The 72089-nt window shown below is 38.8% G+C and overlaps 1 protein-coding gene across 2 annotated transcripts; it reads right to left on the bottom strand.

Moving 5' to 3' along the window:
* Window positions 1-36449: 36449 nt before the first annotated feature.
* TSNAX (translin associated factor X) lies at window positions 36450-70080 on the bottom strand. 2 transcript variants are annotated; one of them, XM_006741756.3, is made up of 6 exons: window positions 69908-70080; window positions 69339-69443; window positions 66915-67029; window positions 64090-64220; window positions 42031-42158; window positions 36450-38306 (listed from the first exon to the last, which is right to left on the bottom strand). In XM_006741756.3, the coding sequence occupies exons 1-6, from the start codon at window positions 69921-69923 to the stop codon at window positions 37929-37931; spliced, it is 873 nt and encodes a 290-aa protein (XP_006741819.1). In that variant the 5' UTR covers window positions 69924-70080; the 3' UTR covers window positions 36450-37928. The 2 variants fall into 2 exon arrangements, with proteins under 2 accessions (XP_006741819.1, XP_030893147.1); XM_031037287.2 differs by lacking the exon at window positions 69908-70080 and adding an exon at window positions 69631-69849.
* Window positions 70081-72089: the final 2009 nt, after the last annotated feature.

Raw genomic sequence — 72089 nt, 5'->3', positions numbered from 1 at the left:
TAAAACTCCAAAAGATGAAGTCCGTCAATTTAAAAAATGTTAACAGCCTGCTTGAACAGACAAGCAAAACAATTGCCCGGAGGTAAGCAGGTATGTAGTGACAAGTTTCAGGCACTAAGTGGAACATTGTTTCCACTTCTTGTGATTCTTTGTAATTCTTTGCATTTTAAATTCTAATACTATGAGCTTTACAGCAGGGAGGACCAACTAAGAATAAGCCTACAAAATTGGCCCAAGAGCTGTCAGACACTGCACATATATAAATAAAGTTGACTTCGTATGTCATTTTTAATCCTAACTTGGGGGAAATGGAAAGGAGAAACTGAGCCATGAGAGAGAGGCAAGGAGGCAAACACATCCACCAGTTTGAGAAAAACCCTCAACACTAGCAACCATTTGGCAGCGGTGGCAAATGGAGTGAGCAGAGACTGAATATCTGCATCCCATGGGTGCCTCTGACAGCAAGAAAAAACATGCAAGGGTGTAGACTGTCTCATGGGGCCACACAGCAAAGAGAACCATCCTGTAGGACATGTGTCCAAGATCCTCAGGTTCACGGCCTGGGTCCGGTATGTGTTATTAGCTGAGAAATCGAGCTGCGTCCTTGAGCATAAGCCAGATGCCTTGACAGATGGCAAGAACCTCCTCCCAGGCACCCAGTCATCTGAACAGAGTAGCAGAAGGAGCGGGCTCCTTGTACCCAGCTGGTAATCTTCTTATGTCTTGGGGCTTAAGGAGTGATAGCCCTTTGCAACTGTTCTTTCCAAGCAAAGCTTAAAGCTGGGCAGTCTGATTTAGACCTGTTTATAGTAAGAAAGAGACAAGGATCCACTGACAAGTAAGGGACTAAGGAGTGATCTGAAATGATATAATGGACAGTTGACATTTGTATACATCCCTGGGGTTTCAAAGCATTTTCTCATACTTTAGCTCTTCCAATTATTACAACAATCATATGAGAAAGCAGGAAGGAATCATTCCAATTGTATTTAAAAAAAGAAAAAGAAACTGCCAAGCAGAAAGCTGTCCACCACTGGGGTTAGGAAATGGTGGTACATTCAGGAGTCCTGGATTGTCCAAAACACTTTCTTCAGCCAGGTAAGTTCCAGGTTCTGCCTGCAGGGGTCTTAGCTCTTTGGGGAATACACAGGGCAACCAAAAAACAAAAAAAACTGAGTTAGAAGTTCAGGGAGGCAGAAAAGCACTGGCCTCAGATGGCTGGGAAGTCTTCCTAAATGAGGGGACTGTTTTAGTTCCCTAAAAGGGGAGGTGAGAAATGGGGAGGGAGGGCTTCCCAGGCACAGGGAAGAGTGAGAGCAAAGATGGGCAGCTTGCTTGCCGAAGAAAACCACCCACCTGGAGCTGAGAGCTCATGTGGGTGAGGATTTGGAGTCAGTAACTTTGGAAACGGAGCTTAAGGCCACGTGATGAAGAGCCTTGAATGCCAAGCCAGGGACTTTTTTTTCCCTGTCAGCAAGAAGGCACCAATAAAGATTTTGGAGCAGAGAGTGATCTGCACAAAGCAGATTTTGGGGAGAAAGATGAACTTAAGGTTCAAGAGAAGCAGCAGAGAGGGGCGCATGGGTAGGAGGTAAAAGGGCTGAAGTCACAGAGATGGTGGGGATGGAAGGCATTGAAAGGAAAGGACCAAGTACGCAGACAGATGAAGAAATAATGGCACTATGACGTTAAGTTGCAGATGGATGGAACATGGCTGGAAGCCCCTAGAAGTGATAAGAGATGAAGGAGAAAAGTTAAGGGAGAGGTATCTGCATAGGTATGATAACCGAGCATTAGGAGGGAAGAGAAGGGAGAATGAGAACAGAACACCGAAATGGGTTCTACCTCTTTTAAGGAGTGATCAGGAAGCAGAACAAGAAAAAAGGTATAAGAAGAGGGGCGCCCTGGTGGTTCAGTCAGTTAAGCATCCAACTCTTGGTTTCGGCTCAGGTCATGATCTCAGGGTTGTGAGATCAAGCCCCGCATCAGACTCGTGCTCAGAGGGGAGTCTGCTTAAGATTCTCTCTCTCTCTCTCTGCCCCTCCCCCACCTCACGAACACACAGGAGGTCTCTCTCTCTCTCTCAAAAGAAATAAATTTTAAAAAATCTTTAAAAAACTGGGGCGCCTGGGTGGCTCAGTCGTTAAGCATCTACCTTCGGCTCAGGTCATGATCCCAGGGTCCTGGGATGGAGCCCCGCATCAGGCTCCCTGCTCTGCGGGAAGCCTGCTTCTCCCTCTATTCCCCCTGCTTGTGTTCCCTCTCTCGCTGTCTCTCTCTCTGTCAAATAAATAAATAAAATCTTTAAAAAAAAAAAATCTTTAAAAAACAAAAAGGTGTAAGATGGGAAGAGAAGCAGAATGGAGTGAAGAGGTCACTTCCAGGAAGCCTTCCCAATCAGGCCCCTAGCTCCAAAGGTGCCAGTTCCTCTCCTAACACGGACCTGTGCTCATCACAAGTGCCCTCCTTAATCCCCATCACCTAGTTCACCCATCCCCGCACTCCCTCCCCTCCAGCAGCCCTCAGTTTGTGCTCTATGATTAAGAGTCAGCTCCTTAGTTTGTCTCTCTCTTTTTCTTTCCCCCTAATTTCATTTGTTTTGTTTCTTAAATTCCACAGAGCAGTTTTAGGTTCATGAAAAATTAAGATAAAGGTACAGGGATTCCCATATGCCCCCTGCCCCCACATATACACAGCCTCCCCTATTATCAACATCCCCACCGGAATGTTACATTTCTTTTTCATACATATAAAAGATTTTATTTATTTATTTATTTGAGAGAGAGAACAAGCAGGGGGAGGAGCAGAGGGACAGGGAGAAGCAGACTCCCGCCGAGCAAGAAGCTCAATAGGAGGCTCAATCCCAGGACGCCGAAATCATGACCTGAGCTGAAGGTAGACACTTAACCCACTGAGCCACCCAGACGCCCCTAGAGTGGCCCATTTCTTACAATGGATGAACCTACACTGGTGCATCATAACCACACAGAGTCCATAGTTTACATCAGGGTTCATTCTTGGTGCTATACCCTCTATCACAAATAGAATATGTAACGATGTATATCCATCATTAGAGTATCACACAGAATAGTTTGATTACCTTAAAGATCCTCTGCCTATTCATCACTCCTCCCCCTCCATCCCTTTCCTGGCAATCACTGATCTTTTTACTGTCTCCATAGTTTTGCCTTTTCCAGAAGGTCATACGGTTGGAATCATATAGCATGTAGCGTTTTCAGATTAGTTTCTGTCATTTAAAACATGCACTGAAGTTTCCTCCATGTCATTTCATGGCTTGATAGCTCATTTTTTAGCACTGAATAATATTCCACTCTCTGGATGTACCACAGTCTGTTAACCTACTCACCTACTGAAGGGCATCTCGGTTGCTTCCAAGTTTAGGCAATTACGAGTAAAGCTGCTATAAACATCCATGTCAGTTTTTGTATGAACATAGTTTTTGCCTCCTTTGTGTAAACACCAAGAAATACAACTGCTGCATCATATGGTAAAAGTATACAAAAGTGGTTTTATAACAAACCACTGAACTATATTCCAAAATGACCGTACCAATTTGCACTCCCTCAAGCAATGATGAGAGTTCTCATAGTTCCCCATCTCTGCCATCATTTGGTGTCATCAGAGTTCTGAAATTTGGCCATTCTGATAGATGTTGTAGTGGGATCTTGTTGTTTTAATTTGCATTTCCTTGATGATATATTATGTGAAGCATCTTTTATATGCTTGTTTGCATAGGAGTATCTTCTTTGATGAGGTGTCTTTTAAGGTCTTTGGCCCATTTTTAATTGGGTTGTTTCCTGATTATTCAGTTTTCCTATTTGGATTTTTAATAAGACTTTTTTCAACTTAAAAACTTAAAACGCATATTATAGAAGTATCATACACACATGACAATAAAAATCCAAACAGTATAGAAGGGAGCAAACCAAAATAGACATGTGCCTGCCCCAATTACCCTCTTGAAGCACCTCTCATTCTTGGTGCTTGCAGTGGTTACTTCCCTTTGTGATACAATGGTATTCTGCTCTTACTGTCCTTAAAGAAAATAGGCATTGAGAGTTACAAATGTCTGCCTGCATGAAAATACTTTTAAAAATAAACAAAGGGGAAAAGAGCTTCTCAGAAATGGCCACTAGGTGGCAGAAGTCAACTAAAACATGCAATATGAAGTGATGCTCCAGGGTAACTTTTCTCCTTTAGGAAGAAGTTCACCTAAGAAAGACAGAATTCTTCCAAGGTCCCCTCATGACAGACCCAATATCCCTCCCCCCAGACTGCCTGTGGCCATTCCAGACTGTGCAGGAGTGGAGATGGACCAATATCTCACCTTCCTTGAAAGCAGGTCGAGGCTATAAAGGCAGTTCTTTCAAAGTGCAAGGACAAGGCTGGCACGCCCTGTCGCATTCAGTGTATCCAGATGTCTCTGTGCCCCTGTATAAATGATGGCCTTCCCCTCTGCTTCAGATTCCTCATCCCCCCCCGCCGCCCAATCCTACCAAGGTAAAGGTGCCACCAGTGAGAGACTAGCTCTTAATGCAGACCCACCTCTGGCCCAGGAAGGAGGAAACTTCTGAACAACCTCTGGATAGGAAAGAGTGAATTAGCTCAAGTCAACATTTCTAGAATCTTTTTTGTGTTTTTGGTCTGTGTTCATTGTACGTAGTAAATGCTCAGTAAAGACCTAGAGTTTTGACTTGATCTCAAAATCACATTCCTAAAACACCGAAGGAGTAAATTTCCATTCATTAGATGTTCCTTTAGTTAACACAAATGCTTAAGCGGCAGAAGAAAAGGCTTTACAGATTTGAGAACATTCTCTATACTCTCCTTTATGACCAAAATATTTCATGATTTTGAAAAACTGAGAACAAAAACAGCCAAGCAAGTAAAAGGGGGGAAAATGTTTAAATAAGAAAAGTAAATGTGAACAATGGTTTAATTCAAGAATTTTACTCCCAGAAATTTATCCTAAGAAAATATTTCAAAAGAGGCAAAAAACTACAAACAGAAAAGGAAAAAGCAGAACTACAACCTTCAATATCCAATGACTGAGTTAATAGTTAATTAGAACATATTAATTTACTAGATCATTATAGTGAAAGTCATTTTAAAAAATGATAGTCATGCTTTATAGGTTTGCACTTTTTTTAGACAAGAATATAATTAGGTTCACTAAAGGCAAAGCGGACTAAGCAAGAAAATGTTTCTCCATCACAATATGCCAATAGTAAGACCCAGAAGTTGACCAAAGCACTGTGTTTTCCCAACAATTACCAAGAATTCAATCTCTGAATCCCAATCTCATGTTACCTACGAAGGTGATGTAATGTAACACTATGGATATCTATTTATCGCCTTTGTGTTTTAGAGTTGCCATAGTAGTACAACTTATTTTAATAAAATTATTAAATTTTCCTTTACTAGTTAAAGTATATTTTCATTTCGAAACTATAGCAATATAAATTTACTCTCAACTATGTTACCACAATGTTCACGTTTTGCTTCAAATTTTCAGTCTGTAATAAAGCGCCTATAAACATATAAATGGCATTCCCTTGCAAGATAAGGGGCTGGTTTGCCCTCGGAAGAGTCCAGGTTCTTTTGGCAGCCATAGGACTGAGCATGATCCCCAAGGAGAAAATCAGCTATTTATACCAGTGTTTATATGAGGGAATGAGTGACCCTCAAATTCATACTTTAAAAAAAAAGCGAAAAGGGATACTCTTCTAGTTATTCGCATGGATTTTGGCAAGGAAACTGAGCTTCCTTGGACTGGGTCCAGAACCTGCAATCCCAGGACCTCCACAAAGACCAAAGGGCAGCAGAGGTTGATTAAGCCCCACAGAGAGATCTTTTTCCCAGCTGGCTTGCAGACAGAGTTTCTGACCCTACAGAGTCTCACAGGGTGCAGAGTGGGAGGATTAGACAAGTTTTAGTGCTTAGAAGAAATGAGCCGACAATCCTAAGGGGTCCTCCGTGCCTCTCCTGTTACCGCAGGGGACTGACATGGATCATCATTAGATCAGGAACTGAAAGGACACTGAGATCCTAAGTCTTTTCACTCGAGTTTGTTCATTTCATGCTAAAAAATCTTTTGCTCTAAAACAGAGAAAGAGATGTAATGTGTGTGGATCAGTGGATTCTTTCATCTATATATGTATGTTATGTATATGTAAATATATAGTTCCCAAATATGGGTGTGCGTGTATTTGTAATGAGACTGCCCACCAGAAGCTTTGTGATTATAATAGATTGAGGTGGAATTGAGTCAAATTTTGGTCTTCCAAGATAATGGGCCATCACAGATCATCTTTAAAGCTCATTTTAAGTTTATTTTTTGTGTGTGTATGGTGTGCAACTGATGAATCACTAAACTCCACCTCTGAAACTAATAATACACTATATGTTAATTGAATTTAAATTAAAATTTTTTAAAAAGCTCATTTTAAATTATTAATTTTTCATCTCCACCTGTATCAAAAGAACATATCTTTAAATACAATGAAAAAGACAGGAGTATAGGGGCGCCTGGGTGGCTCAGTTGGTTAAGCGACTGCCTTCGGCTCAGGTCATGATCCTGGAGTCCCGGGATCAAGTCCCGCATCGGGCTCCCTGCTCGGCGGGGAGTCTGCTTCTCCCTCTGACCCTCCCCCCTCTCATGTACTCGTTCTCTCTCATTCTCTCTCTCTCAAATAAATAAATAAAATCTTTAAAAAAAAAAAAAAAGACAGGAGTATAGAAAAGTATGTGTATGTGTAGTAAAAATATGTAAACTGGGCAGAAAATCAGAGTTTTTAAAGAAAATGCATTAATTTGGAGAAAAATATAAATTCAAAAAACAGCACATATTATTATAATACATTTCCTCTTATAATGCCTACAAATTTAACATGAAAGAGATATTTAGTACAGTACTTTACAGCTTATTTGAGCTGGCAAATTCTTTGCAAATGGGAATCAGAAGCCAGGTGCCTATTCCAGGAAAGAGATTTCTGCATTGCAAAACAAAACAAAACAAAAACAAAAATAAAGGACCCATGTGCAAATAAATAATCACCCATGTTAAGTAAAGGGGTCAAAGACCAGTTTGGCAGCTGGAACAAAGACAAATTTGTCATCACAACTCTTTGGCCCTTCTTTCCTAAAGTAAATTTGGATCTAATTAGCTTTCAAGACTTTTCCGGGATTTTTTTCCACAGTGACAAGACAAAGAAACGCACTGAAGATAAAAAACAGATGTTGAAGTTTACTGGTCATTTGCCCATGTACATTATATATTTCCATGTCACTGTGAACGCTGTAGTTTGGCCAAGGTCCAAATGTATTAGGTAAAATGCACATTGTGGATCTTACTCTACTCCATGTGTAAGATACCACAGCCTAGCATGGCTGGACTCTACCTGGACTGAGACACATTTCCCTAACATGTTAGAGGTTCCTTACTGCAGTTGCCTTTGGCTGTTGTGTAAAGATTTTCAAAAATCACAGGGACTGTAGAACTTACATCGGATCTCTTACATTGATATTGCACCTACCCATATTCATCACACCATCTCCTTCTTGTCAAATCATGAATTTTGGTTACTCAATACCTGGCTTCAATACAAGAAGAAAATACAGCAATAATTTCCCCACACAGATGTCAGAGAAAACCCAACAAAAACAGAAATAAAAAGATAAGCAGAATATACCTACGTTTTTTAAGGACCTCTGTACAATTTCTTCAGGTTTCTGAACCCGTGTTTACCTTTGGTTGCTAAATAATAAAGTTTACAATCCATGACAACAAACAAATGCATTAAAACATAAGGTCTCTATGCAGGTAAGAGCCCCGGTCAGCAGTTGATTTAAGACCCCAAAATACTAGAGGTTCTCGAGGAGTTGCGCACTAGAAGGAAAGGATAGAAATAGAGTATTTCTAGATAAAAAGGTACTTGAGTAAATGAATTTGTATTTGAATAAATATATTCATTATACAGGTCCCAGACCTTCCCTTACTCAAAAATTTAAATGAGGTGCAACGAAAGGCACTGTAGGACAATTCTCCTAATAAGCCACCAAGTTTACATACAAATAGTTCTTCCCTTTAAAAACCGATTGGGCTTCTGAGTGTTTCTGAGGAACAAACAGGGTACCCCATAGAATTTGACTTGCATATCATGGAGTAATTGAAAACAGAAAGATTATTTTTGTTTTCTTGTCCAGTTATCTGTCTTCTCATAGGAATCTGTCTAGAGTTCCAAAATATACAAGGTCTGCAAAAATTAAATTTGGTCTGCTCAGCTAGCATCCATTTTCCTTATAGTCTTCAGGAAAAAAGATTCTATGATTTCCTTCTGTGGTTTCCCTAAATGTTGCAGAGCACTCACGGGCAATGCGTTCTTGAGCATACACAAGGCTTTAGATTATAACTCACCCACATACGATCATCCCCCTTATCCACAAGGGGTTGCGTTCCAAGACCCCCAGTGGATTCCTGAAACCGCGGATGGTACCGAACCCTGTGTATACTGTGTTTATTCCTACACATACGTATGATAAAGTTTAACTTATAAATTAAGCACAGTTCGAGATTAACAGCAATAACTAAGAATAAAATAGAACAATTACAACAATATACTGTAAAGAAGTTCCGGGAAGGTGCTCTCTTTCTCTCAAAATCTCGCGTTGCTTCCTACTCACCCCTCGTGTGACCATGTGCAGTGATGACACGCATCCTGCTGAGCTGGAGGGAGGTGAGTGACGCACATCTTGACGTAGCGAGTGACGTAGAGTTAGGCTGCTATTGACCTCTGGCAGATTCGGCAGAAGGAGGATCGTCCGCTTCTGGGGGGCAGTTGACCGCGCCTTACCGAAACTGTTGATGAAGGGAGGCCACTGTAGTCAACTTCTAGCCTAGTGTTCTAAACTTGGAGGAACGATAAATTGCAATACCTTTCTTTTGGACTGCTTTTGCTGTTATTAAAGTTTATCCACAAAGATCACATGTAGGGGGCTGGTGGGATCTTGGTGGGTAAGCAGGACTGTTTTACCTGGAGCCTCATTCCCAAGCAGCTATGTAGTGGGCGTTCCCTTAGAGTCAATCCAGTGCGTCGTGACCTTCTTTCTGCCACGAACCTTCCTGCACCACACCCGCCCCCCCCCGCCAGCCCCGGCCCCCATACACTCCATACCGTCTTACGCTGTTGCAGGCCCCCTGCTTTCCCAAGTGGTTCTCTTAGGCAGGACTCCTAAAAGGCTCCAGACAGCTCTGGCCACCACTCTGGTCAGCAGGAACTACTCAGGAAACCTTGTATATGTATACATAGGTATACAAATATCTCTTCTGAATCTCCTTTTATATCCTTGATCTTTTCTAAATTTTGCCCATGTCGGACTCAGTCTCACGTTTATTTTGGTATTTGATGTCCGTTACATTTGTGCCTCAATCCGAATTTGGACAGGAAGAAACCCATCTTAACATTCTGCTAGAATAACACCCAAAGATAACTTTAGGCCCTATCTAAATTCCTGTAACTTTAATTATACCACGAGGTCTTGTGTCTCAGGGTTTTCCCCCCAGATGCCCCTGACTTCATTTTCTAGTGAAGATCTCAATACAGACTGGTCCAAGTAAGCACCTCAAAAATGTAATCCAAATGTTAACATAGAGCAAACACATGACCCAGCAATTCCACTCTTAAGTATGCACCTGGAAGAAAAGAAAACACCTCCACACAAAAACTTGTAGACAAATGTTCATAGCAGCATTATTTAGAATAGCTGAAAATTGGAAACAACCCAAATGTCTGTCAACTGATAAATGGTTATACAAAAGTGGTATATCCAATCAATGAACTACTACTCAGCAATAAAAACAATGAAGTAGTGATACAAGCTATGATATAGATGGACATCAAAAACATAGTAAGCGAAAGAAGACAAATGAAAAAGCCAACATGTTGTAGGATTCCATTTATGTGAAATGTCTAGAAAAGGCAAATCTGTGGAGACAGAAAGTAAATTAGTGGTTGCCAGGGCTAGGCGGTGGGAACAGGGAGTGACTGCAAATGGGACAGAAGCCTTCTTTCTGGGGTGATGAAAATGTTCTAAAATTAGATTGTGGTGATGATTGCACAATTCTATAATTTCACTAAAAATCATTTACTTAAAATGGGTGAATTTTGTGATATACCAATAAAGATATACCTCAAAAAGCTGTTTTTAAAAATATAATTCAAATATTTAACAAATATAGTTCATGGCATAATCAAAGCATTATCTTAATCAATTATTGCATAGAATTAAAGGCTGGAAATTTCTATGGCAACATGCTTATAGTGACTCTCTGACAGACTACAGGATTCTTTGCTTTTGCTTATGTATTTTTTAAACTTTTTTCATTGAACGTATGACTTCCCTAACAACAAAAGTTGTGTGTGTATTTTAAATTAAAAGTATGGGCAGGGACGCCTGGCTGGCTCAGTCAGTAGAACATGCAACTCTTGATCTCAGAGTCTTGAGTTCAAGCCTCACATTAGGGGGTAGAGATTACTTTAAAAAATTAAAAAATAAAATCTTAAGAAAAATTAAAAGCATGAGTGAATTTATTTATTTACTTTTTTACTTACTTATTGCAGTGGGGAGGCTTTTTCAACTAAGACAAAACACACACCAGTCTAAAGGCACTCTGCCAAATTTGCCACATAAAATGTTAAAATTTCTCTATCACAAAAAAAGCAAAACAAAACCGATAACCAAACACAAAGTTAAAACACAGAAGATAAATTGGGGAAAACATTTGCAAACACAATGACAGACAAAAGATAATTTCCTTTATTTACAAAGTGTAGCCAAATCAGTAAGAAAAAAGTTGAACCCAGTGGAAAAATAAGTGAAGAATATGAACAAACAATTCACAGAAGAAAGAAATAACCGCCATTTCTGCATATAAAAAGATGTTACATCTCATTCACATTTCGGTGAGGGTATAAATTTGTGCAATCTTTTGGGAGGGCAATTTGACAAAATCTACCCATACTTTTTTAAAGTGTAGTCCTATATATGCATGACTTAGCACTTCCACACCTAGGACTTTACCCTATAGTTTATTCCAGCAAAAATATTCCCAGACAGATGTGAGTATATGGTCTCTGCAATCTTGTGCTGGTGAAATACTAGAAATCTAAATGTCCATGAGTAGGAAATAAACTAAATAAATATGGTACCTTACAAAGGGATCCCACGCACCTTTAAGAAGTATTAGATCTAGATGTGCCAATGTGGAAATATCCCTAAGAAGGATGAAGTGAAAAAAAGAGAAGAATGAAGAGTAAAACTCCATTTTGTATAAATGTTAAATACACACATATTTGGAGGGAACCTAAAAATGATTATCTTTGGAAAGAGGGACTGAGGGACTGGTGGGAAGGAAGGCTGTTTACTTTCCATCTTTAACTTTCTATGCTGTTTTGCATATTTCAAGCTTGTGCCCTGCAATTTTTTTTATAACGTCCAGAGAAGTTAGCTAGGCAGTGGGATCATGAACCATTTTTGTTTCCTTTTTTACTTTTCCATATTTAAAAATAGCTTAACGGATTTCTTATCTGAACAGGTTATTGCTTCCTGCAAGACCTCCCGTTGCAGAGGTGCGTGGGCGTGGAGCCCCGGTTCGCCCGCGCCCGCGTCCCGCCCAGCGCGAACCTCGCGGAGCGCACCCCCGCCCGCGGTCGGACGTCTGCTTGCCGAGCGGGCTGTGCGCATGCGCAGGGGAGGACAGCCCAGGAGCTGCCGGAAGCCGCATTTGCAGGGGAGCCCCGGGGACGAGGGGCAAGGCGGCTTCGCGCGATCTCTCACGCGGCTCGTTTAGAAGCTCCTTGTTCCTTTCTTCCGGGGATTTGCCTTCCCACGCCAGAATCTCTTACCCACGCCCACTCCCCAACGGGTACCTCCTAATACAAGTAATAAACAGGGGCCGAGAGGGTGGGGCCCTTTTGTCTGTGTCCCAAAATGAGCATGTGTCACTTTTGTTATAAAAATCTGTTTATGACAATAAGTCACGGATATAGACCTATCTATATGAAGGCATGATGGCTACTGGATTCTAGAGCATTTTCAGCCAGGGTAACCGACCTTCTCTCCGCGCACCGAACAGAAGAAGGGGGAAACGCAAGGATGTGACAGGTGAGGCGCCTTTTCAGGCGTGGCTCCACCTTTCTTGGGGTTGGGGCAGAGGGGCCTGAAGAAGAGACAGCGAGGGGAAGGAAAGGCAAGGGAGAACAGCGGGTCTGTGCGTGCTCTGGGGTCTTAGCTACATTCTCCCGATGTCTCTTTCTGTAGTCTTCATAGAATTTGCCATGTATCTGCTGTCCTCAGCTCCATCCTGCTGATTATATTATTTTCTCATACTGCATCAATACGCATACATTTACCAAGGAAGCCAGAATAGGTGTGGGGACACGGCCTCTCGTGCCAGGCACTAGATGGCAGAAGTTGCCAGGAAATCTTTACAGTCACACCCTCACTTCCAGAATTGCCCCAGGAGGGAAACGTTCACATCCGATTGTGGCCCCTGTGGCTTAAGCGCCTCATACCAAATCACCGAGATGCTCTTCTGTCAAAGTTCTGACTCATGATAGGATGGAGAAAAACAAAACCAAAAAAACCCTTTGTTAAATTCAATTTGGGCGTCATTAGGCTACTATTGCATAGGTTCTTATTTAGGTAGACTTGATTCCCCCAAGTATTACCTCGGGGGTCTCACCTCTTGACTCTCTGCTTTGGCCGTGCCCTTCTGAGCAGTATTTGCTTCTACACAGGATGAATGCTCTCCATTTCAGCTCTGAGAACCACAGTTTACTCAGGATGGAGGGTGTATACAAAGGAGGGGGACTAGGGCACAAAGAGAGGAAACTGGCCCCCATTCTTTTGCTTGCTCCCCATTCCGGCCTCCTTTTAATACAAAGGCACAGAGTGCGGGCAGACGTTGGAGGGGACATACTGAGGTCTTCAACTTCCTGGTTCCGGGTGGAACTCCGTGCAGCCTTTATCGGGACATTTGTCCAACAACCAACCTCCTGTGCTCGTCTTTTGACCTGATGCTTGCCCTTGTCTGTTGTGGGTCCCCCCACTGCAATGTCCCCAGTCCTGGTCATGCCTCCTCCTCAGTCATCTTCCAGAGGCTCTTCCCTGTGTGTCTGTCCCCCCACAGTCTTTCAACATTTCAACCGTCACCGTCTCAGGTAACGCCTCTGAATGTTACACCACCACCTTTGGGACGTAATAATTCAGTTGGGCTTCTTTAGAGGGTCACCACCAAATCTCGACATCATATGGCTCCAGGAAATCTATGCTTTCCCACTGTTTGTTGTTAGTCAGTAAACTCCTACATTCCTGTTGGGGAATTCAAAACAAGACTAGCAAGATTCTTGCTTTCAAGAAGACACACAACAACTACAGAATAACTCAGAATGACCTTTTAGGGCAATACTTTTAAAAGTTATTTTTAAAATAAGATAAATTGTAATTAAACAAGCATGTTTGAAAAGAAGACTATTGTGGTACCTCTTGGCTAAAAACTGCCGAGAAATATAGACCACTAAATGACTGGGTCTTCAGTTAACAGGGGTCCAAAGCTACCACGAACACCTGGATGAAGCACTAGAATGTGATCATCAGTATGAATGATGGCCGGCTTCCATGTAAATGAACAGGTATTTTAGTTTCCATGGGACCAAAGAGCTTACGGACCAGTGGTTTACAGGTTGCTGCTATGGCTCTGGCCAGAATAGTCTGTTGAACTTCATGACTGAATGAATCTCCTGCAGTGGAAGAGAATGACTAGAAGTTTTCCCTGGGTGTAAGTATGAAGAAGAGTCAGGGAAAGATTTCTTCCTGGGATTTTTGAGAGTGCCTTGTGTAGTGAGGGTCACCAAGATAAGTCCACTCTCATTATAGTGCTTTCTTGCTCAAAATCATTGGCTTCCCATTGCCTAAAGCAGCATTTCCAAAGTGAGTTCTACAGAACGACTACTATATTCCATGACAAAAGTCTCCACGGGCTAAACCAGCACTTCTCAAAATCAGTCACGTTGGGATCTTGGTAAATGAAGATTCTGATTCTGGGATGGAGCCCGAGATTCTGTATTCCTATCAAGCTCTGGATAGTGCTGATGCTCCTGGTCTTCAGACCACACTCTGAGTTAGCAAAGGGTCAAACTTGTTACACAGATATATTTTTTAAAAGGAATTTTAATGCCTCTAATGGGTTTACGTACACTGCAAATCTCTAAGAAGAGTAAACAATCTAATGTTTCCTAAACAAATTTGCTCTTGGAATCCTTTCTTCGTGGAACATCTGAGGAAGACCTTTTTGGAAATGCCAATCTAGATGATAGAATCAAGTTCCGACATACCAAGTGTGTGTGCTGCTCCCTGCTTGCCCTGTTCTCCATCCCTTCGGACTCCCAGTTCCTAACAAAAGGCTTGGAAATGGTCTTTCTTACATCACTCATCCCTACCTGCATGTCCCTCCTTCCCTTCCTGCCTCCTGGTATGACTCCCCATCCTCCCCTGTACTCCTAAATGCAGTGCCTCCTAAACTCCAGGATGTGTACAAATTCCCCCAGAGCTTGTTTAATGCAGATTCCTTGGCCCCACGGTCAGAGACTCTGATTCAGTAAGTTGGGAGTGGAGCCTGAGAATCTACACTTCTAACAGGCTCCCAGGTGACGCTGATACCTACCAGGCACTAGATGGTCACCTGCTTTTTCTTGAATGTGTTTTATTTCCCCATGAATCTGTAAGCATCTTGAGAGAAGGAACAATGGCTTGTTCTTTTGTCCTCGTTGTCTAGCTAAGTATTTTGACTAAATGAACAGCAAATGAAGGCTGGCCTTCTCAGAGACAGGCACCTGAGTGCCGGGGCTGACGGCAGCGGCTGTCAGGGGCTGTGCAAGCCTGCGACCCCCTGCTCCAGCCAACTTCCCCTTCTCTCTCCAAGTGGGGCCTGGACGGGCTGAACTTACGATCTATTCCTGGCCTTCACAGTGATGCGAGCTCCCTGGACAAAGGCAGCAGCCTGGTTCATCATCAAATTAGCTTCGTTTTGCTTTGGAGCTCTGTGCTTGTGTTGCTCAGACCCTTGGCCTGGGCAGAGACCCTTGCAGAGATATTGTGCCCCCTTGCCGTATATCCTGGACACAGACACTTGGTCTTGCTTTCCTGCTTACTTCCTCCCTTCAACCCCTGCAGGATCTCTGTCCTCTGAACACAAGCGTTAGGTCTGGGAATGTTCTTGTAATCCTAACCCTTGTATTCACTTCTTTGGCGGCATCTTTCTGATGCGCTGACATCATGCTACCTATTCAGTCACTCACACAGAGTCCTCCCTGGCTTTCTGATAGCCAGATTTGTTCACTCTCATTCTATCTCCCCCCACCCCCTCTCTCCCCTCCATGCCTCACTCCTAGCTGACTCCATGAAGTGGACTAACACAGTCCTGGTTCTCAACCCGACTTTCAAATCCCAGTCACTCTGTCCTGATTCCTACAATGCAGGCAAACGTAACTACATGCAGACAGTTACCTAGAAAAAGTCTGGATTTGCCTCCATTTTAATAAAATTCTGCCTTTTGCCATTGGAGGTATGGCCTAACCTGGGTGCCAAAGGTAGCCATAGTGAAAAATGTGCAAGACCCCTGACAAACATCTATCCGTCTTCTGTGCTTGGCACTACAGGTTATATAAAGAATAAATCAGCCTTCAAAGACCTTACAATTTTGAAGGAGAGGCAAGACAGAGAACCACAAAGAATGTGATCCATCCCATGAACAAAATATAAATCAAGTAGTGAAAAAATACAAAAGAAGGAATTTTATGGATTGAACTGTGGTTCCTCCCCAACTCCATCCCCAGCCAAGATGGATATGTTGAAATTCTACAGCCTAGTACCTCAGCATATGATCTGATTTAGAAATGGGGTCTCTGCAGATGTAATTAGTTAAGATGAGGTCATACTGGAGTAGGGTAGGCTCTAGTCCAATGGGACTGTTGGACTGTTGTCCTTATAAAAAGAGGGAATTCGCAGACAGACATGCATGGAAGGAGAAGGCCATGAGAAGATGAAGACAGATTGGGGGTGATGCTTCTACCTGCAAGAAACACCAAAGCTTCCTAGGACATCATCAGGAGCTAGGAGAAAGGCATGATACAGATTTTTCCTCACAGCCCTCAGAAAGAACCAACCCTGCTAACAACTTCATCTTGGACTTGTAGTCTCTAGATCTGGGAGACAATGAATCTTAGTTGTTAAGCCTCTCGGTTTGTGGTACTTGATGGCAAACCTAGGAAACAAGGAGATTTCTTGTCGCAGGCTATTAAGGAAGATTTCATTAGAAATGAAGATGATAAAATTTGAGCTCAGCCTTAAAGGGCATTCAAGGAAAACGAAAGAACATTCAGAACAATAGAAGGCAGAAAAGCATTGAGGGTACTTGGGAACTTGAGATTGGCTTGGAACCTACAGAGGGTCAAGGGGAGCAGATAGAAAGAACGTTAGAGAAAGTGGATGAGGGCCATTTGTCAGAGATGAGTATAGCAGGTTTGAAAAAATTATTTTGATCAGGAAATTACTTCTGTAATTCTATTTATAAGGCTCCCAGCTATGCATGCCTTGTAAATAAAATCTTACAAAACCTTTCTGGTTCAGAATAGAACATAGCTGCTGAACCTGGCTTTAAGAATTTTACTACCAAATTTCAAACCTGAACATTCACAGCTTTACGGCCACTGAATGGAATTTTTGATATCAGAATTAAAATTCAGGCCTTAAAATATAAAAATGAGATAATTGCAGAACAGTTTCCCTGTTCCCCCTGTTCCCACATATCAGTGATATTTACAACTTTTAATTCCGTCTTAAGCGTTAACACTAGAAGACACAACAGGAGGAGCAAGTGGGTGGTGCAGTCAGTTTAGCCTCTGACTCTTGGTTTCAGCTCAGCTCATGATCTCAGGGTCATGATCTCAGGGTCGTGAGATCGAGCCCCGCATCCAGCCCCACGTTAAGCCCCACGTTGGGCTGCGTGCTGAGTGTGGAGTCTGCTTGTCCCTTTCCCTCTGCTCCTCTCCACATTCTCTCTCTCTCTCCCTCTCTCATAAATAAATTTTAAAAAAATCTTTAAAAAAGAAAACACAACAGGAACAGTTCTGGGATGGATGTCAAAGGGCCTAGATTCAAGGAAAGAGATCATTTCAGGCTAGGTTTTAAAAAGTGGCAAAACCACTTGCCCACCTCCCCCTGCCCCCAGTGACTCCATTTCACATAGAAAAATAGAGCAACATCTCTATTCTTTTTATGTCTCAAAGATGTGGTGAGGGTCAATGAGATGAGATAGAAAGATGCCCAAACGCAGAAATACATGTTTTACTCAACTTCCTCGCAGTAGAATGAAAAAGGTAGACTATATGATCTCTAATATCCCTTCCAGTATTAACATCCTAATCAACGAAAGTGAAGAATCGAAACCCAGACACAGACTTACAGCAATGGAAATTGTGTGTGTGTGTGTGTGCGCGCGTGTGTGTGGTGTCTATGTATATATACATACATATCCATTGTCTACATTTGTGCCATTAGATGGCAGCAGGAAGCTAACTCATAACGAAGTTGGCTTCAGCCAAGTTTCTCCCTCTGTCACACAAATTTCCCTTGGCTTTTTCTTTTAAACTCCGAGTCTCCACAGGGTTCTCACTCTGTCTCTCTCTCTCCCCCCTAACTTAAGGACCACTTTTTTATTAAATTATGAAATATGTCAAATGTTCACAAACCCATCATGCACAAATTCAACAAGTTTTGCTGTACTTCCTTCAACTATCCACCCATCCTTCCCTCTTCCTTCCTCCTTCTCCAATGAATTTTAAAGCAAATCCCAGACTTCATGTTGTTTCACTCCTTGTACTCAGAAGTACACATCTAAAAAATATGTGCTTATTCTAACATAATCATAATGCCATTATGAAACTTAAAATTAATTTATTGGACTCATGCCATGTCTCTTTTCAGTGTTTTCAAGCAAGAATAATGCAATATTTTACATAATCTACTATTTAATAAAAATGATACTTGAATAATAAACCAATTCCATTTTAGAGGTTTCTGATATAGCACTCTTATAAAAATGGCTTTAGGAAAGTATAGATTATAATTGGAAGTTGGAAGACCTGAGGACGATTTTCCCATAAATTTTATTCCATTTCATCACTGTTCTATGCTTCAGTTCCAATAACCCCAGAACGATGCTGTTACCTGACAGTGCTCTCCTGAAGATTAAAGAAATAGCATCCGTTAATCTCATTAAGTTCACTGAGGCAGGATGAGGCTGGGTGCTGGTAAATGGAGCAGATAAATGTGAGGCATATACATTTTTTTTTTCATGCTGAAAAGTAATCATAGAGAACCCTATCTCCTTCAGCGCACGTACCAATACTTCAGAGCATGTCTGACACATGGAAATCCTATTAAGCATGATAGGGTGGAGTTAGGTAGGAAAGTCATGCCAGAAACCACCTACCTCTTAGTAACCTTGGGAGAAGACTGTGATATGATGCCTACAGCCCTGGGCAGAGACATATAAAAAATATGTCCATGTCATTTAGATCTTAGATATCTGGGGAACAAGGATTTAGAAAAAGGAGTGGGGTTGATAATTATTCCAAAAGAAAACTCAATTTGTCAGTAAATAGCAAAAACATTCATATTACTCAGCTATTCTACTTTCAGCAATTTATCCTAAAGAAATAAACATAGATGCAGGCAAGGATGCACTTGTAAGGTCATTTGTGTTGGTATTGTTTGTAATGACAAACATTTTAAAATAACCTTTAAATATTCAACAATAAAATGGTTGAGTAACTTGCGTTATATAGCACTAGGATGGGATACTCTGTAGCCATTAAAAGGTCCCTGGTAAGAATACATTGACTAACATGTAAATGTTCTGACATTAGCTTTAATGAAAAATATCACGTTGCAAAATAGTACTGGGGTGCCTGGCTGGCTCAGTTGGTGGAGCCTGTGACTCTTGATCTCGGAGTTGTGAGTTTGAGCCCCACGTTGGGTGTAGAGATTACTTAAAAATAAAAAATCTTAAAAATATAATACAAAGAGTGTAATTCCTCTATAACTATAATTATATATATGTATATGCATCCACACACATATACACACAGAGAAATAAGATTAGAAAGATAGAATTAACATAATGCTAATAGTAATTAGCTCCTTAAGTAGAATACAAAAATTTTTTGTCTCTAGATTTTCCACCATATATATATAAAACTTATGTAAGGAAATTTTTTTCTTTTAAAAATTCAACTACCGATCTGGCAACATGGAAGAATGACCTAAAGTAAAATGCTATGTACTACAGATCTAGAGAAATAACACATGAAAGAGACTGAAAATGGGGATGAGGGATGGGAGGCAAATCCTTCAGAAACACAGAGAGATCTGAAATCCAGCTGGGATGCACATGAATTGACGATGCTCATGGTTGCAGGCACAATAGAAGTAGGACCCACCAACAGGTAGTAAATACCAGGAGCGTGGATTTCAATGCTACACAAGGACAGGAGATGAAACTTCAGTTTCATCATTGAGCGAGGCTCAATCTGGTGGTAAATGCAAAATAAAAAAATATATAGGGGCACCTGGGTGGCTCAGTCATTAAGCATCTGCCTTCGGCTTAGGTCATGATCCCAGAGTCCTGGGATTGAGCCCCACATTGGGCTCCCTGCTTGGCAGGAAGCCTGCTTCTCCCTCTCCCACTCCCCTTGCTTGTGTTCCCTCTCTCGCTGTGTCTCTCTCTGTCAAATAAATAAATAAATAATAAAATCTTTAAAAATATATATATAATATACTAACCGCATTCACACAGTAGGACTGGCTCCTCAAGAACTTGTTCTTTTGGAAGAGTCTGAAACAGATTTTGAAATAAGTATGTTTAAAATTATTAGAGATTTCTAAAAGTAAAGAATAGGACATTTTGAAAAAAGAACAGGAGGGTTTGAAAAATAAAATATACAGAAATTTTTTAAGTTACTGAAACAAAAAACTCAATAGATAGATCCCCCCAAAAAAGTTCAGTAGATGAATTAAATAAATAAAGTTCGAATGAAGAGATTATTAGAAATCTGCAAGATAGCCCTGGAAAATTAACCAGGAAGAGTCCAAAAACGATAAAGAAATACATGAAAACTATGAAAAAGAAACTAAGAAATATGATGGATAAAATGAAAAGGTCCAAGATACATACAAAAGGGGAAGGAGAGAATATAGATGGGGTAAAAGCAATATTTTAAGAGAATATGCTCAAATGTCTCCTGAATTGATGAAAGACATGAATCCACATATCCAGTGAATCCCAATGATTCCCAGACAGCAGTGTACACATACACACACCACACACACACATTTCTAAACCCATTGTGATGACACTGCAGGACTCTAAGGAAAAAAAATGTTCAAAATAACTGGGGGGAAAAAAGAATTTCTACAAAGAAAAAAATAGCACAGTAGACCCCAGAAGATAATGGAACATTATTTCCAAAGTGCTTCAGGAAAATTACTGTCAGATTAAAACTCTCTCCCCAGGTAAACTATAATTCAAGAGTAAGAACAAAATCAAGACATTTGAAGACAAAGAGACTGAAGCAGTTTAGCATCTCCAAAACTTGGTAAGAAACAAATTGATCCTAGAGGAATGAAACGGGAGCAAGAAGCAATGGTACACAGAGAATCTGGTTGCCTGGGTGGCTCAATCAGTTAAGTGTCTGCCTTCGGCTCAGGTCACGATCGCAGTGTCCTGGGATCGAGTCCCACATTGGGCTCCTTGCTCAGTGGGGAGCCTGCTTCTCCCTCTGCCTGCCTCTCCCCCTGCTTGTGTGTGCGTGCTCTCTCTCTCTATGACAAATAAAAAGATCCTTTAAAAAAATAAATAAATAGTGGGAAAAAATAAATAAATAAATGAACACTGAGTAAAACTAAGACAACAACAACACTAAAGGGATGGCAGGGGTGGGTGGGAACAAAATGCACCTAAAAGACTGGGCAACAATAACAACATATAAGATGAGGGATTATTAGAGTCAAAGCTATTCTAGGGTCTTACATAATTCAGGAGAAGGATAGAAATACAGATTAACCTTAGACTTTAAGTCAAGGATGCATGATAAATATAAGAGTTACCAATAAAGTAATATAGAACTTCTAAACCAGTAGAACTCCTTTAACTCAATAGAAGACAGGAAAGAAGCAATGAGAAAGACAAGAGAAGACTTGGCTAATAGAAAACATAAAGTAAGAAGAGGGAAAAATCCAAATATAACAGCAAACACAATACAGTATCATAGCTAAATTATTTCCAGACAAAGACTCATAGGTACAACCCTGCCCCCAAAATTATTATAAATAATGGAAAAGTTTCCCATCCCACCAAGTCTCATATAATGCTAATAATAAAACCAGAGAAGAATGACAAAAAAGGAAAAGGAAAAGCCAATCTCATTTGTAAAAATGGATACAAGAATAAAAATATTGGCAATAAATAAATAATAAATTATTGGCAAATAAATAATATAAATATAATAAAATAAATATTATTTATTGGCAATAAATAAAATATTGGCAAAACCAAACCAGAATGTAGATTTTTTTTTCTTTTTTTTAAGATTTTATTTTTAAGTAATCTCTACACCCAACATAGGGCTCAAACCCACAACCCCGAAATCAGTAAGAGTCACATGTTTCACCGACTAAGCCACCCAGGCACCCCCAGAGTGTAGATTTTTAAAGATTTTTTTATTTATTTGAGAGAGCGAGCAAGCCCTTGGGGGGTGGGGACAGAGGGAGAGGAAGAGAGTCTTAAGCAGACTCTGCCTTGAGCGAGGCTCAATCTGACAACCCTGAGATCATGACCTGAGCCCAAACCAAGAGTCAGATGCTTAACAGACTGCACCACCCAGGCGCCCCAGATTAAGACCTAAGCTGAGATCAAGAGTCAGATGCTTAAATGACTGAGCCACCCAGGGGCTAGATTTTTAAAAAGAAAAAAAAAACAATCCTTGCATTATTCCAGGAATACAAGAATAATCAATTAACAAGAAAAAAATCTATTCATGTAATTCACCATATAAATAGATTAAAAGTACAGAAACTATCTGACCTTCTTAATAGATGCAAGAAAAAGATTTACTAGAAATAACATAATCATAATTTTAAAACAAAAAAGTCTTAGCAAACTAAGACAAGAACTTCCTTAAGTTTCTTTAAGGTTTTTTGTTTTGTTCTGTTTTGTTCTTAAGTAGGCTCTCTGCCCAACATGGGGCTCGAATTCATGACCCCGAGGTCAAGAGTTGCATGCTCTACCAACTGAGTCACCCAGATGCCCCAAGAACTTCTTTAAAGAGTGTATCAAAAACCTACAGCAGGACACAGTAGATAAAGAAATGGTTAATAAAAACTTACAGGTTTGTGATCATAAAATTTAAATTGAGTCTATCTTATAGTCATTATGAGTTTTCCTGTAATATTAATACTTATTTTAATTGTTCCAGGAACTATGGATTTATAACTCTTACTGGAGCATGCCAGTTATAGGAAAATCACAAAGTTTGCTATAGAAAATAGATTGATTTAAGTTGTGACCGTTGCTTGCCTGGGATGTTGACTTTTCCCTACCAACTCCGGTGATTATTAATTCCTACAATTCCACATAGCTCACCCTGACTAACTCAACCTGTATAAAAGGAACAAAGCTAAAGATACTTTCCTCCTATGAAAAGGTATATTTCAAGTGAAAACAAAGTCACTAGCAGATTAACTTTAAAACAGAATGCAGAATTCTAGCAAATATTGAAAGAAATAAAATAATATAAGAATATCAAGACAATCTGGAAGAAAAACAAGGTGGGAGTAGTTGTCCTCTCATTTATCAATACTCATTATAAATTTATAGTAACAAACGAGTATCTTATTGGCATAGGGATAGGTGATAGACCAGTGAGATAGAAAAGATGGAGCCTTGAAAGAAACGCATGTTTCTTATGAGAACTTGAGATAACAGAGTTGGCACTGAAGATCAATGGGGAAAAGATAAGGTTTTCAATCCACATGAAAAACTAAGATAACTTCTCTTCTCCATACTACATACTACACGACATACACTGGAATACCAAGAAAGAAGAAATAAAAATAAATACAGATTTATTCCAACCCTAAAGAGAAAAAGCAAAACTTTAAACTTCTAAAAACTTTTAGACAAAAATACAGGATAATATATTTATGACCTCATGGATGAAATTCTTAAATAAGACAATAAAAAGACAAATCATGCAGGATGGCTAAATTTGATGGCATTAAAATAAAACATTCTTGTGTGAGGAAAACAACATATTCCCAACCACAGACCAGGAGGAGGTATTCAAGAAAAAGAGGGAGAGACTACAGGGCATTTGGGAAGATAATCTAATAGAAAAATATAAAAAATATATGAACAAGTAATTTACAAAAGAAGAAAGATGAACGGTAAAGACTTTAAATTGTACAAATATCCACTGTTAGATTAAACCACATCAAATTACCAATATTTGCTAGTTTTTGGCAAAAATGCAATTTCATATAGGTAAAACTATAAGCAGAAAGGTCTATAAAAATTAAAAGAGATACCATTTAAAGCCCATCAGATTGGTCATCAGGACTGCCAAAATTACATGGAAACACAAACTTCTACAAGCACTTTGGTAATATCTAATAAAATTGAATAGACATATACTCTAAGACCAAGCAATTTCACTCCTAGATAAACTACCTAGATAAATTCTTCCACATGCTCACAAGAAGATAACCTAAGAATATTATATTCAGGTTCTACAGAGAAATAGAAGCAATTGGGTATGTGGTGGGGGAGTGTATGTGTGTGTATAAGGAGTATTATAAGTAATTGGCTCATGCAATTATAGAGGCTGAGAAATCTCACAATAGACAGTCAGCAAGCTGAAGACGCAGGAGAGCCGATGTGCAGTTCCAGCCCAAGTCTGAAGGCCTGAGAACCAGGATAGCTCCTGGTGCAAGTTCTAGTTCAAAAGCCAGCAGACTCAAGAACCAAGGCTGGGATTTCAGTCGTGAGTCTGAAGGCCGGAAAAGACCAACATCTCAAGCAGTCGGGAGGAGGAATTCCCTCCTTTTTCCATTTAAGTCCTCAATTGATTGGATGAAGCTCACCCACATTACAGAGGGCGATCTGCTGTACTCAGTCTACCAATTCAAATATTAATCTCATCCAAAAAGGTCTTCACAGACATACCCATTATAATGCTTGATCAACTGTCTAGGCTTTCCACCGCCCAGTCAAGTTGACAGACAAAATTAACCATCACAGATAGTCACTACAGTACTATTTGTAATACAAACTTGAAAATAATCTATTTATTCTACAAATATTCACTAAGTACCCATTGTGTGCCATGGATTGTTCAAGATGTTTGGGATCTCACCAGTGAGTCAAAGAGAAAAACATTCCTCTTATTGAGGAGCTTACTTATTAGCTAAGGGAAACAAATAATAATACGTGAGTTATATATTACTTAGGTAATAAGGGAATGCTACTTTCTACATCTTCAAGACAACATTCATATTATAGTCTATGAAATGCCACCCTCTGAAAATGTGTAAGGAGGCAGTACTGAGTTGGGAGTAGGTGGCAAATGGCAATCTAAATTAGATAAAGGTGAGCCCCATTACGAAGGTGACATATTAGCATAAACTTAAAAGTGATGAGGGAATTAACAAGCAGATACCTAGGGAAAATAAGCAACCAGGCAGAAAAAACAGACCTTGTAAAGATCCATAACCTGGGGCGCCTGGGTGGCTCAGATGGTTAAGCGTCTGCCTTCGGCTCAGGTCATGATCTCAGGGTCCTGGGATCGAGTCCCGCATCGGGCTCCCTGCTCCTTGGGAGCCTGCTTCTCCCTCTGCCTCTCTCTCTCTCTCTCTCTGTCTCTCATGAATAAATAAATAAAAATCTTTAAAAAAAAAAAAAAAAGATCCATAACCTGGAGGTCAGTGAGTCAAAGGGAGAATATTCGATTAAAATGAAGGGTGGGGGAGTGGGTGCGGACAGATTGTGTAGAGTCTTGTGGGCCACTGCAAGGACTTGCATGTTTTAGTCTGAATGAATTAGCAGCCACTGCTGGGATTTTAACAGAGAAGCAAAGTGATCTGACTGCATGTTAAAAAAATCACTCAGGCATCTCTGCAGTGAAGCAAGGGCAGAAGACAAAAGCTATTGTATAATCCAAGTATAAGATGGTAATAGCTTGGGCCAAGATGATAAAAAAAATGTTGGATTCTGGATATATTTTAAATATAGAGCCTCCAGAATTCCTGACAGATTGGGTGTGGAATGTGAGTCAAAGAGAGGAGTTAAGGATGAGTATTATTATGCATCATGAACTAGAATCAACTGAGAATCAGCAGATAATGTGTAGAGCAGGTTTGAGCAGAGACCAGCTAAGTTCTGGACATGTTAACTTGGACATGTGTAGTAGATATTCACATGGAAATGCTAAAATAGGAATTGGACATATGCACTGGGAGTTCAAAAGAGAGGTCTGGGCTGGAATTGTCAGCATATAAATATATTTAAGTCCAGGAGTTTGCATAAGACCACTGAGGGGATGGATGTAGCTAGAGAAGAGGTTCAAAGACTGAGCCTTAGGCAGTCCAACGTTAGAGAAGGTTAAGGGGATGAGAAGGACCCAGGTCCAGCTAGTGAAACAGGAGGAAGACCAAGAGTGTGATGGCTGGAAGCAAGTGGGAAAAGTGTATCAAGGAGCAGAGAATGATCACCTCTGTCAAATGCTGCTGACAGGTGGAGTAAGATGAGGACAGGTTATATACTGAACTAGACAATATAAAGGACACCTGGAGAAGGGTTCTAGTGAAATGTCAGGGACAAAAGTCTAAGGATGCTCAAGAGAGGATGGGAGGAGAGGATCTGGATTCAGAAAGTACATACATCTCTTTCACGAAGTGGGGAGAAAGAGGGCTTTTTTTTTTTTTAATATGCACAATAAGAGCACATGTGTATGCTTATGGGAAGCTCCAGTAGGAAGGCAAAAATCAGTCTTTCAGGACAGAGGCAAGAATTGCTGGAGCAGTCCTTGGACAGATGAGAGGGAACCTAGTACACAAGTGTAGAGTTGACCCTAGAGAAAAGCACAGACAGTAGGAGACAGGAGGGCAGCGCGTGTGAACGTGTGTGCTGGCTGAGAAATGTGATGAGCTTGTGGAGATTCTCCTGTTTACTTCCATTTTCATCGCCATTGGCCAAGTGGAAGGATAAGGAGGTAATATGGGAGTTAAAGGAAGGGACAATGTGAAATAGTCATCTATGAGACAGGAAGAATGAATGAAATAAGAAACACAGTAGGACTGCCAGGCAGTATTAAGAAATTCTTGGTCATAAACTTGAAATGAGCTGTCAGTGTGGTTGTCTGTTTTTCCTGTATTATTTTCAGTGTCATAAAGGTAGGTGTGAAGTAGTCAGAGATGGATTTAATCTGGGTTTTAGTTTTGCCAATGAGTATGATGAAGTAAGAGAGGAACAAGAGAGCTGACATTGTATGCAGGGGTGCAGTAACAATGAACAATGAAATGTGAGGTGGAAAATAAAGGAAAGGAGGCTACTGAGGGGTTAGTGAGCAGTGGAAACTTAAATGGATTGATGGATTGAAGGTCCCAGGGGGGTCTAAGAAATTGTTGAAGTTAGGATATTAGAAACATAAACTGATAAAAAAGATAGGCGGTAGGCAGAGAATGGGATGCAGACAATTGAGAATACGAGTTAACAAGGACACAGTGGCAGGAAGGTCCTGGTGTAACCATGGGAGTGGACAGCAGATGTACAGTGGAGGAAATACAACTCGAAGAAAGAAGTTCAAATATGTGAGAAGCTAGTATATTAGAAGAGTTATCTTTATGTATCTTAAACTTGCCAATGGATTAAAAAAAAATGGGCCTAACATTAAAGAGAATGAGAGTATACCAGGAGCTAAACTCATTAAAAAACGAGGAGGAGTGGGCTGGGGTACAGCAGATTACAGCAGAAGGGAAATGGATAACTGGTTTATCCTGAAAAGTATAATACCAGGTAGCAGCTAAAATGAATGAACTAGAATTACATGTATTGCTGTACATAAATTTCAAACCCCTAATAGTAAATGAAAAAATCTAGCTGCAAAAAGATACATATACTATGACGCTGTTAACATAAATTTTAAATGTAAACCAAACTGTTTACAGATCAATACATATATAGTAAAAACATAAAAATATGTATCAGAAGAATATATATTTCAATCTTGTGGTTGGCAGTTATTCCAGCGATGGAGAGGTGGAGGAAAACTCTATTACATTTTAATTTTTTAAAAATAGCCTGGAGCAGGGGCACCTGGGTGGCTCAGTTAGATAAGTAAGCAAACATGGTTTTTGTTTTAGGGTTTTTCTGGGGGGGAGGGGCAGAGAGAGAGGGAGAGAGAGAATCTTAAGCAGACTATACGCCCAGCGCGGAGCCTGAGGTGGGGCTCAATCCCACACGCCTGAGATCATGACCTGAGTTGAAATCAGGAGTCGACCTTTAACCGACTGAGCCACCCAGGCACCTCAGCAAACATGGTTTTAAAGAGTGCAAATCAGGGATGCCTGGCTGGCTGTGGGTACCTCAATCTCAGGGTCATGAGTTCAAGCCCACCTTGGGCAGGGAGCCTACCTAAAAAAATAAATAAAATAAAAATAAAAAGTATAAATCAACCAGCTGTGGAAAGTCAGGAAACAAGGCTTCATGTGTATTCTACCAAACTCGGGATCAAAAAGTGATTCTAGCAGCTATTCTCACAGTTTACCTAAAACAAAGTTTCTGGCTTCTCTGGTATACCTTCCGCAAACCCATGTCTTTTTACATCTCAAATCTTCCTTAGAGAAGACTGAAACAAAATTAATAAAAAATAATAATGCCAACATTATCCTCACTTTTGAGCTCTTTACGTGATGGAAAGCCTATAAATGTGCCCCTATTTTTTTTCAGCCTTGCTCACTGATTCGTATCTGAAAGGTGGGCACCCAACAGGCACTGTTGTCATGTTGTATTTTTTTTTAGGGGTATTCTGTGCATTGACGAAAACATACACACATCTTCTTTTAACTCTTTCCCATGACAGTGGCATATTTACATTCTGCTATTATCAGTTCCATAATAGTACCTGCCAAACTGTCTCCTCCTTAATGGCTTTATGGCACTTAACTGTATGGTCGTACCATAATTTATTTTAACTTGTCCTCCATAAAAGAACACTCATATTTCAAACATTTTTCTGTTAAACAATGCTGTAATGAGTATTTTTTTAACATGTAATTTCATAAATGTATGAATAAACTTGATAGACATTGCCTCAATACCCTCATAGAAAACAGTGTCAATTTCATTGATCAATATCAATTTCCATTTTCATAGCAGCAGGAGTGCCTATTCTCCCCACACCCATAGTATTATCCATCTCAAATCTGAGCCCATCTGAGAAGTAAAAAGTGACAAATTGTGGTTTTAATTTGCATTTCTCTTATGAGAGCGCTTAGGCATCTCTTCCTATGATTAAGAACCATCTGCATTTCATATCCGAAAACTGTCTCTATTAGTCAGCACTCTGGCCAGGAGAACAGAAAGCACTCTAGGTATTACACTCAGGAAAGGATTTAATACAGGTGCTTCCAAAACCTTGGAAGGGCTGGGTGAAAGGGAGGTCAGGGAAAGCTGCCAGCAAATTCAGGAAATCCACAAGTTACAGGAATTGCAGGAAACCACGGCTGATGATCTCAGCTGCCTGCAGCACAGAAGCAGATGATTAACAGAATGCAGAAGCTCCTGCAAAACCTCACGTATGCCATCTGAACACGTCTGTAGGCCTGCTCTCTGATGCTGAGGGAACAATACTGGCTTCTGTTTCTCTTTTGTTTTTCAGATGTTACATGGGTCTCTCCTTGGTAGACTGCAAATAAAACCCTCTTAGCAAGAGAATCAAGGAAATGTGGTTTCCAGGCTTCAGCCCCTACAATGCAGAGTTAGAGTTTAGAAGGCAGGTCTGGTACCAACAGGTAATGCCTGGCATAGTCCTCTCCGTTGGTTACCTGGCATTCACGCACACCCTGCTTGCTAGATTTCAACTTCCAGACAATAGCATGCTTCCACCTAAAGTGAAGCAACTACCCCCATGCAGTCAAGGTGTCTTCACCATGTTCCTTCATCTCTCCAATGAAGTGCTATCACTCACCATCCGTCTTTGAGGCTCACTCCTCTTTTAGTTTAATACAACCTGCCTTTACCATCCTGTAACTTGAAAACTAAAGTAAAAAAACCACCAACACACCCTATATAAAATAATGAGGTAAAAGGAAGAAAAAAAGGACACAACTGATTAATACATAAAATACAAAAAGCAAGGAGAAGCTCTGCAGTCACTGAAGTCCTTGTTTCTTCAACTGCTCTTGAAGTGACCATTGATATTTGTAATTTTCTTCTACTACTCATCCTATGTTCCCTGTATCTTTGGCCAAAACATCTACCTGGTGGGTGACCCAAATCTTTATTCCTAAAGAACCTATGGCATTAGGGTTCTGCCTATTTGGTGTTGCTGTAGCCTTCTATCCACTTTACCTCCACACACAAGTACTAAGAGGTGTTCCAGAAACTACTGTGGGAATGTGTTTGCATGTGTGCATTATATTAGGCAGTTTGGGAGGCTTTTATTTGCATTATGAATATGGAAAAAAGTTCTGGACTTTGAGTACTGTGTTCCTGTACTGCCTAGATACTGTTCTGTCATGGTTACTGAGGCAACACTTGCGATTTGGCATATGTAACTGCATATACTAGTCAAAAGATCATCAAGATGGGTTACAAATACGATTTTTCCAGAAACAGTAGACCAGTAAGAAATTAACACTTTTGACAGCAGAAGCACAAGTAGTAACAAAAGCAAAAATAAATAAATGGGACTACATCAAACTAAAAAAAAAGAACCGGGCGCCTGGGTGGCTCAGTTGGTTAAGCGACTGCCTTCTGTTCAGGTCATGATCCTGGAGTCCCTGGATCGAGTCCCGCATCGGGCTCCCTGCTCATAAGGGAGTCTGCTTCTCCCTCTGACCCTCCCCCCTCTCATGTGCTCTCTCTCATTCTCTCTCTCTCAAATAAATAAATAAAATCTTTAAAAATAAATAAATAAATAAAAATAAAAAATAAAAAAAAAACCAAAATGAGAAGGCAACCTACTGAATGGAAGAAAATATTTGTAAATCATATATCTGATAAGGGATTAATATCCAAAATATATAAAGAACTCGTACAACTCAAAAGCAAAAACACTAACAACTCTTTTAAATGGGCAGAAGAACTGAACAGTTTTCTGAAGAAGATATCCAGATGGCCAACAGGCACATGAAAAGATGCTCAACATCACTCATCATCAGAGAAAAGCAAATCAAAATCACAATGAGTTATCACCTCACGTGTTAGAATGGCTATAACCAAAAAGACAAGAGATAATAAGTGTTAGTGAGGGGGTGGAGAAAAGGGAATCCTAGTGCATTATTGGTGGGAATGTAAATGGGTGCAGCCACTATGGAAAACAGCATGGAGATTCCTCAAAAATATTAAACAAAGAACTACCATATGATCTAGCAATCCCACTTCAAGGTATATACACAAAGGAAATGAAAACTGGCTATTGAGAATGTCTGCACTCCTATGCTCACTACACATTCACAACAGCCAAAATATGGAAGCAACCTAAGTGTCCATCAATGGGTGTATGGATAAAGATGCAATGCACACACACACACACACACACACACACAATTTGGTATTATTCAGCCATGAGAAAAAAGGAAATCCTGCCGTTTGTGATAACTTGGAAAGACCTTGAGGAGCATTATGCTAAGTGAACTAAGTCAGAGAAAGAAATACAAATACTATATAATATCACCTTTACATAGTCTAAAAGGACAGAGAGAATAAAGTGGTGACTGGGGAGTGGGAGAAACAGGGAGTTTGCTCAGAGGTACACAAAGACTAACAACTAACTATACATCATGGATTATACCTAATAATACTGTTTAATATACTTAAATATTGTTAGAAGAGTCAATCTTAAATGCTGTAACCACAAAAAAGAAATGGTGTGTAACTATGATAATGGATGTAAAAAAAAAAAAGGGTAACTGTGATGGGATGGAGATGGTAGCTAATGCTATGGTGGTAATAATTTTGCAATTTATAAATGTATCAAATCAACTTTGTACACCTTAAACTTACAGTGTTGCCTTCAATTATATCTCAAGCTGGAAAAAAAATATCAAATGATAATAAAGGTAAAAAAAAAAAAAGAACATTTTTACCCTAAAATTTGAAGATGGTATGACTGAAAATTAACTATATATATTTACTTTTTCCACAAAAGCAAAAAACCTTTCTCTTGAGACATAAATTATATGAACATAAGGAACAGTCACAACAGGTAATGTCTGACTTAAAATATCAATGTTATTCTACAAATAAGAACTTTTATTAGAGGACAACTTTGGGACATTCATTCAACAAAACTTCATTTATTGTTTAAAAACAAATGACTGGGGCACCTGGGTTAGTTAGTTAAGCGTCTGCCTTCAGTTCAGGTCATGACCCAGGGTCCTGGGATCCAGTCCCTCATCAAATCAGGCTCCTTGCTCAGTGGGGAGCCTGTTTCTCCCTCTCCCTCTGCTCCTTCCCCCACCTTGTGCTCTCTCTCTAGCTCTGCTCTCTCATATAAATAAATAATATCTTCAAAAAATTTTTAAAAATAAAAACAAATGACCAAAAGAAAATCTCACTATTTCGTAATTCCTAAGCAGCCCAAGGCTGATGGGGAGAAGGTCTAGGCTGGCCTAGGCATAAGGTGGGGCTGATGCCTGGGCCCTGCCCCCCACCCAAGTGAATGGCTAGGGGCTCTGGGGATGAGGGCCCTGGAGGCAGGGCAGAGGCCTGTGAGGGAGTGCAGGCCTGTGGAGACAAGGTCACAGCCTCCCCACCCCCGTGGTGCTCGCAGTTCCCCTTTATCTCCCTTCACACACACCCCCTCCCCCCCCACCATCACTGGATTGGGTATGGGTGATGTGGCTGTGAGGTTGAAGGGCTGAGATGTGGCTGTAGTTTTCTGAATAGGCTTTTGGAAAGACTGTATGAATACTAAGAGAAGCCACAGAATTAACATCAAAATTGGGGAGAAAAACAATAAACATCAGCCAATAATAGCTAATCAGGCAACTACTAATTCCCAAATGGCGGGAGGGGGGGGGGGGGAGGGACATTTAGACCTCTAAAACTAGGAAATCAAGGTGGATCAATCCAGGGCTATAAAGAAAGTAGACTAGTCAGCACCATATCTTACTAATAAGCACTCCAGAAGCATTTATTCAAGACTCAGAAAAAAATCTAAAAAAAAGAAAACTAAACAAGAATGTAAAAAATACTATAATCATTAAAGATATTAAAACATAAATCTGAAGAAAGTAAATAATAAGAGTATAAATCAAGGAAATAGAAAACAGACTATCAAAAACAAAGCCAATCTTCAACAAATGGTGCTGGGAAACCTGGACAGCGACACGCAAAAGAATGAAACTGGACCACTTAGAAAGTGAAACTGGACCACTTTCCCACATCATACACAAAAATAAGCTGATTAAGGACCTAAATGTGAAACCCGAAATAAAAATCCTAGAAGAGAGTACAGATAGTAATTTCTCTGAGAGGCAGGGGAAATAAAAGCTAAAATAAACTATTGGGACTACATCAAAATAAAAAGCTTCTGCACAGCAAAAGAAACAATCAACAAAACTAAAAGACAACCTACTGAATGGGAGAAGATATTTACAAGTGCCATATCTGATAAAGGGTTAGTATCCAAAATATATAAAGAACTCATACAACTCAATACCAAAAAAACAACTCAATTAAAAAATGGGCAGAAGACATAACAGACACTTCTCAAAAGACATTCAGATGGCTAACAGACACATGAAAAGATGCTCAACATCACTCATCATCAGGGAAATGCAAATCAAAACCATGATGAGATATCATCTCACTCCTGTCAGAATGGCTAAAATCAAAACCACAAGGAACAACAAGTGTTGGCGAGGATGCGCAGAAAAAGGAATCCTCACGCTTTGTTGGTGGGAATAAAAACTGGTGCAGCCACTGTGGAAGATGGTATGGAGGTTCCTCAAAAAATTAAAAATAGAATTACCATATGACCCAGCAATTCCACTACTGGGTATCTACCCAAGAAATATGAAAACACTAATTCAAAAAGTTATGTGTACCCCTATGTTTACTGCAACATTACTTACAATAGCCAAAGCATGGAAGTGGCCCAATTGTCCATCGATAGATGAATGGAAAAAGAAGTGGTGTGTGTGTATACACACATATATACAATAGAATATCATTCAGTCATTAAAAAGAATGAAATCTTCCCATTTGACACAACATGGATGGATCTAGAGACTATAATACTAAGTGAAGTAAGTCAGAGAAAGACAAATACCACATGACTTCACTCATATGTAGAATTTAAGAAACAAAACAAATGAACAAAGAAAAAGGAGACAAACCAAAAAAAGCTCTTACCTGTAGAGAATAGATAGTTACCAGAGGAGAGGTGGAAGGGGTATGGGGGAAATGGGTGAAGGGGATTAAGAGTATACCTATCACGATGAGCACTGAGTAATGTATAGAAGGGCTGAATCACTATACTGTACACCTGAAACTAATATAACTGTATGTTAACCATATTGACATTAAAATTTAAAAAAAGAAAGAAAAATAAAAATTAAAAAGCAAAAGGTAACTCTTTGAAAAGACTAACATAATGGAGATACACCTGGCAAAACCAACTAAGAAAAATGTATAAACATAGAGACACAAATATATATTATGAATACAGATGTAGCCAGGATATAAATATAATAATACTAACAACACTTTGTATAAAAAATTTTGAAAAGATAAAATGGACTAATCCTGAGAAAAATATAACTTATCGAAACTTACCATTAAGAAATGATAAAAGCTTGAATAGTCCTATACAATTAAAGAAACTGAACAATTCGTTTTAGAAAAAAATCCTCCCACAAGCAAAATATCATACCCAGTTTCATACGCAATTTGTAGCAAAATTTCAACAAAGCAATCTACTTTTAGCATTAAAAAACTAATACAAAGATACAATTCACAAAACATAAATTTCACCATCTTAAAGTATACAATTCAATAGGTATTAGTATATTCACATGGTTGTGCAACCATTCCCACTAATTCTAGAACATTTCTATCACCTCAACAATAAATCCCATACTGGCTAGCAGTCACTCCCAATTCCTACCCCCATTGTGCTAATTTGGTTGATCGTTTCAAAGAACCATTTTTTGGTCTGATAGTCTCTTATTTCCTATTTCATTTATTTCTACTCAAATATTTGTTATTTCCTTTCTTTTAATTGTTTTGTAGTTTAGTTTGCTATTCTTTTTCTAGTTTCTTAAAGGCAGATGTTAGAATATTGATTTGACTTCATTCTTTTTAGAGATTTGAAGCTATCAAGAAATTCCCTCTGAGTAACGCTTTTGTTGCATCCTGTAAGTTTTGTTTTTCATTCCTCTTGAAATATTTTCTAATTTCCCTGTGATTACATCTTTGATCCACTGGTTATTCAGAAATATGTTGCTTAATTTCTACCTATTTGTGAATTTTCCCAATTTAATTCTGTTATTAATTTCTAATTTCATTCCATTTGTGGTCATATACTTTGTATGGTTTCAATCTTTTCAAATGTATTGAGACTTGTTTTGTAACCTGACATTTTATAGATTATGTTCCACATGCACTTGAGAAAAATGTGTCTTCTGTTGTTGGTTGGAGTGCTCTGTGTAGGTCTAGGTCTAACTGGTCTATAGTGTTGTCCAAGTCCTCGATTTTCTTACTCATCAGTCTTATTCTTCTATTACTGAAAGTGAGGTGGGGCGCCTGGGTGGCTCAGTCTTTAGGCGTCAGCCTTCGGCTCAGGTCATGATTCCGGGGTCCTGGGATCAAGCCCCACATCAGGCTCTCTGCTCAGCACGGAGTCTGCTTCTCCCTCTCCCACTCCCCATGCTTGTGTTCCCTCTCTTGCTGTCTCTCTCTATCAAGTAAATAAAAAATAAAAATAATAATAAATAAATAAAAAAGAAAGAGAGGTATGGAAGTCTCCAACTATTTGAGTTGTCTATTTCTCCTTTCAGTTCTCTCAGATTTTGCTTCGTGTATCCTGGGGCTCTGTGGTTAATGTGTGTGTGTGCAGGTGTGTGTGTGTTTTTAACTGCCATATATTTTCAATGGAGCGGGCCTTTAACCAGTACATGTTGTTCAGGTCTCCAGCAAAAAACAAAAAAAATTAGCCTTAAAATCTATGTTGTGTACCTCTCTTTTGGTTACTATTCACATGAAATATCTTATTCTATTCTTTTACTTTAAATCTATTTGTGTATTTGAATCTAAGGTGAGTCTTTGTAGAGAGCAAAGAGTTTGAATCCAGTTTTTAAATCCATTCTGCCAAATCACTCATTTACATAGCATCTTTCTTTGAGGTATCCTCAAAAAGCCTTAAGGCTCTGCAATGTGCATTCTGAAACCCACTGATTTAAAACATGCAGGAATTATGCATGAATGAAGGAAATAACCCAATTTTATTTCAGAATTCTGTCAGTAACTTGCCATGTAACCTAAACCAGCTTCTTTTTATAGTAAAGATGAAAAACATTACAACAGATGATGCTATCAGAGCAAGTATTTTAAAACTGAGGGACATTCAGATATACTTAGAGATCTTCTACTATGTGTGGTCTAACACCCACCATATTAGTATGATACGCAATGTGGAAATGTATCAACAGCAATGGCACCAATCCACCTGTAGTAAATACTGTTGACTGCCTACCCAAAAGGCCATTTTCCCCTCCTCCTATGATGACAATGCCCTAACTCGGTTTCTTGTGTTTGCCCTTATCCTCTCAGAAAAAAGGTATCTTGAGCCATCAAAGTGATCTCCTTCTCCTTTCCACTAACTGCTTTAGAAAGATGAGAATGTTACCCAGTTTGGGTCAATGATTGATGTGAAGAGATGTCCTTCCTGAAATTCTCCCTACCTCTGGACTTACTTTAAGAAATAATAAATCTCCACATTAAGCTACTCTGCATTAGGTTTCCTATTTAGCCCAAAAATTCTAGAACCATTAAGTATGTCTCAATATGATCAAAAAATAAGCTTAACTTTTATCTTTTAATATTTTATTTAAAGACTTCAGTTTTAAACATCTGTAAGACATTCATCAATCCATTTATTATTTTACTTTTAACATTATAAATTTAACTTCAAGTGGCAAAGAAACAAAAATATGTAATGAGACAATATTTTAGCAATGCCTTCAAATAGGGAAACCAAACAACTTACTACCACCAAAACAAACCAGCCAACCTAATTTATTAGGCATGTCTACGTTTCATTTTCCTTTACATGATATGTATATATATATTTTTTTTTTGAAAATTTCATTTTCAAAGAATCAGCCCTTGCAAACAGAGCAAGTCTTTCCACAAATAAAATCCAGTATCTAGATTCTTAAAACTCAAAACCAAATGGAAACGTCTGGTTGTCAGCCAATAGTGTCATGCTCAAGTCAGTTTCATATCACAGGGAATAATCTATAACTAATTTCAGTAGGCAAATTCCAATTCTAAGTATTACTAGAGACTACCATTGTTATTCCCAACTGTTGACAATTGTTTTATTGCTGAATTGTACATGATAAATTTTCTTTGGCAACTTTTTATGCTATCAAGTAACACAACTGGACAACTATTAAGGTTTGAATTAACTAAGTATTTTAAAAATTTCAAACTTCATTATAATTATTTAAATGTAATTTCTTATAGATGCATCTATAAGAAACATGCCTAATGTAATATAATGACAACAAAAGAATTGCTAAATAATCATTACTAAAAGCTTTTCAGATCTATGTACAATTATATAGTTGAACTCAAACACCAGTGAAAATATTATAACGTTAGCTCCAATTCACTATCAGACTTTCTGTGATAAAGGATAAAAATTAAATGTAAAAACTAAAGTCTGGGTGTCTGTCAATTTTTCTGGAAGGCTCTTTTAAATGGATTCAAATTGGCCTAAAAATTGGCCAGAATATAATATGAATTCTCACTAATATACCTCATAAAATTAAGCCTATTGATAACTTAATAATTTTTAATTCTTGTTCTATAGAAAAGCCTATATTGGAGGCTTGGCAAAATATTACCAAGAAATTTAAACAGGAAGCTCAAGTCCAGATGTATAACTAAGACATCTTTTCTATATATAACAAAATCACCAACTTAAATTATAAATGGCTTCCACTAAATATTACCACGCCAAACTTCACACAATGTAAATTAAAATAGGTATGGTAGAAAGTGCACTCTTAAGCATGTTCACATTACAAAGATAAATGATGAAACTTAGCCAGCAAAAATTGAAATAGGCATATATGCAAACATTTGTATGCAAACTTTCATGAGTAAGATATAAGAAATGATTCATCTCCATAATTTATGTACAGCTTGTTTACAATTTAAAACAAGTACAAACAACTGAAAACATTTCTACGTAAAAGCCACAATAAAGTCAAATGAAATACTAAATAACAGTCTTACAAACTGGTCTCTCAAGAGAATAACCACCAAGTATGGTATTCTAAGAAATGCCCTCTTCTTGATCAATCATTTCTGTTTTAACTGAAAAGACATCTGCCAGCATATGTTTTGGAATTTCTGAACCTCTGACTTTCAAGGCATAACAAGCATTCTCCACTTTGGCAAGACTTTGTTTCAGGGTATACAACTTCTTAGAAACCTCATAAGGTCCAGTATTGCCAATGAATGAGAACCCATCATAAACCTGACGTAAAAACTGGCTCACTTCAAAGGGGGTGTCAATGTCCCCATTCCCCACACTGTTAATACACATCCGCATCAACTCTCCAGTTAAATCAGCCACTCCCAGCAGGTAATCAACAGGTGTGATTTTCAGTCTCCAAGTACCAAACTGCTTATCCTGTGCATCAGAGGAGGGCTGGTAAAGAAAACACACACACACAAAGAAAATACAACGTGAAAAAGAGTGAATATGCATGTATTTATTATAAGGTACAAAATCAAGAGCAGATCAGTCATACTAATCTCTAAATAAAAAGATCTTTTCTGTTTAATGACCATTTGGGATGTTACAAGAAGAATTCATGCCCTGGGTAGAAAGTTGAAGTAAATGACTTCAAGATAATTTTGTAATCTAATATACTGTATCATTTTAAAATTAACTATTCCCAACTTCACTTGACATACAAAGTAAAATTAAAACATTCTTAAAAAAAGCCTAATGACTTTATTGCATGACAGTCACTTACTTATTTAAATGACAAATCAGAAAACCCTCCAGGTTTGTGATCCACTCATGTTTTCCTAAGTCACTTAGTCCCTTTCTGGCCTCTTCTATCCCCACTTAGCACTGACCACCATGATTTACTACTCTTTTGCTACATCCTCCTCAGTTCCTTTAGACTCCTTTGTTGTTGTTTTTTTCTGCACCTGCCCAACAAAGACACAAACCTGAATCGCTGTTAAAACCTACTCATGCTAGCGCTTTATTCAAGTGGCTGAGTACCACCAAACTAAAAAAAAAAAAAAAGAAAAGTAATCACAACTCTACAGAGTTGGTACTGCTACAAATACTCACCAATCCCTTTTACTTATTCCTATAGTTCTCTCTCCTGTCTCTTCAAACACTACTCCAAACATTTACCACTCTCTTCAGCCCCCTACACGATCCCAAATCTCTCCACTCTCAGTAGACAATCTTGCCTACTTTCACTGACCTGGCCATTTGCCAGATCACCTGGCACAAGCTCTCTGAATGACCTTATCCTACAAAACAAAACAAAATAAAAAAAACTTATTTATGTCCACATCCATCTTTACCTTCTATCCTCCAGTCTCAGATGATGAGTTGTCCCTCCTCTTGTTTGAGGTTAACTCTTCCAAATGACCTTGACCCATCTCCTCCCACCTCTTCCAGGACCTTGCTTCATAAGGTGTATGCCCTTGGGCAAGTTATTTCATCTCTCTAAAACCTCAGTTTCCTCATCTGTAAAATGGGATAACAGTACCTACCTCAGAGGTTTATTTTAAGGATGAGATAACATTTACCAAGTTCTTGGCATAATGCCCACACAGAGTAAATACTCAATAAATGTTAGCTGCTATCACCGTCACCATCACGTCCATCTCCTCTCTCCACATCAACTTTTCCCTCTCTCTACTGCAGCCTTTCTGGAAGAGGAGAGGCCTACATTATTATTAAAAGTCTGTATGAGACATAGCTGGGTGAGGTTGCAATCATACTGGAAGACATTTTAGGTAGAGAGAACTGCAAAGGTGTGCAGGTGAGAACGGTGTTGTGTATTTGAGGAACTCATGAGTTATTTCCTTGGTTAAAGTTTAAAATGAGTAGTAGTATAGGATGACTCTAGAAAGAAAGTACATTAAGGAAGGTGAACTTTACCTATGGGTAACAGACAGTCACTGAGAATTAAGCAAGGAAATGACAGAGTCAAAGTTAGGTTTTATTAACATCACTCAATATCGTTGGACTCTTCAGAGACCATCTGGTCTAATCCTTTCAGTGTAGATATAAAAAGTGAGGTCCAAGAAATGCAGTAGGTAATAGAGCTAGTTAATGACAGAACCAAGTAAGTACCCAAAGTCAGCTTCCTAATTTTTCTGATGCCTTTGAAACAACATCATGACATAAAACTACCTGTTTTATTTTTATTAACTGTTAGGAGAACTGGCATCTTTTTAGAAAGGGTAGATGTATTTTAGACTGCATTTTATAGGTTGTTTATAAAAATAACTTTGGCTTAAGCAAATATTAATATTCTCTGTTTCTATCATTAGACAGAAAGAGTTCCCTGGTTATGACTAAGAAGTTGATTTTAGAGAAAAAAGCATGTTAAAAATTTAACAAATTTCAACTAATTGTCAAGGAAATAAATTCTGCTTTACTGATAATGTGTATTAGAAATTAGATAAAAGAAAATTACTTGAAATGCAATTTTTCAAGATGTGTCTGAAGTATTTAGGGGTGAAATATCATGGCATCTATAATTGACTTTAAAGTAGTATAGCGAAAAGTATTTTGAGAAAGCAAATATGGCAAAATATTAACAATTATTGAATCCAGGTAGTGGGTACATGGGTGTCTATATGTTACTATTCTCTCTACTTTTCTGTATGTTTGAAATTTTTCCTAGTAAAACATTTTTAAAAATTTAAATGGTCTTGACAATATTCTCAGTAGGCAAGTCAGAACAAAATACCTTCCCCTATCAAATTCCCAGAATTTTTAGCACCAAGAATCTTTAGCACTAAAAGGAAAAATTATTTATGAATGCGGTCTTAATTTGAAAAGTATATATGAATTTTTATGACACCATAATCTTTGAATAATTTGCTACCTAAATCCTGAGAACAATGCATTTACTCTCAGTTTTTCTTTACATTTTTGCCCTGATATTTCCATTTTGAATTAGAAAGAACTTGAAAGAGGCTGTGGTAACTTCTCTAATATATTTAAGAAGCAAGATCAAATAGGCTTACTTTCTTTCCATAACTCAATCTTCCCTAAATAAATAAAAAATCTAAAGGAATTTTACTTCTCAAAAATGAATGTCCTCCGTAATGAACTTCATATAATTTTAAAAACTGAGAAAGTTATATTTGTCATGCCAAATTAAGTCTGACCTTTCAATGTTAACATTTTAGTTAATACTCAAGAAAACATTATTTCTACAGCTTCCTCCATCTTCTGCCTGACCATCCTGGCTGAGTAATGTTTAAAAAAGTAATAAAAAATTATGAAAAATTAAGATAGGAAAAACTGTCCAATTGTATCCTTAAGTGTACTGGTATCTCAGGAAGTATCAAATAGTCAAAATCTCACCTTTTGTTGCCTGAATATTACATACTGAAACCCAGGGAAAAAACAGTATTTATTTAAAAGTCAAACTGCAAAAGTTTCTCTTTTCTTAATTCAGAACAGCTACCTAATTTTCAGATACAAGTTTTATGAATTTAGTAAGTGATTAACAGCTCTCCCTATATAGTAACAATTTTATATTAACCTTTATAAAGACAACTAGTGAGCACTTACGTGTCATATTCTATACACTGCCTAATTTAAAACTCTGAAATCAAATCCTATAAAACACTCCTTTGAGGTAGATACTTGGTGCAGGGGTTTCTGTAGCATACTTTGAGAAATACTGGCAGAGTGGACAAGGGCACTGGCTTAGATTTCAAAACACCTGGTTTCAAAGTTTAGCTGTCACCCTTAATTAGTTGTGTGGCTTTTGATAAGTTATTTCAACTCTCTAAAGCCTGTTTCCTACTCTGTAAAATGAGGGTGACAATTCTTACCTCATACGGTTAATAAAAAAACTAAATGAGATAGTGCTTACAAAGGGCACATTGTAAATAACACAATAAAACCAAAAGCTGACTTAGCAGTGCTTTAGATAAATAGTATTATTTTCCCACAACATAGCCACAGTTATTCTTGTTCCATCCACTAGCAAAAATTTTTAAAAGGCCATTTCCTTAGTTGGGTATCTATGAAACCACACTTTAGAAAGGATGCTGCCATCTCAATATTCTCAGCATTGTTAGCCAGCAAATCTCCCACCATCACTATACTGTTATATAAATTATGTAATACATGTGAAATGATTTTAAATTCTTACGGTCTTATTTTCTTTTCCATATTCTTCTGTTGTAAATATCAATTGTTTATTAATTTCATCCATACTGATAAGTGATCGTGTTTTGATGAAGTGTTGAAAAGAGACAGCCTCCACATATTCCTGCAGTCCTGAAATACCAACCAAGAAAATTACTAAGGAACAACCATTGAATTAGTCAGACTGTCATTAATAAAGAACTTCAAATTGCTCATCACCTAGCTCAACAAGAGCTTAATGGAGCGGCACCTGGGTGGCTCAGTCAGTTAAGTGTCCGACTCTTGATTTCGGCTCAGGTTCTGATCTCACAGTTGTGAGATCCAGCTCTGCATCAGGCTCTGCGCTCAGTGTGGAGTCTGCTTCAGATTCTCTCTTCCTCTCCCTCCCACTCGCTCTCTCTCTCTCTCTCAAATAAATAAATAATTTTTTTTTAAAGCTTAATGGATGCTGAGTATAATGGTAACACTGGATTCAATACTTAGACTACAAAGAATTACTTGGGGATAGATGGTAAGGATTAGTACTGAACACAACAAACATTTCTGTGACTGAACTTTATAGACAGCTCAAATACAAATGTATTCAAGCTCTTTCTACTTCATGAGTCATTAGTCTTAAAATTCTACTCTCTTTCTACGGAGAAACGTCAAAGATATTTGGAAAAAAAACTGTTTAAAGAATTTAAGAAAATGCTATTATAAAAAGTCTTTAAGGCTTTAACAGAAACTATACAGTGGGTTATTTTTTGCTCCCTGAAGCAGCAAAACAGATAATGATTTAATCAAACAAGGCATAAAATTAAATATCATTTGGATCTTTCTTGAAATTTTAATAGGCAGAAAGCACTATATAATACAGAATTAAGTGTCAAAATACTGTTTTTCTCCTCCTACTCCAGAATGGATCTAAGAATAGGTAACTCTTTTCTGCTTTAGTAATTTAAGTTTAAAAAAACAAACAAAAAACCTAATGAGCAATACAATTTTGTACCAGATCTAAGTTCTACAAAATTAACACTGAAATAAAAACAAATTTTGGTAAAGGTCAAAAATAGTGCTATAAATACTTTTTCAAGTGTTTTAAAACAACTAAAGTCTCTAGCCACAATTTTCAATGTTATTTTACTATGACATAATCTATAAGATGGTATTTATAGGGAAAAATATTTCTTAAAATGACTGTTATTATTGTTGAGAAACTTCGTGTTCTTTGTAAACGCTTTGTTTTAAAAACAAGAAGAGGAGAATGAATTCTGAGTACAGAAAGAAAATCAGAACTGAGTAGAATCATCACACTCAAGCTGTCTCTCTAACACTTCTTGTGAAGAGCCCTCCCAGTGTTGACACTCAAAGTCAGGCTTGGCAGCAACATTGCCAGACTCACCCCATTGTGGTATCATCACATCAAATGCCACGTAAGGGTCAAAGAAACAAAGGGAAGTAGATGACCTGGTTTTGATAGCAGTAAGAGGAAACTACTAAATGAAAATATCCTGACTCATTTTGAGCCACAGTGATGTTAAAGCAAGGTCAGAAATCGGTGCCGTCAGCTGACAGAACAGGACATGATAGAATAGGACACTGTTTCATAAACCATAGCATGCTGAGAAATGAAACAATAAAGTTAAGTTTAACAGAACAGATAACATCTTTTACATTTACAATAAAAAATATTTGTGTAAAATTTTAGTTTTAAGAATAGGTGACCACCCAGTTCTCTTTCCTAAAGACAATCCGTACTTCTCATTTCCTTCCAGAAATAACTTCGTGCACACAAAAGGGAAGAACAAAACCTAAGGACCACTCATTGCATCTCTGAATATGCTCTACCATGGTCAGCTCTTATGAATGGGCTAAACAGAAGATATGTGCACAAAGATTTACATACAAGGGTATTCATCATTATCATCATTACAGCAAAAAAGTAGAAAAAGTTTTTTATTTTATTTTTTTTTAAGATTTTATTTATTTATTCATGAGAGAGAGAGAGAGGCAGAGGGGGAAGCAGGCTCCCAAGGAGCAGGGAGCCCGATGCGGGACTCAATCCCAGGACCCTGAGATCATGACCTGAGCCGAAGGCAGACGCTTAACCGTCTGAGCCACCCAGGCGCCCACAAAAAGTTTAAAAGATCAATAACTGATGTCACTTGTCAATTTACTGTCTCTCATCTCCACTATTTCATTTTTTTAATTTTTTTATTTTTTTAAGATTTTATGTATTTATTTGACAGAGAGAGAGACAGCGAGAGAGGGAACACAAACAGGGCGAGTGGGAGAGGGAGAAGCAGGCTCCCCTGCTGAGCAGGGAGCCAGATGCGGGGCTCGATCCCAGGACCCTGGGATCATGACCTGAGCAGAAGGCAGACGCTTAAAGACTAAGCCACCCAGGCGCCCCTCAGCTCCACTATTTCAGATAATGGAGGTGGACTTTAAAACGTTTCAGCTGGCACAATATTAAACTTTGTTGGTAGAGAGCACTGTTAGGAAAGCAAAGGAGGAAAAAGCTCTCTTCCCTGTTGTGTGTCCCTCCTAGCAGCCTTCTCCATGGGAGCAACCAGCTGCTTGAGGCGGTCAGTAGCACACGGCATTTCCTTGAGTGTGGCTTCCCAGTGAGCAGACTTCTCCGCCATTCAATGGGCCATGCCTTCAAGGGGGTGAGGGGTATACCCTTCTGGATTTGCTCCTTTCTTAGATGCCCTGCCTTAACTCTGGGGTAGTGGCTGCCCCCTCTGAGATTCCTATACTTTCTAGAATATACTTTTCCTCTTATCAGGTAATCCCTTACACAGTTCATTCTTTACATTAAACTTACACTATTCAAATTACTGTGCAGCTTGTTTCCTGTTGGACCCTGACGAATACAATAGGGAATTAGGAAAATAAATAATTATATTATTTCTTCTTTACCCCATCACTATAGAGGAGGTATTCTATCTTTTGAGGCCAGTCACTATACCTATAATCAGGATTAAGATGCAATCCCAGCAGGAAGCTTAAAATGGATTCTCCCTTCAATGTTCTACCTTATGTTCTCTATCTGATGCTAATGGTCAATATTCAAACATGCTCAGATCTCTCCCATCTATTGGTCTTCTTTCCTCCCAACTATTGCCCCATCTCTCTCTTCCCCTTCAGAGCTAAATTTCTTGAAGTAGCTGGCTACAACATTCCTCAATAACCTTACCTCGTACTTCTCAACCTACTTCATCCTACCCTGAGCCTATCTCTACACCACAACAGCTCTCACAAAGATTATACTATTTAATAAGGTTAAGGGACATTTTTTTCGGTCTCAATCTTAGCAGCAGTCAGCATTTTGACCACTTTAAAGGAGGAATTCTTTGGGTCTTTTTTAAGATTTATTATTTATTTATTTGAGAGACAGAGAGAACACATGGATGAGCAGGGGGGAGGGGAAGAGGTTGGAAAAGCAGACTCCGCACTGAGCAGGGGGCCCCACAGGGGACCTGATCCCAGGACCCCAGGATCATGACCTGAGCCAAAGGCAGACACTTAACCGACTGAGCCACCCAGGGACCCCAGGAGGAATTCTTTAAGCAAGTTTCCCTTTGGTCCCTTTGATAGCATCATCTGATTTCCCTTTTTTTCCACCTCTCTGGACAGATCTTCTTACTCTCTGCCTCTATTAGTCCCAAGCTCTCTCAAATTCACCTACACTTGGCTTCAATTACCCCTGCCATCCCTCAATTTTACATCTCTGGCTTAGAGTCACATATATTCAAATACATACTTGACAATCCCATCAGAGGGACCTCAAAATCAACATGTCCAACAATGAATTCACAATCTTCCTTCCAAATGTAGTCCCCCTCTTTGTTTTGCCAATTCTAAGGCCTTCCCTGCATCTACTTTTTGACTTCTTCTCATCCATTCTCACACCACTGAATGTTTGTCGTTTTAATAAAGAACTATCCCATCACTCCTCTGCTTAAAGCCCAAATGCTTTCCATGGCTCTCAGAATACAGAGCAAAATCATTAACATGGCTTAATAAGACATGCTTAATTTCATCCCCCACCTACATCAGCCTCAAATAATGCTATAGGCAAGTTATAACTCACAAAAGGTTAAATTTCAAAGATGGGTACACAAACCCATATTTGTGTAATGTCAGAATTGTTCTTAAAATCCTTAAAAACAAAAGTACAAGACTTGTATGTAGTCTACAATACGAATTTTCCGTTAGTATAAATCACTACTTCAATATTTTAGGTATAACCTGTCCCCAAATTCCTACAGTTGGCTTACCTGTCAGGGCCATGTTAAGCAAAAATAGCAGTACTTTAAATGTTAGAATCAAACACAAGTGGCAAGGTTCTTGTTCTACATGTGTTAATTGATAGGGATGGGAGAGAGCATAAGAACTGTGACTGTATCACGTATCAACTGAAGGTGGCAACATAAATTTTCCTGAACCTTCAAGCTAAGGTTGACATTGCCAAGCAATCATTATCTTGGATTAATGGGTATAAGCCAATGTAAGCTTGAAATTGGAGGATAATCACATCTATACACCTATAATCTCAAGCTGATTTGATAGTCAAGGTATGAATTCCAATGGGCAATTCAAGGTAGAAGCTATCAGAAATGAGGTTATCTCTTAAACTGAACCAGCCTACTCTCTATTCTCCTATGGCAATACTGTGCGTAATGATTAATCTGTCAATTTGGCTTGCTTATGGTGATCACTTGTTTGGTCAAACATCAGTCCAGATATGGCTGTGAAAATATTTTTTTAAATGTGATTAATATTTAAATCAATAAATCTGAATAAAGCAGGTTACCCTCCATAATGAGGGTGAGGAGAAGTTGAAGGTCTTAAGAATAAAGAATAAGGTTTCCCAAAGAAGCAGCAATTCTGCCCCACAACTGCAACAGGCTGTATTTCCAGCCTGCAGATTTCAGATTCAAGACTGCAACATCAACTCCTTACTGAAATTCCAGTCTGCCAGTCTATTCTGGAAATTTCATATTTGCTAGCCCCCAAAATCACAAGAGCCAATTCTTTAAAATACATAAATCAATCCCTCACTCGCTCTCTCTGTCCTGCTTCTCTGGAGAATCTCGACTGTGAAATGGCAGAATGGCATACCTGGTAAGGCAGAATGCGTTCGCCAAATGCACGTAACGTAAGTGTGTATATAACACAAAACTTCTGTCATCTCTCCTTCTCCTTCTGTACCCTTTCATTTTCAGTTCCTCATCTATACTGTGCCCTCTCTCTTGCTTCAAGGGATCTTATATGCTGTTCCCTCAGCATCATTCCATGCTCTCCTCACTCCTTCACCTAATAAACTCTTACTAATCCTTTCAAGTTCCATGAAATGTCATCTTCTGAAGAAACTGCCCGACACCACCCCATTCTAAGCCAAACCCTTATTATATGTTCTCCTAGTACCATATGCCCTTCCTTTATAGCACTAATCAAAGGTGTGTTTAAATAATGTAAAATTCCTTATCTAATGTCTAGCACTGATCCCTTGCTAGGAAGGCAATACCTTGACTACCTTGCTCATAGTTATACCCCTAGTGGCTAATATGTCTTGAGCAAACAGGCAGAAAAACATGATTAAATGAGGTAGGTCCATTTTTTAGAAACTATTTAGTAATTTTATTTTAAATTATGTTTTATGAGAACATTCAATCAAGAGAAAAATGCCCATTTTGAAAAAAACACAAAATATAAATAATTGAAATATATATAATTATAAATTTTTTAAAAAACCAATGGGAAATAGGGAAAACTTGCTACTTAAAACAACATCAAAAGGATTCTAACCACCTCAGCTCTCTAAGCAAAGTGGCTTAAATCATTCTAGTGGGAACAAATATTGCTGTATTATAAACACTGGCAAGGGCAAATCCTAAGGACTTGATCCTGTTCAAGACTGAAATTCCAGGGGCACCTGGGTAGCTCAGTTGTTAAGCGTCTGCCTTCAGCTCAGGTCATGATCCCAGGGTCCTGGGATCAAGCCCCGCATCGCATCGGGCTCCCTGCTCAGCAGGAAGCCTGCTTCTCCCTCTCGCACTCCCCCTGCTTATATTCCCTCTCTCACTGTCTCTCTGTCAAATAAATAAATAAAATCTTTAAAAAAAAAAAAAAAGACTGAAATTCCAGGACCTACTTCATGATGCAGAAAGCAGCCCAGAGTAGATGTCCCTTTGTTTAAGATTCCTGTAAGGACTGTTGGGACATCCAAGGGTAGAAATGGACCTAAATTCAGAACAGGGACCATACAGTTGAAATGCCTTCCATAATCAAAGAAAAATAATTTTAAGTTCCAGAGTTCAACTATGGAGGGAGAGGGAGACAGTGAATACAGCAAACCAGTATTATAAAAACTATTCCTGAATCTTAATGAACTTTATTTAACCAAGAAGCTATCCACAAGAGAACATATGGTAAAACAATATTCCTCTGTGAATGGAAAAAAATATTTGGCTGAATTCATTAGTTGTCCAATTATTTTATCCAGTTGAGCCAATCCAAAGCATGGAAAACAGTTCCAGTGAATACATTCTTAAAATGATTTGTAGTTAATAAAATCAACTAAGTACAACCAACTTCCATGTCTGCCCCTCAGTTGTAAAACAGAAGTACTAGACACAATGATCTCTATGGTAATTTTCAAATTCAGAATGGTAGGAACTATTCTTCCTACTGAAACATCAGAAAAAAAAAAATCCGTCTAGTGAAACTAAACGATATGGCAACTAAATAGGAACGTCACTTGCTTCTGGAACAAAGCACTGCTGAATGACACAGAAATTAATAGTATGCTTTTGCTAAAGTGTTTGCATTCTTACAAATAAATGCATATGAAGTAGTATTTAACTCAACAAACAAGGTAAAAACATAAAACTTACCATTTTAAGTGGATATTTTAAGTGCGTAGTTCCATGGCATTCATTCACACTACTGTACAACCATCACAACCATCTATTTCCAGAACTGTTATTTTACAAAACTGAAACTCTATACCCATTAAACAACCTCTCAATCCCCTTTCCCTCAAGCCCCTAACAACCAGGATTCTATTTTCAGTCTCTGGATTTGACTACTCTATGTACCTCATAGAAGGGGAATCGTACAGTATTTATCCTTTTGTGATCGGCTTACTTCGGTTAGCACAATGCCCTCAGGGTTCATCCATGTTGTAGATTGTGTCAGAATTTTCTTCCTTTTTGAGGCTGTAGAGTATTCCATGATACGGACATATGACATTTTGTTTATCCATTCATCCATCAATGGACACTTAGGTCGCTTCCACCTTTTGGTAGAATATTGCGAATAATGCTGCTATGAACATGAGTATACAAATATCTGCTCAAATCCCTGCTTTTAATTGTTTTTGCATGTATACCAGAAGCCTCCAACAAGACTTTTTAAAAATATAAATAAAATATGAGTAGTAGCTTACTAAGTCCCGAGTGTCAGTTATATGTAAGATAATGTATCTGGTACTTTACATCCATCTTTTTCATGTACATTATAACCTTACATGACTGTATTACTATTCTTCCTTTATAGATGAACTGAGGCTCACAGACATTGAGAAATTAAGAAATTCACCCATGTCACAAAGTAAAAAAACATATCTAATTCAAAAGTTCATGTCCTTCCTACCTTACCTGCTTCTTTACATTCAATTCCACATAAAACATAATCACTTTTAATGACTTTTTCTCCCACTAAATCCCCAGTTCAGCTATTCTCCGTGCTTTGTTCAACTTTATTCTCTAGTCTCTCATACCATACTTTCATGACTCCATGCTATTCTGCGCCTAAACTGCCTTCTCTCAAATCTTTTTCTACCTGTAAAAAAAGTTTAAATGTTCTGATATGACCAGTCAAGGCATCACTCGTTTCTCCATACCCATTACATAAAACTTACACGTCAGCTAAATGTTTCAGCCAGCTCTGAGTTATGAACACCTATTTTTTGCACCACAGAGTTTTGAAGGAAAGGACGCCTTTACAACTGTCTCCTTCTACCACCCCCAAAAGTACCTTGAGAAGAGACTCAAATGTTTAGTAAATTCTTTAAAATAATTTCCCCAGTTCTTCCTCACTGGTTTTATGAAACTGTAAGTGCTTTGACAAAAATATTTTAAAATCTGGTATTCAAATGTTCAGAATAATCTAATTATACTTAATTTACAGTACTTTGGATTTAAGTCCATTAAGAGAGAAATATTCTTACAAGATTAAAGTTCAAACTGATGAAGTTCAGAATTAGAGGTCCTAAAGTTATCTTATTTATTTTTTATGGGAGAAAAAAGAGGGTACAGAACAACAGCCCTCAAAATTCATCTGTGGTGTCAGTCTATTTTAATATGGATGCCTGTCAAACATTGCATTTTCAAGCATACTTAAAGTCATTATTTAAGTTGTCCTTGGAATGTGTTTGATTAAAGTTACTTCAGAGATGAGGTGGCCATTTCTGCTCCATGGCAATTAGGTTTCATGATATACCACACAGAAAGTTCAAGGACATCTGGCCCAAAACACTGAAAAGCAGTTTTGGTCACATCTAGGTAAAAGGATGTTTAAACAAGTTATGTTTCAACTTGATGAAAAGGACATCCGCTATTTTCAGTGAATAATCCCCAAGGTGAAAAATTTCAACCTACTGCCATATTCCATCAAACAATGTCTTCCCCTTCTGCTTTTACCTTGGACGAAATCCAACTAGAATTATTTACAGAATCAGCTGCCAGTAAGAGAGAAGTCTGTAGGTTGCTTTTATGTAATTTGTTATTTTTCTCCTTGTTCCCCTATTAGAACATATACAAGGAAACCCAATTAAAGACTTCTGATTATTTTTACTTATTCTTATAATATTTAAGCAATATATATCTAGTCCAAATCTCCATCAAAAACCATATATAAAGGTAAACAGACAAAACAGATGTTTCATTCTAAAATCAAATTTTGCATCTCAACTCTCTTTCCAGGCTTTCAGTGTTTTAAAAAATTGCTTGCCATATGACCCAGCAATTCCACTCCTAGGTATATACCCAAGAAACTGAAAGCAGAGGTTCACACAAAGACTTGTAGACAAATGCAGTACTGTTCACAATAACCAAAGAGTAGAAACACCCAAATGTCCATCAACTGATGAATGGATAAACAAAATGTGGTATATATGTACAATGGAATATTATTTAGCCTTAAAAAAGAATAAAGTTGTTTTTTTTTTTTAAGATTTATTTATTTATTTGTCAAAGAGAGAGAGCACACATGCACGAACAGGGGGAGTGGCAGGCAGAGGGAGAAGCAAGTTCCCGGCTGAGCAAGGAGCCCGATGTGGGATTCAATCCTAGGACCCTGGGATCATAACCTGAGGCAAAGGCAGACACTTAACTGACTGAGCCACCCAGGCATCCCAAGAATAAAGTTCTGATACATGCTACGACATATATAAGAGCCTTGAAAACATTATGCTAAATGACAAAAACCAGACACAAAAGGCCACATATTGTATGATTCTATTTATACGAAATATCCAGAAGAGGCAAATCCATGGAGACAGGAGGTAAATTAATGGTTGCCTAGGCTTAGGCATATTGGCGTGGGGGGAAGGAAGATGAGGAGTGACTGCGAATGGGTAAGGGGTGTCCTTTTGGGATGATGAAAACATTCTGGAATTAGTGGTAACAGTGTACAACTTGTGGTTATATTAAAAACCAGTGAATTATACAATTTAAGTGGGTTAATTTTATGGTGTATAAATTGCATGTCAATTTTTAGAACTGCATTTATAACTATTTTTAAGACTACCACCTGAATTTCTTCAGAAGTTAGCTTTATTAGATCACTGAAATGTTAAAGTAAAGTCAGATCCAGGTTTGAGTCACATGCCACTCTGCTAAAAAAATCTACCCACAAATACATAAATTATACACTGAAAATACATCCATAAGCCTTAGTCTTATAAAGTACATGCAATTATACTACCAACAGTAAAACTTAAGCACAATTTCATTAATTTGGATTTTGCCTAATTTGGATGTTGTCTATTTGAGCATGGCTTTTACTTTAACAATGAAGAGTGTACGCTGAGAAAATACTACTGAGTTTTTAACCCAAAATGAGAATAAATTTTAAAAATTTAGCACACTATTACAGATTAATTCTGCTAAATTCTGGAAGAGAAGAGAATAAACATTTGTTAACGGTTATATGCCTTCCATAAACATACTTCAGTTTTCAAATCAACCCAGGAGGCAGCTATTGCTATTCCCACATAACAGGTGAGAAAGCTGAAATTCAAACAGGTTGTATACTGTATGCTCCAAGGTCACAGATCTAAGGAATATCAGAGCAAACACATAAACCCAGGATTGTATGACGCAAAGGCTCTCTTTCTACTTCACCCCAGTGAGTAAATTTTATGTTTAAAAAGCAAACCTGAATGAGTAGAAAAGTTAATAGTAATCTGGGGATCTTCTAAATCCCTCCAAGAGGACTCTGCTAATACCAAAGGATCCCATTCTCTTCCTATCTCACTTAATCACCACAGTAATCCCTTAAACATCTCCTGTCAGCATTTTCAACTCCCTTGTCCCTTGCAGTGATATTCAAGATATTTAACAGGAACATAAATTATTATATAAATCAGTATAAACCCCAAATTCTAAATACATTCTTTTACTGTCTTACTATATTAAACTATATTTATTATAAAACTGCTTACCAAGTGCCGTAAGATATAAACATAAGTTACTTATCGAATTGTTTCTTGATTTTTAGATGCTGGTGGAAAAGTCTTTTGTTTAATCTGTCTTTCTCTAGCTAAATGAAGCCACTGAGGCATGATTTGATAACATCATCAAACTCTTCCCCTGACTTCCTCCATTAAAATGACAGTCATTCAGTGACTGGGGATCCTGCCTATGTGGGGATTCACAGGCCTGTCTCTACTTCTACTCTCTCCACTACTCATCAAATCTCTGTTCCTCTCTCATCATCCTCACTCTAGCCACTCTAGCCAAGAGATATAAATAAAGGGAGTAGAAGAAAAAGAGAAATGTTTGGATGTCACTTATCGGGTGGGAGAGGTGTGCTGTCCTTCGGTCATTCTTGAAGACCTAGGGCAGATTCCTCCCCCCAGACCTCTCCCCTCACCATTAGGCGGTATGTCTCAACTGAAGTAAAGTTCTCCTGAACCTACCTCAAAGACTATTACTGCAACCTGAGGAAATATGCTTTGCATGAAATACCTGTTTATATCCCTGGTTCCTGGCAGACTTCCCAAATGCTATCTGCTTGTCCCCTTTAGAAAGGGCATTTCTTCAGAGGTTTACAGAAGGGGGGGGATCAGCTGCACAACACAAATCCCCCCAACTGCACCTCTGGACTTAACTCAAAGCAACTCCCCAGTCTCCCCACCCCAAAATAACATTATTAATTTTGCAGTTTGCCCCCTAGCTGCACTGCACAAAACCAGAAAGTAGGTCATGGGCTTAACTATGTACCTCCCCCAAATTTATATGTTGAAGCCCTAACTCTGGTGACTCAGAGGATTAATTCAACCTGACTGGTGTCCTTATAAGAAGAGGAGATTAGCATACAGAGACAAACACCAGGGATGCCTGTGCACAGAGGAAAGACCATGTAAGGACACAGAAAGAAAGGGGCCATCTTTATACCGGGGAAAGGCCTCAGAAAAAAACCACCCCTGCCAACACCTTGATATTGGACTTTAAGGCTCCAGAATGGGGAAAAATAAATTCCTATTGTTTAAGCCACCCAGTCTGTGGTATTTTACTATGGCAAACTACAAACTACCACAGTATCTTGGAATCACAGTGTCTGTTTGGCTTAGGAGATAAACCGGATATGTTGAAATTCGTATTTATTGACTTTGCTACTCATCACAGTTAATAATATACTACTTACCAACAGACACAGAGGTATTCTTTTAACAACCAAAATGGCCATAATAGTTTATTGAGCAGAGTATCTTGTCCTACTTCTCCCATTGTCATCCTGCTGCAACTAATTAGCAAAACCCTAACCACAAATTAATCTAACTTTCTCTCTCATTCACTCCTACTGTTATACAGAAAAGAACAAATTTACTGATCACGTAAACTTTCAAAAATGATTAACAATCACAATAAATGTCCCTGGTTAAGTTCTGACCCCCACTCCCCTCACAGTCCTTCTTTTATCTCCAGTCTCCCATCAATTCCAAACCACTGCCTCACCTCCCATCCTTTTTCCTTTAGCACACAACAGAAAAAGAGAGATATTAAGCAAAAATTTCCTCCACTGCCTACCTCTATACCCATCCTTAACTGCCCATCTCCGAAGAGGTGGCTTTCCTCTCCTATAAGGCTGGTCAATCCACCTAAGCTCTGGATCCCACCCTCTCCTGGTTCTTCTGGGATCTTATTCTATCAAATATTCTATTCCCTGTAAAGTTCCACAGGACCAAGTCTTTGACTTTCTTCTCACCCTATGTCTCCTTGGATAATTGTATTCATATGTATAAACCCAACAGCAGCTGATAAGCTGATGACTCTAAGGCTGTAACTGAAGATCAGTCCTGTATTGTATTATCAGTTCTCCAGACCCATATATCCAATTGCCTATTAGGCAGCTACTTGGATGCCCCATAATTTCCAATTAATCATCCCAAAACCCATTCCACCCTCCAGTTTTCTTCTCTTAAATAACATGCCCATACAACCAGCTGGCCAAACCAGAAACCTAAAGGTTGTCCTGAGACTTTTCCTTTCTCTTGCACATTTTAAAAAACCATATCCTCTAAGTATGTTCTTCCCTTTCCATCCACATTGCTAACACCAACCTGGAGGCTCTATTCATTTCACACCTTGAATGACAACCATGCCTCCTTACCTCCCTGCCTCTAGCCTTCCTCCAAATAAAATATGAGAATGGCATAAAAGAAAGGCAGACCTGAAATGAGGTTCAAAAGCTAACTCAGTCTCATTAGCTGTGTGAACTAAGGTCATTTATTAACTTTACTACACTTCAATTTCCTATTTGTGAAGAACAGACAACTACCTACACTGCAGGATTTATACGGAATAATGTAAGTGTCTGGACAAGGGCCCTCTGAAACTGTTGAATTAAACTGAAATGAGAATAATTAAAATAAGAATGAGGGCATTATCTTTGGAAAAATAAAGCTCACAATGCATTTGCCATCATTTGTCTTAAAAAAAAAAAAAGAATGAAGGTGATTAATTTTTGTTAGACAACATTTTCTAACTTCTTTAAAGAAATCAGTGATTTTTCTGTTACTGTTTTCTTTGCAGTGTATTAACTCACATTAAAAGAGGCCGTTCTTTTGAAATGTTACCCTAGCCCAACATGCACTATAATTCTAAGTAATGGCAGGGGCGCCTGGGTGGCTCAGTCGTTAAGCGTCTGCCTTCGGCTCTGGTCATGATCCCAGGGTCCTGGGATTGAGCCCCCCATCGGGCTCCCTGCTCCTCGGGAAGCCTGCTTCTCCGTCTCCCACTCCCCCTGCTTGTGTTCCCTCTCTCGCTGTGTCTCTCTCTGTCAAATAAATAAATAAAATCTTTTAAAAATAAATAAATAAATAAATAATAAAATTTTAAAAACTAAATAATGGCAAATTATATTAATGGAACACTACTGTTTATCCTATTAAGGCATATTAAATTAAAATAGTTTGTCGTGGAATAAGATGCTCTTTGACTTGGTGCATTTGTACAATACTAAGCAAGAAGCTGTCTCTTCCATGTTCCCTACTTAGCTCCATCCTTATCAACTGACAGACCTTAGCTCAAAAAAGTAGCTTTCTCAAACAGGATTTCAGAAAATAGGAATGTTCAAAGGTGAAAAGAGAAACTAGGCTAAAAGACCTCATACTTGGACAGTCTAAGTTGTACGAACCAGACATTTATCTAAAAGAATGTTTACAAACGGAGCTTTTGTAACCCAGGAAATGCCTATAGAGACTTTCTCATAGTCATACTATTCACCACAGAGGTTTGCACTATGACATATACACTTATTAAATTGTGATTTTGTTTTAAAAGATTTTATTCACCCATTTGACAGAGACAGAACAAGCAGGCAGAGTGGCAGGCAGAGGGAGAGGGAGAAGCGGGCTCCCCGCCAAGCAGAGAGCCCAACGTGGGGCTCGATCCCAGGACCCCAGGATCATGACCTGAGCCTAAGGCAGATGCTTAACTGACTGAACCACCCAGGCACCCCTAAATTGTGATTAAAATAGTCAGGAAAAATGTCTACTGAACCATCTCACATTTAAATGCAAATTTAAACTATTTTACTTACATGTATAGGTAAAATTAACGGAAGTACGAGTCTCTTTAACCAAATATAGGATCTGAGATAGTCAAGTAAAAGCCTTTGGCTTTGGAAAAAACAATTATAGGAAAAAGCACTAAATACTAGCTATCAGAGAAGAGGTGGTCTAGCAGAAAATGTATCAGAGCAGATGAAACAAATCAGATTTCAATTCCGATACCATCACTAAGCTCGTTTAGAAAATGAGGTAGTGGGGGGCGCCTGGGTGGCTCAGTTGGTTAAGCGACTGCCTTCGGCTCAGGTCATGATCCTGGAGTCCCAGGATCGAGTCCCGCATCGGGCTCCCTGCTCGGCGGGGAGCCTGCTTCTCCCTCTGACCCTCCCCCCTCTCATGTGCTCGCTGTCTCTCTCATTCTGTCTCAAATAAATAAATAAAATCTTTAAAAAAAAAAAAAGAAAATGAGGTAGCGGGACTAGGTATCCTCTAACCATTCTTTCAGTTATAAAATTATTCTCAAATTAGGTAAAATGAATGTGTTCAAACAAAATTAAAATATATTCAGAAAAAAAATTTAAATCCATCATCACGCATAAACCTGGAATTTCCACTAAAGCAAATGGACATCAAATTGCCATACTGGGCAGAGAAAAACTGACTATTCACCAAACATATTTCATTATCCTTGGCACAGGAAGAGACCATATTTCTCATTCTCCCTTGAAGTTAGATGTGGCCACGTGACTGGCCAATAAAATGTGGACAGACGTGATCTATCTTTTGCAGGGCTGGCCCATAAAAACCTCAGGCATCACCCTGCACTCTTCTTTCCCACAACCCACCGGCTTTATTTTGATGCCCTAGCTCATCTTGGAAACCATGTATTGATAATACCAGAGCCCCATGACCCTGGGTCGCTGAATGACTAAGCTGGCAGAGCACGTGCAAACTACCATCACAAAGCTTGGACTTTAAAGTGAGAAAGAAACAACTCCTGTTTTGTTAAGCCACCAAAATGTCACAGTTTATTCATCTGTTTCAGTTCTTAGCTTTATCATAACATCTCTGGCATACTGAATCTCATACATATTCAGATAAATTCAATTTTCAGCCATATCTTTCCCTTCACTAAATTCTACTATCATTACAAAGGCTTATGATTCTTCGTATCCTAGTTCATTTTCTCAGTGAGCCTTCTGAATTTTGCTGATAGGCTGAATCTGTATCAAATTTCTCTGTACTGATATAATAAAGTTTAGAATTTCCTAAATATTAATACTGATCCTGTTTCTACTATCATGTATAAGTAATAGCCACTGGAAACACGTTTTCTTTTGGAATGAACAAAAAGTCAAATAAAAATTTGCAAAAGCAAATCATCAGATAAAGGATTTGGTTGAACAAAAAAATAAAAGCCCTTTTAAAATAGTTTTGTTCTTCATTCTTCCAACATTTATCAAACACCTGTTATGTGTCTGGGATACATCAGTGAACAACAACAAAATCTGTAGAGACTTGTAGAATCCACGTTCTAATACAGGAAAGAGAGACAATATAATATATAAAGAAACTACATAGTATGTCAGAAGGTTTTAAGTGCTATGCACAAAAAGAGCAACATAAGAACTATATAATGTGTGCTGGGTTTGTAAGGAAAATCCTAATATTGGGGGGAAGGGGACTTAAAGCAAGATTAAGCCTTTACTAAGAGTTAGGTAGGTTCTAAAGTCAATACATAAATTAAATCCATATGGTAAGAAACCAACGGTACCACTTACTAGCTTATCTTGGGCAAGTTGCTTAACTCCTGTGTAACTCAATTTTCCCACTTATTTAGCAGTAAGAGTATCTATAACTTAGAGATACTGCAAAGGTCATAAAGAACAACAGCTTAAAAAAAAATCTCTAACTGGCCCAAAACATCCACTTAACCCATCATTCACATTCTAAATAGGAGAATTAAAATATTAGTTTGGGTCTGAACTTAGTTATGTACACCAAAATGTCTCAAAATTAAATGATAATTTTTATCATTATCAGAGTGATATAAACTAAACAAAAAAAATTTTTTTTTCTTTGAGATGGAGAATATATCCCCCAACTGTTAATTTTTCAACAAGAGAAAAACACAAAACAAAAACATGACAGAACCCAATATTTTTTTAAGTGACTTATTTCAAGCAACTAATTATTCGTTCATTTGTTTAACCATCCCTTGGGACGATCTGTAATCTACTCTGATAAGAAATGTGTAGAAAACAGACCTAACTTTTTGTTGTTGTTCAATTATTAGAAGGATACTCGATGTTTAAGCTCACACAAGTATCCCTTAGGGAAATGCTCTGCGTGCCATTAGCACTATTCTTAATGAGGAAAAGCACAGAACTCCTTTAGTTCAATGCCAGAATTGTTTTATCTTCAAGTCAAAAGAACAACTATTTGGAGTAACACCAAAACAAGCATTTAACAATTACAAGCAGCAAGCTATTCATAAACATCATATTGTTAATGCTACTCTAATTATAAGTAACCTTATTTTATCAAACAAAATACCTGTCAGCAAAATTTTAAGTCCCAGTTACCTCTGTTATTTAACTGCTTTATTCCTTAACTTTAAGAAAAAAACAATTTTATTGCTTCAGCTTAAAGAATCTCTTTTTTTTTTTTTTAAAGATTTTTTATTTGATAGAGAGAGACACAGCGAGAGAGGGAACCCAAGCAGGGGGAGTGGGAGAGGGAGAAGCAGGCTTCCCGCCGAGCAGGGAGCCCGATGTGGGGCTCGATCCCAGGACCCTGGGATCACGGACCCGAGCCGAAGGCAGACGCTTAATGACTGAGCCACCCAGGCGCCCCAAAGAATCTCATTTTATTTTAAGGACTTAACGACAGAAAAGTGAGATAATACAAGGAATCCTTAAATTTTTAACCCATGAGTAGGCAATCTTCAAAAAAACTTACAAAAAATAGATAAAGGCCTAAAATGGAATTGGTGCTTCAAATAATCCTCAATGATACACTGAAGAGGGAAAATCTGAACACTGCTTCCATTTTATTAATGCCCTATCTAAACTCTTTCCAAGAGTCCATTGTCTCCTTCCTGACTTAAGAAACATTCTATTGATTCAATGAAATGTCCCTTTTATCTTTTTTCTTCATTTCTCTGTTTCGTTCTAAAAGCCAAGTGCAACTTTCTAGGTTTCTTTTCATGTCACTATCCATATGGTCCTCGCTCTTGTTTAAAGTCTTTCCTTACACTTTACTCATTGACAACGAACATACAAAATATATTACTGGGCGAAATAAAGCAAATCTACGCTGTCCCACCAGAACTTTAAGTTATCAGGATTAGCAGGGCTTAACCTTGAACTAATATGGAATTGAGAAGTTTAATCTAAACACATCATCATGACAAAGCACCAACATTGTGAGGAAAATATACCAGTTCTTTTTCTTTTTCTTTTTTTTTAAGATTTTATTTATTTATTTGACAGAGAAAGACACAGCGAGAGAGGGAACACAAACGGGGAGTGGGAGCGGGAGAAGCAGACTCCCTGCCGAGCAGGGAGCCCGATGCGGGACTCGATCCCGGGACTCCAGGATCATGACCTGAGCCGAAGGCAGTCGCTTAACCAACTGAGCCACCCAGGCGCCTGAAAATATACCAGTTCTTACAGAAGTACAAAAGTTTTAAGCATGGACTGAAGTCAAAAGTGAAGACTACTGTAGCCAGCTTTTATTATATGTATTACATTGCCATGAATTTTTACAAGATAAGCTTATTGCATGATATAACAGAAAAATGATCAAGCTTATGGAAGTTATTCAAACTCTTGCCTTTAGTTACCCAAGTTAATAGGATACTTAGAAGCTGTAGATGCAGTAAGACATTTAGACCATACTGCTTCTTCAGATCAAGGACTTTCTAGAAACTGAGAGATCCAACTTGCTCCCCACCACCAATTCCGCCACCCAGTAGCCCTTTGGATTATACATGCATACCTATTTATACATGGCAGGACCACTCTGACTGAAATATAAGTCTGCCATGGATCTGTCGCTAGTATGGTTCAAGCTACTACTCCAGCTCTCAGGGAGGAACGATAGCAATACGTCACTGGGACTCCTCATGGCAGTATAATACTCACATATCAACAAATGATAAACACCACTGCTCCTGTTTATTTTATTTTATTTTTTAAAGTAACCTCTACTCCCAAAATGGGGCTCGAACTCAGGAGCCTGAGATCAAGAGTCACATGCTTTTCCGACCAACTCTAGCTAGGCACCCCAATACCACCGCTCCTGATCTATATCCCTGAAAAGATCTATAACATACCTGCAGCCTAAAAATGCCACTTTTGGATTCCAGTCAACCCTGAGAACTGACAAAGGGAAATGTGCTAGATGTTCAAGCTTACCTCCTTCCCAATCCACTTCCACTAAAAGAGGCAGATAAAAATTTCAGGAAATCAAATAGAACAAGGCAAACATTGCCACAAACATTATCTGCCCCATGGGGTGCCTGGGTAGCTCAGTGGGTAAAGCATCTGCCTTTGCTCAAGAGCATAGGCCTCCCTGCTCAGCGGGGAACCTGCTTCTCCCTCTCCCTCTGCCTGCCACTCCCCTTGCTTGTGCACATGCTCTCACTCTCTCTGTCAAATAAATAAATAAAATCTAAACAAAACAAACAAAAAACATTATCTGCCCTGCCTAACAACTAGAAATGTCAGGGTACCCAAGAGAAACCTCACCAAAAGGATTCTGACAAAGAATATCATCAATACAAATGGCATAGCTGTTTTCCCTAAACATGGCATTTATTTTCACCACAAGACTGCCATGAAGAGACTTTTTTTTAAGTTTTATTTATTTAACTAATCTCTATACCCAATGTGGGGCTCAAACTCACAACCCCAAGATCAAGAGTCACAGGCTCTTCTAAGCCAGGCAGGCACCCCTATACCATAAAGAGATTATTGATATGATCTCCTGATAAAAAGAACTGCTCTGGAAAAAGGAACTAAGAATTTGTCAATAGTGACTTTGTAAAAAAAAAATGAGTTATAATTTATATAAATTATATAAATCTTAAATATGTAACTCAGTGAATTTTTACATATGTGTACACTATGTAACACCACCCAGCTAAAAGTACAAAACATTTCTATCACTCCAGAAGGTTCCTTCATGCCTCTAATCAATAACCCCTGCCCCCAACCTCCACTCCCAGGTAACCACTATCCTGCCTTTTAACTCCTTATATTAATTTTGCCTCTTTTTGAACGTCACTTAAATGGAATTATACAGCAGATACTCCTTTGTGTCTGCTTATTTCGCCCAACAGAATGTATGTGAGATTCATATTTGCTGGCATGTATGCTTATCATTTATTATTGCTATGTAGTTATTACACTGTACAAATATACCACAATTTATTTATCCAACCTCCTGTTGATGGACATCTTGGGTCATTTTTCAGTTTTAGGATATTATCACTACAGCTGTTACCAGCTTTCTTGCATGTCTTTTGGTGACATGAGCCTCACTACTGGGTACATCCCCAGAAGGGATCATTCAGTAGACACATATTTTTAGCTAAATACTGCCAAAGCTTTTTAAAGTGGTATTGTCACCCTTTATAATTTAATCTTGCAGGTGAGTAAATGGTATCTCATTTGGCTTTACTTTGCATGACTCTAGTGAATATGCTCAGCACCTTTTCATATGCTTATTAGCTATATGAATATTCATTATGAGGCCCTGTTGAAGTTTTTTGTCCATTTTTTCTAAAGTAATCTCAACACCCAACATGGGGCTCGAACTCATGACCCAGAGATCAAGAATAACAAGCTCGGGCGCCTGGGTGGCTCAGACGGTTAAGCGTCTGCCTTCAGCTCAGGTCATGATCTCAGGGTCCTGGGATCAAGTCCCGCATCGGGCTCCCTGCTCCTTGGGAGCCTGCTTCTCTCTCTGCCTCTTTCTGTCTCATGAATAAATAAATAAAATCTTTAAAAAAAAAAAAAAAAAAAAAGAATAACAAGCTCTGGGGCGCCTGGCTGGCTCAGTTGGTTAAGCGACTGCCTTCGGCTCAGGTCATGATCCTGGAGTCCCTGGATCGAGTCCCACATCAGGCTCCCTGCTCGGCAGGGAGTCTGCTTCTCCCTCTGACCCTCCCCCCTCTCATGTGCTCTCTCTCATTCTCTCTCTCACAAATAAATAAATAAAATCTTTAAAAAAAAAAAAAAAAAGAATAACAAGCTCTGCCCACTGAGCCAGCCAGGCACCCCTGTCCAATTTTTAAAATTGCATGTCTTCTTGTTGATTTGTAGGAATTCTTCATATATTCTCTATGTGAGTCCTTTAACCAAGATATGTATGTGTCTTCTCTTCAGACTTCACCTTGCCTTTTCACTTTAATGATGTCTTCTGATAAATGATGTCTTACTTTTAATGAAATCCAATTGATCCATTTATCCTTTATCAGTTAATGTTAGTGTCATTTCAAAAAAAATCTTTTATACTACAAGATCACGAAGATATTCTCATGTTTTGTTCAAGAGGCTTGTTTTAGGGGCGCCTGGGTGGCTCAGTCGTTAAGCGTCTGCCTTCGGCTCACGTCATGATCTCAGGGTCCTGGGATAGAGCCCCGCATCAGGCTCCCTGCTCCGCGGGAAGCCTGCTTCTCCCTCTCCCACCCCGCCCTGCTTGTGTTCCCTCTCTCGCTGTGTCTCTCTGTCAAATAAATAAATAAAATCTTAAAAAAAAAAAAAATAACGTGTTAACAGACTGTTCATATTATCAGTACCACCTCCAGTCAATAGGAGGCTATTGGTAGTTAAGTTTTGGGGGAGTCAAAAGTTTTATGTAGATTTATGGCTGTGTGAGGAGTCAGCACCCCTAGTCCTGACCCATTGTTCAAGGGTCAACTATATATATAATTACTGAGCAACAACAAAAGACATTTAAACATACTACAGGTTGACATTTCTGAAAAACAAATTGAAATTATAAATGTTCACACTGAGCATTTACCACATAAATTCATATTGTACCACATAAATTCATAGCAAAACCGGACACACTGAGCAGGTACCACATAAATTCGTTTCTCATGATGAAATGCTCTGAGTTCAGTGGAATCAGCTATATGATAGAAACAGAGAACTTTCACATTCTTCTATAAATATGAATCAACCTTTGACTTTACCTTTTTGAATTATATACTATCTCTCCTGTCAATGAATTCACATCAAGAAAAGGATGAAAAGAACCACATACTTTAAATATTTATGTGACCGATCTGTGTATATATATAAAGTGATTTGTGTTTATATAAAACCCAATACTATCCTAAAATTCCAGTATGGAGTCACACTATGAGATGCTGGGTCCACCTGGCTAGGCAGTATATTCTCTTTTATAAGCCTACTTAAATTGAAACTCAGAACCACCAGTGAGATATACCCACAGTGGGAAATGAGATGTGCCCTGTCTGAATACACCCTACACAATCAAGAATACAGTTCATTCTGTTAGGTCTGTTTTTTCAATGACTTTATTAAAATCTATCAATGACTATTCTACATAATTGGAATAATAAAGCCAATTAAATGTTTTTGGATTATCTTTATATTATTATTCCAAAGTCCCAATTTTTAAAGCCAATAACATTTCACCAAGTGTCAATTAAAATTCATGCAACTCACACATTAATCATGTAACACACTGTTGTTTTTTTTTTAATATTACCACTGAAGAACCTACACTTACCTGTAGTAATGGCTCTATGAAATTGATGCATGTCTTCTCCTGAGAGCTCTTGGGCTACTTGCAATATCTTTTGTCTAACACCATCCAATTTAATTTCTGAATCAGTCAATATCTCTTCCGTATCAGGAGCACTATAATCAAGATATTGGGAACTTTTAGAATATCAGCCAGATGCTTTGTTAGTGAAAAACTGAAATAATCTAAATACCAATGAACACAGGGCTAAATAAATATTGTATCTGGATGCTTCTAACTCAAAACCACAATTATATTTTATTAGAAATACGTAAAATCAGGGATGCCTGGCTGGCTCATTGGTAGAGCATGCGACTCTTAATCTCAGGGTCAGGAGTTCAAGCCTCACACTGGGCAAAGAGCTTTAAAAAAAAAAAATAATAATAATAATACATATATATGTATATATATATAAAATATGTGTATAAAATATGAAATCTGCCCACTTACAGTAGCTGTCTTTGGGTATTGTGACTGACTTCTTTCATTCAGTATCTTTACTTTTATACAATTTATTATTTTCCTAAAGATTATAACTTTCTAAGTTTACTGTAACAATGTACTGTTTTTGATGGGAGAAATACTTAAAAGATGACTTTACACAATAACATGGCTTTTTCTAAAATATTAAGATCCCCTGTCACAGTTCTATTATTTCTTAAACTGCTGAATACTGATGCCAATTCTTTTAAAATTGCAATTTGTATTGAAAAAGTGTTCATAATTAGTCGAAACATTGCTTCTTTCCGTAATACAAGCTCAAGTTCAAGAATAACTTAAAATCTTTCTGTAATATAAGCTGAGAACTCATTAAAAAAACAAGCAAAAACTAATTTTAGAGTCAGGTAAGATAAAACAAAGTTAACAGTGCCACATTCCAGTAAATCTATGTATGGCAAATTCACTTCCACTTAATAGAATAAAATAAATAAAATAGTATAAAAATTAAACTATTAGCACATTATCTTAAAAGTTGTAAATGAAAAAAAAGTTGTAAATGAGTGACTAGAATACTTCAGTAGTATTTTTTTTAAAGATTTTATTTATTCATTTGACAGAGAGAGACAGTGCGAGAGAGAGCACAAGCAGGGGGAGGGGGAGAGGGAGAAGCAGGCTCCCCGCTCAGCAGGGAGCCCGATGCGGGGCTCGATCCCAGAACCCGGAAATCATGACCTGAGCCAAAGGCAGAGGCTTCACTGACTGAGCCACCCCCATGCTCCCAGTAATATTTTTAATAATAAAAAGATGATAAATTATATCTGGACTTCCTTAAACACTTTATAAGACATACACTGTAAATCCTTCTAAAGGCATTTGTAATTTTTAACAAGAGTCTCTCTTTGGGAGTTAGTTACCGGGTGGGCACCTTCTAACCTCAGGTACAACAGAGAAGCAAAGAAAGCCAATTAAATGAAATAGGAAGTAAACACAAAGCAAAGATGGAAGATAGAGATACCTAGCTGCATTCATAAGATATTCCTGAATCTCTGTAATTCATTTCCCTCTTCTGCTTGGGGTAGTTTAAGCTGGTTTCTTTCCTTTTTTTTTTTTTTTTTTTAATTTTATTTATTTGAGAGAGAACATATACGCACATGAGCGGGGAGTGGGGAGTGGGGGGGGTGGACAGTCTCAAGCAGACTCCACCCTGAGTGCAGAGCCCAACATGGGGCTCGATCTCCTGACCATGAGAGCACGACCTGAGCCAAAACCAAGAGTTGGACACTTAACCAACTGAGCCACCAGGCGCCTCATAAGCTGGTTTCTTTTATTTGCAACCAAGGAATCCAGGATATATACAGAGCCTACCTAGAAAAATAAAATAAAATAATCTTACAGAAAGAAATTTCAAAGAAAAGATGCCTCAGAGCTGAAGGAAAAGGAAGTTCTAAAGAAGAATTAAGCAGTCAATAGTAGCATATGCTACAAAAATGTAAAATAAGAAGAGTATGCGCTAGATTTAGCAATATGAGAGTAACTGGGCAATTTCAATAGTTGTGAGGCAGAAAAGCAGATTGCAATGAGTTAAACAATGAATAGGAAGATAAATAAAGCAGATTGCAACACTGATCTAATATAAAATTTTGCATGTATCAACTAGTAAAGCTTTAACAGGCTCTAATAAACCATTAGAAATTTAATATTTTCGGGCGCCTGGGTGGCTCAGATGGTTAAGCGTCTGCCTTCGGCTCAGGTCATGATCCCAGGGTCCTGGGATCGAGTCCCGCATCAGGCTCCCTGCTCCTTGGGAGCCTGCCTCTCCCTCTGCTTCTCTCTCTCTCTCTCTCTGTCTCTCATGAATAAATAAATAAAATCTTAAAAAAAGAAATTTAATATTTTCACAAACAACACCTGTAACACTGAGTGATCTTAACACAAAATCCCTAGCTGCTCTGAAAATAAGAACTTTCCCTTCCTATACTGATTAAAATATTTATTCTTAAAACCTACTTGCTACTGGGATGCCTAAGTGGCTCAGTCCACTGGGTGTCTGAATCTTGGTTTTTGGCTCAGGTCATGATCTCAGGGTTGTGGGACTGAGCCCCACATTAGCTCCACAGTGTGCATGGAGCCTGCTTAAGATTCTCTCTCTCCCTCTCCCTTTTCCCCTCCCCCTCAGCTCATGCTGGCTGACTCTCTTAAAAAAAAAAAATCTACTTGCTGCTAACTTCTTCTGATCCCAGGGTTCATAGAATAAATCATGGAATATTCTAACAGCAAGTTACTGTCCACTGAGGTATAAAGCTTTACAAAATACATAGTACATATCAAACTGTATGCAACTGTAACAAATTTTTAAGATATTTACTCACCTTGTAATCCTGTGGAGGAGAAAAATTGTCCTTTTACTTTCAACAGTTATATCCCGACTAAGTTTCACAAGTCTCTCATATTTGTCATGTCTTGCATCAAGTTCCTGCTGAAATGCTAACAACACATTATTACAACCATAAGCATGCACATTCTATGCTTCAAGCCTATCAAACAGCACTGTTACGCACAATAAAGCAACTCTTACTTTATAAAAATGAAGAGCATATCATCTATTTTTGAAGTATCTGGAAATCAAAGACTGCTAGTAACCAAAATATTCTTTATTTAAACACAGGTATGCTTTAACTGGGTTTTACCACTCACAGCCTCACAGTAAGATGTGTATATTGTTAAAAACAAAAACACCTCATCTAGTAAATATGAGATTGTTATCATAGAATTATCACAGACTTAAAAAATTACTTCCAACTACCTAAGTTACCTAACTTTTTTTTAATCACCCTACCACATGCAATATTATCTTTCCCCACAAAAACCTGGATTTTTTTTAATTAAAAGTTTATAACTTTTAAGGACATTAACTTTCTGAATTTCCAAGCCCCAGTCACTGAAATACCCATAAACCACTTAACTCTTAATTAGTCACCACTTTCCTTCAGAAGCATTGTCATGCTAAAGACCTAGCAAATTGCCTGTCCTACAGGGAGTACAGAGGTGTATTTTGCATGAATTAAAAAAACCCAGAACTTGAGAAAACTATTAACCAAATTAACAGGTTGACAAGGACCAAATACATCTGCTCTTTTATTACTGAGATAATAATTAAGCTGGGATTTTGCCTGATACTTAAAGGCAATCAAAAGCTTTCATTATTTATTATAAATATTAATGACCATTGTGAATTAGATACTATGATTACAAAGTTAAATAAGACAATTCCTATCCTCCAGGAGCATAGTCCAGTTAAAGACAAATATGTAAACAAATAAATAAAATACATAATAAATACATGTAAAGGTTCACGAAAGCAGGAACCACATTTTTCTTGTTTACTACTAACACATTCTAGAGTAGACGCTCAATAAATATTTCATAACTAAATGGATGGATAATGAATAAATGCAATGTCTGTCAATAAATCTGCTTGAAAGAAAAATCAAAACAGCTTCCAAGGAAGAAGATACTTGAGTTAGGTCATGAAGAAAACCATAGTTCACCAGACGGACAATGGGGGCAGCAATTTAGAAGCAATCTCGAGCTTAAAGAACTATGTGTGAAAAGGCAAACAGAAACATACAAAAGCAACATATGCTTGGAAACAAGCAGTTCTGTATAGGGTGTGTCAAGAGTATAAGGATAGGGAATACTTGGCCCACTTCATTTTCTCCACTGTGTATACAATTTTATCAATACACTCTCGATTACAAGTTGTCTTATACCTCTTAAGATCACTGTAGGTGCAGCGGTTTTAAAATATGCCCAGAAATTATTTGAGACTCCCTTCAAAAGGTGGAACCTAATTCCCTTCCCTTTAAACATGAAGCAGTTTTTAAATTGCCTCATTTCTAACAAACAGAATGTAGCAAAAGTGACCATGTATTATGATCAGGACATAAGGAGATTGTGGTTTCCTCCTTGCTAACTGGGGAAGCTAGATGCCATGACGTTAGGACACTCAAGTAGCACGATGGGGGGCTCCATGTGAGGACTGAGAGCTGGTTGTTGGCAGACGGCCTAACTTGTCAATTGCTGTGGATCCTCTGGCCCCAATCCAGCCTTCAGATAAGTGGGAGTTAGAATCAACAGCTCAGGCATTCTCAGGTTCCTGAACCACAGAAACCATAAGCTATAGGAGGGTGGATCCAGAATGACAGGAAGGAGAATTTTGTTTTGTTTTGTTTTGAAATGAGGAGCAACTTGACCAAGTTAAAAGGAGGACTGTAACATATATACACACACATACACATTATATATGTATAGTGTGTATTTAACATGTATATGATTTACTAATAGATGAGTTCCCACTCTGTGCAAAGTGTTAACAGTCAAAACAAAAATTGTAATCCCTGTCTTCAAAAGTCTAGTTGAGGAAACAAAACCAATACATGCTTAAGAGTCAACTAATCAAATATATGTGTGTGTATATATACCTGACATATACAGCTGATACATATTTGTATACCGGGTACACAGTAATTTTTAGTTATGTGGCATTTCTGATGTTAGTTAACTAATGTTTACCTGTAGAACTGTAATAAAAAAAAGTCAACACTTGAGTGATCTCGACTTTAATGGCAGACCCAGCACCCCAGCAAACCTCCAGGGAAAGTAAAAAAGAGTCACACAGGCATATCTCACATTCTGACGGACTGTTCTTTTGTGTGCACAACATGCCTAAATTATCCTTGCTACAACCTCTTTCGTCCTCTTCCCTTCGCCAACTTCCGTTACAGAGAACTTACATTTGAAGGCCAACATCACAGGTGAAGATGAATTAACATCCTTCCCTTCTCTTCTCTGGTTATGTGGGAAATTGTCATGCTTCCTTTTCCTGAACCCTCCTGATCCTTACGTAGAGAAGGAGAAAAAAGTTGGATAGGACTCTTCCACCATCAAGAGCTGACAAAACGTAAGGTCTGCTAACCCCTTCCTTTCTCTCAAACCTGCGCCCACGGGGCCCTCGCCTTAGAGGCTCTCTTAGCGGACTGACAGAACAACAGCCCTGCCTTTTTTTCCCCCAAACCTTAAGCTCACCTCACCCGGGCCTCCACCAATGGCTTCCCTGATCTGGCACAAGGTGGAGCAATTACCGAACTAAAATTAAAAAATACAGCTCGAGGATTTAAAAAAAAAAAAAAAGGCGAGGTGTAAAGAGAATCAATGTGGCCAGGAAATCACCGGGGCCGCCGCCCCGGAGCCTGTATGGGGAGAGGGCATCCCTCAAGGGTGAAGAGAAGTGGAAAATCCGACAAAAAGGATGGAGATCCGCCCCCTCTGAATAAATAACGCCCAGGGCCGCTGAGGACGCCACCTTCTTTGCTGCTCATGTCGTCACGGCCTACTGCGAGATGAACGGAGACTGAGGGCCTTGCAGCCAGCGGAATGCGTAAGGTGCTGGCCGGAGAGCCTTCCGAGGACCCCTTTGCAGCCCGCCGACGTCGACGCACTGCCCGGAAGCGCGCGCCCGCAGCCACTCACGCCTCTTCCTCCGCCCTCGCACACTTCCGGCCTGCGCCCCCAGCCCCACCGCCACTGGCTCCGCCCCGCGCGCGGCCCGGGGACCTCGCGCCCGCGCGCCGTCGTCGTGCCTGCCCTCTGCTGCGCCTGAAGACAGAGCGACTCTACACGCTTCATTGCACGCTCTGTTGATAAAACAGATGATGGAGGCGAGGCCTGTGAGAAGGTAGAAAGGCGACGGAAGATGTACGTGATTTTTTTTTTTTTCCCCCTCAAGGCACCTTTGGAACACCCCCACGTTCCCTCCGCGTGGACCAGCCTTCCGCGCGGGGAGTAATGGGGGTTGTAGTTCGCCTGCGGGAGCCGGCCCTCCGGCTCTCCCGACCAGGCTGTGAGGAAGAAGCGAACCCTCCATCGCCTATGGGAAGGTCTTCTCAGGATCGAGGCCTAACCCTACGGAGGGTTTCCAGCCCTACCGGTGACGCTAGCAGGTAAAGAGATGGGGATATGCAAATCAGTGAGCGGATGGCGTTAGCGGCGTCCTGACGAAGGTAAAGCCCGCCCTCTATGCTCCTCCCCCTGCCCCTCCCCTCCCTTCTGCGCCTCCAGCTCCGCGGGGTCTCGCTTTACTCCGTTTCACGGATGTGTGACCTTGCGGGTAATTAACCTCTGTCCTGTTTATCTGTACAATAGGGATAGAATAGTACCTGCGTCGTAGGCTTATTTGAGAACCAAATGGAGTTAATACGAAGGCCCCCTGAAGAATGTCCTTTCGCACAGTAAATGCTCAATTAAACATTAGCCATCATACACTTTTCCAGCGTCGTGCTCCAAAAAAGAAGAGAGGTTGGTAATAACAGGTGTGCACCATCAAGTTGTGAGCTTTTTATTTGGGGCAGGTACTGCCATATCTTATTAGACTTTATGCATTTTATAAGCCCCCACCCTCACCCCCGGAACCCACAGCGCTTGTAAGCCAGTGTGTTTGTTGAAGAATGCTCTCCCCTTCATCATTATGGGTAACTAAGTAGCAATCCAGCATCTTCTAGATATAAACCCAGGGTAGGGCTTGATAAATTGGGTGGCCTAGGTCTAGTGGGGAAAACACAAGTATATTTTATTACGCTGTCTCTTAATAGTCACCATATTGTGGGCACATATTGTACACACAGTCCTTGTTAATACCTCCTCGTTAATTTAGGAATAAAGGAATAGTAAATGAAACAATTTGGCTAGAATACGGTGGTATTTTCAAACCCGAGACGAGAGTGTGTAGTAGGAAGGTTTTCTACTCTGGCTTATCTCTAGAGTCTCTCCCAACTCTGAAGCAAGAAAGTAGCCACCACCCATCCATTTCTTTGCAGCTCTTCAAATATATGAATTGATTAAACAATTTCCTTGCGGATAAAATAGGCTACTCAGGACTCTTGCTTTGTAGATTTGGGGAAAATAATTCCGAGTTTGTGGGAGGTCTGAGCCTGCTGACATCCACCAGTATCCCCCTTTTCTGATTAGAGAGAAATTGACCACGGGAGGTGGGGTGGGGGGTCCTCTGATATAAATAGAATCATTTTCATGTGACTCCCTCTAGGTCCAAGGAAGCCAGTAACTTATGAACATTTTTAGGGTCAATATTTATTATACCACAGTCTGAGAAAAGGGTATTTTTTCCTAATTCTACTGGAATAGCAGCTCTGAAGACCCCAACTGTCCAAAACCTGGATCAGCCATATTTCTTTCTCCAGCCACCACTACTGTTCAGGTGTTTAACTACAGCTGTGTTACTTGAACTGCTTTTCACTGCTTCCCGTACCTGTTTGCATTAGAACACAAAGTTTCATAACCTGTAATGACTTCTCAAAGTAACCAAAGGAGGTGAATCCCAGGGACACTTTCCCAGCACTTATTTGCATATGCAGTTTCGCCAGGTGTCCCATCTGAAGCTGCTCCTTTGTCAGGAAATACCTTTCAAGCTCTGGTAACCTGCAGAAGGCATCTCCACCTTGTCTTCTTGTTTTGTTGCTTCAGATGCATAC

The sequence above is a fragment of the Leptonychotes weddellii genome, chromosome 6 (assembly GCF_054177405.1).
Source record: "Leptonychotes weddellii isolate Sample4059 chromosome 6, ASM5417740v2, whole genome shotgun sequence".
NCBI classification, from domain to species: domain Eukaryota; kingdom Metazoa; phylum Chordata; class Mammalia; order Carnivora; family Phocidae; genus Leptonychotes; species Leptonychotes weddellii.
This window is presented reverse-complemented; position numbering and strand designations above follow the sequence as displayed.

Bases quoted from the DNA above. Each gene is read 5' to 3' on its own strand.
- TSNAX (XM_006741756.3), bottom strand. The intron at 67,030-69,338 runs GTAAGTTCTCTG...ATGTGTTGTTAG, and splicing joins TGTGATGTTGGCCTTCAAAT to CATTTCAGCAGGAACTTGAT. The intron at 64,221-66,914 runs GTGAGTAAATAT...TCTTGATTATAG, and splicing joins CTCCTCCACAGGATTACAAG to TGCTCCTGATACGGAAGAGA.